The sequence below is a fragment of the Humulus lupulus genome, chromosome 1, assembly GCF_963169125.1.
Source record: "Humulus lupulus chromosome 1, drHumLupu1.1, whole genome shotgun sequence".
NCBI classification, from domain to species: Eukaryota; Viridiplantae; Streptophyta; class Magnoliopsida; order Rosales; family Cannabaceae; genus Humulus; species Humulus lupulus.
In genome coordinates this window covers 218,257,008-218,329,096 of record NC_084793.1, presented here as the reverse complement: position 1 = coordinate 218,329,096, position 72,089 = coordinate 218,257,008, and the positions used below count along the sequence as shown (strand labels likewise).

Genomic DNA, 72,089 nt, shown 5'->3' with positions numbered 1-72,089 from the left:
TTGAGATTACTACTAGGAACTTAGCATATTTGTAAATTGAGGCTCGTTGATGGTCTTTTTTGATATTATTCCATTACACATTGCATTTTTATTATAAAGTTGTCTCTGTAAGATTATCTATTATAATCATGCCTAATTAATCTTTGAGTGACATTTGACTTTGTTGCAGATGCTATATTACAAGATGACCATATGTGTGGCCATATATTTTTTCATAGAGTATGAGTTCAAAAAGAATTTCAAGGGCTTTATGTGGATCTCCTTGATTTAAGGTGTGATTTCTACCATGCTATATTAAGTTGAATTAGAACCTGAAGAGATGTTTAGTTCCAATACAATTCTTTATTTATTTGGTTAAATAATAATCTTATTTAGATGAAAGACCCTCATTTAAATTAGGATACAAGCACACCTATTTTTTCAAGCAAGTGTTGTTCCAAACATTCAATCCACAAAACAAAGTGTAAAAGAAGAAGTGACATTTTTTAGTCATGTTGCATTTGGTAGAAGTGTTCATTGTAGACATGTTGGGTTTCATCTTGGTAAAATTATTGAGATTGTTGAGATCAGATTTTTGATCTTATTGATTGTTATGGTCAAGTATTTTATTGGTTTGTTAAGTTTCTGTTTGGAGGCTGGTGATTTCTGGACTGGGTTGAGTGGGTCTGTTTAGCAATATATACATAGTCGAACCACTTGCACTCTGTTGCCAAATTAATTGATTGATTCACTTTGGGGATTTTTTAAGAGCTGTAGTGAATTTTGGTTTGGAAAAAAGCTTAAATAAGATATATTAATCAGAAGTATTCCAGTTTCAATCACAATATGTTTTCTTTTAGTTATGAATTGTTTTGGTTTTTATGTCCTGTAATGATTCTTATAAAGCTCATTTTATTATGTATCTTTGTTGTTGATGATCTCAGATAGATATGTGATATGAGATTGTTACAGTATCCAGTATTATATACTGAAGAGACTTGCAGAGCTCTTGTGTCTCAATATCTAGGACGCTGAGAAGCATCTTCATACATATATTTGTTTGAATTATTTGATTTTTAAGTTTTATCTCTTTTGTTAGGCAATATAAGCCTTCACTGTTCTTTCACAATCATTTTTAGGACATTTTGAATAGCAGTTTTGTTTTACTTTTTACATTTGCCTGAGATAATTGTTGGATTCTCTTAGATTTATTATATCTTTTGATAATGCCAATCCTAGTCTTAATATGAAATATCATGTATTATATGTGCTAGTCTTAAATTTATCATTCACAACCATATACATATGTATATATATATGTAATACTTCTCAATAGTTACTACCCATAGATGGGTACTAACAATTATGATGCTGTGGCAACATAGTGACTTGGTATAGCAAGTCACTAACAGGTAAATTTTTTTTTTTCAATATTAATTTTGAATTTAGTTATTGTTTTTTGTCATAATTAATGATGTATTCAACCAATGAGAAACACTAGTTATATTTAGAAATTGACATACATTTAAAAAATGAAAAAGTTTACAATATTATATTTTCATAATAAATACACATTTTTCATCAAGTAACCCTTCCAAAAATTTGAAAAAATTAAAATTTATTTTTAGAAATATTCATTAACAACTATAAATATGAACCATTGATCTTAATCCAATGATTAATATTAAAGTAACCATTTATGAGTAGTAACCATTAAGAGTGCACTCATATATATATATATATCCTTGATTTGAATGACATTTTTAAAATTTAGAACCATATTTGGACAAAATGATAACTTTCACTAAGATAAGATATCATATATGTATGGCTCTATGTTTAGATATTAACAAATTTAGTAATTTAAAAATAAATTAAATAATTAGATATATAATTTAAAAATAAATTAAAAGTTAGATAAATAATTTCAAAATAAATTACAAAATTATAATTTAATTTAATATTAACAAATTTAGTAATTTAAAAATAAATTAAAAGTTAGATAAATAATTTCAAAATAAATTACAAATTTAGATAAATGAATTAAAAAATTAAAATTTTATTTAATATTAACAAATTTAGTAATTAAAAAATTAGATAAATAATTTCAAAATAAATTAAAATTTTAGATAAATGAATTAAAAAATTATAATTTAATTTAATATTAACAAATTTAGTAATTTAAAAATAAATTAAAAGTTAGATAAATAATTTCAAAATAAATTACAAAATTAGATAAATGAATTAAAAAATTATAATTTTATTTAATATTAACAAATTTAGTAATTTAAAAATAAATTAAATAATTAGATATATAATTTAAAAATAAATTACAAAATTTTTTATTTAATTTAATATTAAAAATTTAGTAATTAAAAAATTAGATAAATAATTTCAAAATAAATTAAAATTTTAGATAAATGAATTAAAAAATTATAATTTAATTTAATATTAACAAATTTATATATGTGTTTAGTGATATATTTATATATGTGTATAAAAATTGTAGTATGTGTTAGTATTTTGGTATACCCAGATTTCGAGCCATGAGAATTGTGACCTCGAAAGCTGGATTCATAATGAATGAACTCGTAAAGTCTGGAATATGTTCGAAATCTAAACATCGAGCCTGCGAAGCAGAGACGACTTCGAAGATGGTAGCCTCGCAATCCTCACGAGCTCGAAAGGTAGGCCCCGAGGTGCATCTGTTCTCAGGGATGACCTCGGATCAGGGGCTCCGAGCCTGACACGCGTACGAGCTCGAAAGTCAATAGGAAACCTGGGAGAATAGGGTCTTGGTGGTATAGGATAATAACTTTGAATATCCTAGTAAATTACCAATAACAAGACGCGGTCTACATTTATTACTGTAAATCCCCTACAATCAAGGGATATTATTTGATCAGTTATACGCCCCCTGGTCTTTAGGGGACGTTTCCTGTTATATCGGATTGCAGGCATTTAATGCCATTTAATTTGATAATATAGAGTAACTACCCGAAATATGTGGGATAGTATTCTGAAATCTTCTCTATAAATAGAGAGGTCATGCACCATTGTAAATGACCGAATTTTTGTGATCTTGAGAGAAAACTCTGAAGAATTCATCCTTGAAGAATTTTCAGAGATCATCTTGAGTTTAGTAACAAAGACTCGTGGACTAGGCAGATTTAACTGCTGAACCACGTAAAAAATCGTGTTTGTATTATCATACTTTTCTTGGTCATTACTGATTATTGTTTACGTGCTCTTCTTTCACTGTTGACGAAAAATGACGTCAACATATTTAAATTTGATTAATAATATGTATATTGTGAATGTTTGGGAATTTTCTGAGTGTTTTTTGTAGTGTTTTAAATTTTTGGGATATGTTATAATAGATATGTTATGCTGTCAAAATTTTGGTAGAGTTAGAGGACTAAATAAATAATAATATAATAAATAAGACATTGAATACTTAGAATTAACAAAATAAATTAAAGAATAAATTAAAATATTAGATAAATAATTTAATTTAATATTAACAATTTAAGAATTTTAAAATAAAGTGAAAAATTATAATTTAATATTAACAAATTTAGTAATTTAAAAATAAATTAAATAATTAGATATATAATTTAAAAATAAATTAAAAGTTAGATAAATAATTTCAAAATAAATTACAAAATTATAATTTAATTTAATATTAACAAATTTAGTAATTTAAAAATAAATTAAAAGTTAGATAAATAATTTCAAAATAAATTACAAATTTAGATAAATGAATTAAAAAATTATAATTTTATTTAATATTAACAAAATTAGAAATTTAAGAATAAATTAAATAATTTCAAAATAAGTTAAAATTTTAGATAAATGAATTAAAAAATTATAATTTAATTTAATATTAACAAATTTAGTAATTTAAAAATAAATTACAAAATTGTAATTTAATATCATAAGATTTTATAAGACATCATAAAACATCTAGTGTTAAAAAATATTTCTTTTTTTGTTGCTTTTCTTTGGTGATAAAATTTGATCACCAAAGATTGGATAGACGTTTTATATATTATCACTTAGTGATGATGTTTTATTAATTATTTTCAATCATGAAAAGCCTTAGACCCGTTCGGTGAAGCTGAGTCAGTAAGAACTCTTAAATATGCTTTTCCGAATTATCCAGGACGGTATGTGTCCGCATGGATAGTTTGGATTTGTTGTGTACCTATAATTTGATATAGTACTCATTTTATTGTTTCGTTAATAGAGATTTCAATATGTGTCTCCTTATTTGTTCTCGTAAGTGGGCAAACTTAATTTTAGTCTGCCCACTTATGAGAACTATAGGGAGGTGCTGCCGAAATTTTTACATAAACGAAACAATTTTAAGAGTGTAGATTAAATTATATGTATATTACTAGTATCAATGTTAGCGATGAATGGTATAAAGATGAACTGTTTATACTAGCTAGTCAAGCAAAACAAGTATTCTACATCGATGATCTCGTTAGAGGACGAGATTGGAAAGTTGTCCAAGAAGTGAATCATCGGCAAGTTTGGGGCTTTCCAGATGCTTCAGATATGATTGCTGATGTTGATGTTGTACATGACACCAACTCATCGAATTTTGTTTTGACTGTGGATCTCGGAGAGTTGGTTGTTCAACAATCTGATGTACCAGCGACTCAAGTCAACACGGCCCATCGACCTTCTTTAGTTGTTCAAGAAAATGATGGATTTATTAATGACAATGAAGATGATATGGCAGACAGTGTAGAAGAAGCAGAAGATGAGGATGAATTAATTGTCGACCTTAGTGATGATAATACTGATGATGTGTGCCCGATAGATGTTGATGTAATTAGTGAGGATAGTGACTATTCTACTTAGTTTTGTATCTAGTGTTCAATGTATTATACATATTGAGAAATAAAAAGTTCGTTTCCAAATAGCATATTTCAAATTACCTAATCAATTGAAATAATACTCAATAAATTAATTATAAATAATAATTAAATATTAAAATAGATAGGTTAAATTACTGTCGTGTTAGTAGATGTCAGCAGATGTGGCTAGAGCTCACGGTGGAGACGCTGGCGGTGATCCTCCACTGGATCCTACTAGGATCCCGACTACATGCGAGTCAGGTAATTTTTTTGTTATTTTATTTACTCACATATGTTTATCATGTATATACTAATATTCTATGTATTATTAATAAAAAAAAATACAGGAATCCCAACTAAGAAAAAGGGTCGTGGCGCAGCTATTGGAAAAGATCTAGAGGAGAGGCGGCGTAAAAATGGAAAACCACTGGAAGTAACGTTTTGCCCACGAATGTACAAGGTTGTTGGGGGCGAGCACGCTGGTTTTGTCCGCCTTGTGGGAACCCAAATTAAAACAAAAGTTCCCGGACATTACGGTTCATGGGAATTAGTGCCTAAACAATACAAGGATCAGGTCCTTGGCATAATTCAGGTAAAAATAGTATTAAATATATTTTTTAAAAATTTATCTTTAATATAGTACATATATTATTAATATGTTTAATTTTCAATTTAGTACTATTATCAAATAGCGGGCCGCGAGGATTTCTTAAAGTGTATAGATGGTATCGATCGAGAGATGAAAGACCGATACCATAATAGGAAAACACTAAGACACGAACACTTTGAGAAACACTACAATGGACCGGAGGATTGGGATAAGGTTCTAAACAACCCAACCAATGATATTAACAAGGAGGAGTGGAAGCAGATTTGTCAGTTATTTACAAGTCCATAATTTATTGCCCGCTCCATAAAGAATAAGGAAAATCGGAAGAAACAAAAGTATTCTACAACGCAGGGTACAAAATCAATGGCAGCCATTCGTTTTGAAAAAGTAAGCAAAAGATAAAATATTATCAAAATTATGTTCTTTTAAATTATATGTTCTCTAACATTTGGGTTATATTTTTTAGACGAACCCGGACCTCATTGAGTCATGGAAGGATTATCATTGGAAGAAAGCAACAAATGATTTCGTGAACGATGATGCTCGCTAAGATTATGTAAGTTTGAATTATATTTTTTAATATTAATAGAGTTATATTTAATGTTAGTGTCTAACATTTTTTGAAAACAGGAAAAACTGAAGGCTGATTTTGAGTTATAAACTCAGCAAACATCCACTGATGCTTCTAATAATGATAGTCCGTCATCAGTTGATCAGGTGGAGGTGCTACAAAAAGTATTAGGCCAAAGGCATGGACATGTGCGAGGAGTGGGCCGCAAATTGAAGGGGTCGAGGTCGAGGTCGAGGTCGGGGTTGGGGTCATCATCTACCCAACACTCACACTTCAGTGAGTCTCAAGTTCCTCCTCATCATTCAAGAGAATATATAGAAAAATTGGAGAATAATCTACAGAAATTGACTGATCAAGTTAATTTCTTAACTCAATTTTTTGTACCTTCATTTCGTCCACCAAACGTTCAGATGCCGCCTATGCCTGATAGTGACAATATTTCTAGGGCTTCGTCTTCTCAACCTCCAGCTCCAACTCATCCTTCTATGTACGGGGCAGCGCCGTCTCAACATATGGTACCTCCATATATGTACGGAGCAACACCTTATCCGTGGCCGATTCCACCGTCCTCCCAGCCGTCGTATCCCTACATGTATGGAGTTGGATCGTACACATTACCTCCCCAATATCCTTGGCCGATGCTGCCACTGCAGCAATCACAACCACAGCCACCGCAACAACCACAACAAGAAGACAATAGGGAGGAGGACGAGGCAGCTAATTTAGGAGACTAGGTTTATTTTATTATTAATTATTGTTAAATTTTATGAACAATATGAATATTTACTATGTTAATGTATTATGAATATGTATAATTGTTATTTTAATAAACTAATTTAAATATTTAATATAATATTTTTATTTTTAATATATTTGTTTTCAATTATTTAAATTTTAAATAATAATATTGATAAATAATTAATTAAAATTGTATTTAATTAATTAATTTTATTGTTTTTTTATAAATAAAATAGTATTAGGGGAGACACTGTCGCCCCTGATAATATGTCACGTGTAACCATTTTGGGGTGAAATAATGTAGTATTAGGGGCGACACTGTCGCCCCTGATAATATGCCACGTGTAACCATTTGGGGCGACATAGTATAGTATTAGGGGCGACACGTTGCCCCTGATAATTAAGTATTAGGGGCGACACTGTCGCCCCTGATAATATTCCATGTGTAACCATTTGGGGTGATATAGTATAGTATTAGGGGTGACTAATAGAGTATCAGGGGTGACATATCGACAAAAATAATTCAAAATTTTCAAATTTTTGAGGCGACATTTCAAGTTTTAGGGGCGACTGTGTCGCCTCTGATATTTGAATATCAGGGGCGACCCCGAGTCGCCCCTAATGTACCCTTCAGGGACATTTTTTCACGGGCGACTAATCAGGGGCGACATGCGTCGCCCCTAAAACTCATTTTTGTTGTAGTGGTCACACACATATATATATATATATAAAGAATTTGTATTCAACATTGTTTTTCTACACAAATAATTAATAAGAAAGAGAAGACATCGGGAATAATAATGAGTGATGAGCAAGACGAGGAGTCAACTACTCCGGAATAATTAATAATATTTATAAAAAATATTTACTTTAAATTTACACTAAGGATTTTTTTAAAATATATCATTTTCGAAATATATCTTAGTAAAAAATTAGTCATATTCGAAATACATTTTATAGGATAAATGGCTTTGTTCATTTTTTAAATATATTGCTACAAGAAAAAAAAATTGATATGTAAATTGCTAACAATAATAATAATTAAAAAAAAGATCAAATTTCCATTAACAAGAATAAAATTCTTAATTCAATATAGATGAGCAAACACTCTAATTTTTGTAGACAAAGTAGACAATCCCTAAATGTTCTTGAAAGCATCCAACAACATTTCATGATATACAATTTCACGTTCAACATCATACATTTGAGTCGTCCAATACAAGTGCTCCTGCTCAGAAGCATCGATGAACTTTTGGAATAATTCATTCTGAATGTGTCGAATTTCACGTACTTTAGGGCTTTCTCCACTCCATTCTCTAAATGCTTGATCCATCATTGCCTTTCTCATTGTAATTCTTTCTTCAAGTGATCTATTGAGGCGTATCTTAATCTCTTCCATGAAACTGTACAACTCTCCACTTAAGAATTTTTCTTTGAATTTCTAAAGTGATCTAGTAAGAATGATCTCCTCTATCTTGTTTATGTCCATTTTCTCTCTATGATGAACAATCTTTATGATGATAAAAAAAATGTTCTAGCCACATATATATAATGAAGTAATAATAAATAAGATAAAACATGAGGAATAATAATGACTGATGGGAAATACAAGGAGTCAATTGTGCTAAGTATTTTCAATTTTTGAAATACTACAAATATTATTATTATTATTATTATTATTATTATTATTATAATCAATTAGTTTACCAAATAAAAATATTAATTGTAATAAATACAAATAAATCCATAAATATCATTGACTACTCATATTCTTATTTATTTATTTATTAATTCTATTAACATGTATAATTAAGTATTTTTTAACAATATTTTTCGAAAAATTGTCATTATTTATATTAAAAAATTATATAAAAAAAGTAATCACTTTTTAAACTTTCGACAAAACCCACTAATTTTTTATTACATTTTTTATAACGAAATATAAAGATAAAAAAGAAATATACATATTACAAAATAACAATATTTATAACCATTAAAAAAAAAAAAATTTCTATTTCATAATAATATGTTAAATTCAACATACATCTAACAAAAAAAGAGAGAGTACAATCATTTAAATAAAAATTGTAAAAAGAGACAATAGTCTTCAATCTTTGATCCAATTTTTCAAGCACCACTTTTGAAAAGTAATATCGTGTTCAAGCTTGACGAGTTCAATCCGCATGTAGTAATCTTCCTTTTCTAGAACATGGATGAGCCTTTGACAGGTTTCAGTTTGGAGTATTTGGAGCTCACAGGTCGGAACACAGTTAAGATTAGTAGAGATGCTTCCTGACAACAAGAGTTGTTGAATGGTATTTATTTTACTACTAATGCAAAGAAGACGAGTGTTTATATCGTACCTCCTATTTTCGAATTGTATTATAAGTTGTTGGATATCTTTTTTTTTTTTGGAACAATGGTTTCCAAACACTTTGGTTCCTCCGACGTGTGAGATACATCATCTGTAGTACACCCCTCATTCTTTTGCTTCATTTTCCCATTTTTCTTCAGGTCTTCCATTTTCTGCTTCCCTTTATCCTTTTTGTTCATGTCTTTCATCTTTCCTTCTCTTTTTCAACCTTGTTTTTCATGTAATACTAATACATGTAATAGATTATTTATAAATAATTTTAAAACTTATCATTCAATATTGTAGTTAATAATAATCGTATCTTATCAAATTAATATGAGTAACACCTATTGAGATTCCCTATTATTTTTTCGAATTTTTCAATATAAATTTTTAAAAAATTGTGTTTTCAAAAAATGAATTTGTTCTCACAAATTTCTACACATTTGTTACATCACATGTTTAATTTATCAAGACACCTATTCATCTTCACAACACCAATTAAAAAAGTTAATAATTATATATTTTCAAAATATAATTAAACAACATTTATTATGTTCAAAGAACCTAAACATAGAATCAAAATTAATTCAATATTTGTATACATTTATTACACTCTATGAATTATTCAAAAGACAAGTTTTCAATTAAAAAATATTAATTTAGAATTTCATAATAAATTTTAAACAAATTTACATTAATTTTTGCCATATTATTTTATATTTCGATATTTATTTAATTTATTTTTTAAAAAATGTTACACATAATTATTAAAAAGACACTTGTTCAACTTCCCATTGAACAAACACATTTGTTCAAATTTAATCTTCTATTATTTTGAAATTAATTTAAAAATTTGTACATAATTATTGAAAAGACTCCTCTTCAATTTCCCATTAAAGAAACAATTCAATTTACCATTGTATTTTTTCGAAATTATTTAATAAAAGCTATACATAACTAATAAAAAGATACATATTCAAGTTCCAATTTACCAATGTATTTTTTCAAAATTATTTAATAAAAAGTATACATATTTTTTGAAAAGACACTTGTTCAACTTCCCATTAAACAAAAGCAACTGTTCAATTTACCATTGTATTTTTTTAAATTAATTAATGAAAATTATACATAATTATTAAAAATATACATATTCACTTCCCATTCTTCCCATTTCGAAAAATACAATGGTTGGAAGTTGAACAAGTGTCTTTTTAATAATTATGTATAACATTTTAAAAGGGAGCTATTCATATTCCTAACCACCTATCATAAATGCTTTTTATTATTGTCATCAAATTTTAAATATAACACAAAAATTAGTATAATTTCCAAGATGGAGATTACTATGGAGCCTAGAAGGGTTGATGAAGATAGTGGCAATCATGAAACAAAAAGTGAATCCAACTATGAAGTCAAAGATGCAGAGAATGAGGTTGAATATGAAGACATTATCTCGCGTGAACCAGACAAAGACATTGTTGTTGAAGGCGAAAGTAGCAATACAATCGATCAAGTTAAGGAAGAACAACATTTTCATGTACTCGGAAAATGACCTCAAGCATTACTCGATATGGAGTTTTCGGAAGGCTTTTTTGATGTTGAATCAAGCGACACTGACGGGGAAATAGATGTTGTCCAGTTAATTAAAAATATCAACGGTTCACCAACAATATGTACAGATTCGAATGAATATTATAAGGAGCTTGAACGAAACGATGATGGCCAGGTAGATAACATCCCTTCTTCTACCAAAACCTTTCCAAACTCGAAAGGTTTCTATAACATTCTCATGAAAGCAAAAGACTTGCATAGAAGAACTAAAGATATGCATGATTGTCTCGATAAAGGATTAAAATTTGAAACTCGCATCAAGCTTTTGGATTTGGAAGATGCTATTAATAATCTTATTGGTGCAATTTGTGATGCATGATTGTCTCTATATATATGCATCAAGCTTTTTTTGTACTAAGAATTATATGAAAGCTATTTATATTTTATGTTTACAAGGATCTTATGAGTGTTGTAAATTAAACCATTATATAATAAAAAGTAAAATTTCATTAGTTCAATCAAACATAAAAATAAAAATCTACAAAGTACAATAGTAGATAGACAAACAAACAATTTCCTTGCACTCTCTTCAACTTTTCTATCATTCTCAAGAGCACATCCATATTTTTCAAGTGCTCATCAACTTTTGTTTGTTCCTCTTCGAATAGTTTCTTCATTTTCTCAAATAATGCTTCGCGATTGTCGGATCCAAAACTCACTCCAACATGATCAATCAAATGTGTAGCAAGCAACACAATCTCTTTAACTTCTTTCTCTCCTAAGTCATCATAATATTGAGTAAATGGACACATTCTTAAGAATATAAAATGATTTCAAACTCTACCTAAAAACAAAGTGTATGTTTGCCTACAAATGATATCAGTGTATATAAGATAAAATGATTTATAAATAGTGTTAAAAACATTTAAAATATCCATTTAAAAAAAACTAAATTCCATTTTGAATCAATACCTGAATTGTTTTGGTTAAATTAATAAATAAGATGGGTAATAATTATGAAAAATATAGCAATTGATGGGCTATTCCATATCCCAAAAATCATGCTCAAAATTATGATTAGTTACACTTCTCAAAACATAAAATGAACATATTTCAATTCCCAAAAATAACACAATAATTTTGTTATTGGTTAGGTTGATTATGCATAGTTATACCATTAAATTCTAAATGGTTAGGTTGGTATTAACTAGTTTAGTTACTATGCATTGATTTTTAATTTAAATTTAAAACACAATTTCGAAATATATTTAATTTTTTTATAGATAAAAAGGTTTGGTTGAGTTAGTTTGTGTAAAAAATATATATATTTTATTAAAATTTCACTTAAAAAACGTGAGCAATTAATTTAGAAAATGCCACCTAATTGCATTAAATGCATGTATTCATAAATCCATTCCAATACCCTAATATCATGCTCTATTTATGTTTGGTTGAGTTATTAATCATTTCTCATAAAAAACGTGTACAATTAAGATCATGTCAACTAATTTCATTAAATGCATGTCTCCATAAATCCATTCCAATTCCCTAACATTATGCTCAAAATTCTGATTGGTTGATATATTAATTAATAAATTCGAAATTAACACTTACATAATAGTTTTTATTTAATAAATATGATATTAATGTCTACAACTACCATTTGAAACTTTCAATAAACATTAAAGCTGATTGTGAAAATGATAAAATTTAAAGTTTGTTTTAATCTTGTTAATAAATAATTAATTCAGAAATAAACTATTCAAATTCTCCCAAATATTGATCATCTTCTAATTTCTCAAAATTGATAAATAATAATACAAATTTCTTTCTTTTACACAACTTGATTGAGAATAACAAAATTAGGGCAAAGATCATTGTACCTAGTACTATATTCCTCTGCTTGAAATGAACTCTCGAACATCTTTCAATAATTTTGCTCTATTCTTGTTGAAATTTGAGCATGCAATCCACGAAGCTATGTGACACCTTTCTTCATTAGAGTCGAACTACAATAGTGAAAAAACTCAAGTATAGTATGATAAGAACAAAATTAAAAAAAAAAAAAAAAACTTAGTATGAAATCTACTTACCACAAAAGACCGCGAGTCGAGCTTACAACTATTCATCATAAATAATATGACAAAGACTCCACAATCGTACAAATTTTGTTGTCTAGGGACATTTCTACCACGAACTATACCAAAACTAGCAAAGTTGAAACTACCAGGTTTCCTTTTGATCTGATTCTCCAAGAACAAATCTAGATAGCGTAGCTGCATTTGCACTCTAACATCAGAATTTATAAATTTAAAATTTATAAAAAAAGTAATATATTCAACCAATAAAAACTTACAATATCAACAATCTTAGATGATTGTAATATAGGATTCTTTTCATCGGCAAGTGAGTCCCAAACTTCTACTTTTTTTTCTTTAAGTATCACCCATGCAAGAATGAAGTGTCTTACAAGCAACATAGGAATATAAATCTACAAGTATAATCGTTGTTAGAAATTACATAATAAATAGATGCTTAAAAAATATATTCAACATAAACCATTAGAATTATACTTCATTGCAATGTTCGAGGGAGCCCATAAATCTTTCGTAGTAATGCATTTTCCTCCAAATTTGATGTAGTGGTAAATTGGAGTAGGAGTCGGGTAGTAAGTATTTCTATTGTCATAATTTAAAAAAAAAATTAACTTCACAAACATGAAATATGTTTTGACAAAAAAGAAAAACAACAAAAAACTCACCATATTTCGAGCAGGAAGATACCAATTCTTACACTCTTTACCCTTCTTCAACCTCTCATCCTCGGTCAAGAATGAAGAAACCATAGTAACAATCTGCATTTACCAAAAAAAAAATTATAACGGTCATACTAAAATTATTAATATATACAAATGAATTACCTCAGTCTCCAACTCCGTTTTAGGTCCAAGATACCGGAAGTCGGACCGTCATAGAAAACTAGACTCACTTTCAACTATAATTTCCCTAGGATAGATACAATAATATACATTAAAATATATTGAAAAAATGACAAAAAATATATACATTAAGATAGAAAAACTTACAATTGATCATAGTTTGAGAAAATGTATTCTAACACTTCCCTATCTTTCGGTCTTAAAGTATTACCGAGTTTAAAATGTTCAAAGAACACAACATCATCTTGACTAATAACATGTTTTTTTAAAAATAGTGATTGTGAGGCCTTTTCGTTAATGGATTCACATGTCAATTTTTTCTTCTTCTCATATCTACATGGAATTTTATCTTTGGCTTGTAAATCCAGTTTAATAGAGTGTAGTTCATCTCTCAACTCTTTCAACTCATGTTCAATTACTATCCTCCATTCCATTTCTGATTCCATCACGAAGTTCTATACAAAAAAAATTGATGAAGATTATCACTATGTAAGAAATATTTTTGAAAAATAATAATATTTTTGAAAAATTTACATGATGAAATTTTCAAAACTTTAAAATTCCTCACAGTTTTAGTTTATTGAAGAAAAATGAACTACAAAATAATTGGTAATAATAATGTTTTAAAATTTCTTTTATAAAATAGGAAATTTTTAAAACCCTATAACCTTCAATGTAAATTTATAAACCTAATAGTTGATATCTAAGAAGTTTGAATAATTTCGAATTTTACAATGGGAGAAAAAAAAAATGATAATTTGTATGTAAAAATAAAGAAATCACATGAATGAATGAAAATCTTGCAAGAAACACTATGAAAAATCTAGAGATTTTTCATAAAACATTTTTTTTAAAAATTGTTCTTGTGAGATTTTACTAGACAAGTTTTTCAAGAGAAATAAGATTTAATCATTTTTTTTTTAATTTTGTTGACCCACGATTTGGCCAACTGACACGGAGTCTGAATATGCTTGATATGAATGAATGTGTAAAGAAGAACGTAATGACAAAAGTAAATAAGACAAAGTATTTTATAGTGGTTCGGCCCCAAGGTCTGGTAATGACCTACGTCCACTTAGACTGATATTGATCTAAGGATCAAAGGAGTGATCAAAGAACAAGGGTTCAATGAGTTTCACTTACCTCTGAAGAACAATACAATATTGCTAGGAGAATTACTATAGTCTCTAATGATTCAAAAGCCAAAAAGTCCCTTCCTTGAGCTATCTTTTGCTATTTATATGCTCAAGGGGGATTACAAAAGATTGTTACAGATATTCTCTCCTGAATAATCGGATATCCAGGAGATTGTGCGAGATAAATTTGAGATTCACAAAGATCTTCCCATAAATGTTGCTTTGTACGCGGAACTATCGACCAGACTGGTCGCAGGTAAGACTGGGCCGTACTGCTTCTAATGTGTCTTCTGGTCGATACTCTAACAGAACGTCTCCAGGGGTCAGCCACGTGTCTAGGGATCACTTGCCACGTCATCAATGCTAATTTTTTGGATAACATTTGCCCCCCAAGTTTATTTATCACGAGCAGTAAAATAAACTTTTGGACGAACGACTCTTCGGTAACCCCGCCTGACGTGTCAGAACCCTTCATGTGTTCATGGAAAAAGTAACCTACCTCTGTCTAATCGCGTCTTTTTGGTTCCCCAGAAATGATTTCAACGGCCATCCCATATCCCAATACTTGGAAAAAGGGAAACTAATTATTACACTTTTTAATGCCAGAGACAAACTTATATAAGACCTTCGAAGTCTTTATTTTCTTTTTACGTACATCATTGTCTTCACAAGAAAACCTAAAAACCAGAGCTTTTACCGTTCCTGAAGACCGTTTCCTCTGTATTTTCAAGACCCCGTCCGAGAGTTTCTTGATTCCCGAAGGCCCTTTTTCCACCTCCACGATCATTCTCTTGGTAAGTTTTTGAATTCTCATGCTTTAAATTTTTGTGGTGCATGCCTCTAAATGTGGACTGTTTGAGTTTATCTGTTTCTGGTTTGAGACGCTTGTAGGCAGAATAGAGTTACGAGTTAGTTTGATTAGTCAGGATCATATGTTTAGGACGTAAGATCGAAGTAAAAATTCGATCTTTAGGCTAGTTGGAAAATAAGTTTTTCCCGCCCTAAGGGGAGTTGAAAAAGCTTTCTCAGAAAAACTTTTGTTTTCACCCTTTGATCCATTTTTCAAACTGTTCGTGTAGAAAAATTTAGCTTTTTGTTAGAATGTTGTTGTATAAAAGCTTAACTTTTATACTCGACCAGCGTTATTCTAAAAAGCCTTTAAAAGTTTATTACCCTCATCTCCCCATTCTTCTGTTTGCAGACTTTAATGCCAGATTTGTGGGGAGGTGAGAGGCCCATTGACGACGACCTTCTCGCCCAGCTGCTCGAGGGAGAAGAACAACCGGTCGACCGCGTCCACGAGATCCCTTTCTCGCGTTCCTCTTCCAGACCACACCCTTCTCCTCCAATGGCCCGCTCCAAATCTTTAGGCAAGAAAAGTCCTGAGTCCGAAAACAGCCCAAATTCTCCTGCTCAGCCTGACTCGCAGGCTAGGGCTCCCTCGACCAGCGGTCGAGAAAATCTTGTTCCTGACCCTAATATCCAAACTAGGGCCCGCCCTCGCCATCAGAATCTGCCTGATGTCGAGTGGTATACTTCCCTGGCTAGCTCAGTGACCCTGCGGATGGTTGCTAACTGCTTCAGGAAATTCCCTTTCACAGGGGTTTCCATTATACGTCCTTCTGCGTACCAGAGGGCTAACCTCCCCGGAGGTGCCAACAACGCCTGGTCCCGGTATCACATTGAGGCGGGAGCTTATCTCCCTCTTCATCCCTTTTATGAGGGGGTAGCCAATTATTTCGGTGTCGCCCCCTTCCAAATCACTCCAAACGGATATAGAATGCTGGCTGCACTCTATATCTTGTATAAACTTAAGAAGTGGCCAGAGCCTACGCCTCATGAGATCAACTACCTTTTTGACCTCAAATCCAACCCGCAACAGCACGGAATGGGTTTCTTCCATTTCTGTCACCAGGAGACCAACCGAACATTCCTGAGTGACACTACGCACATCTCGAATGTGGGGCAGTATAGTAAGGAGTACTTCCTTACCCCGGACATAACCAGAAACAACCTGGCCTTCACTCGAGGAGGTAAGTGCTTGTCTTCGACTGGTCGATACTTTTAATCGAGGTGTTCCCTTTCATTTTTCTCAAACTGTAATCTGTTTTTCAGGCCCATGGTTACGTCTGACCCCAACACCAGACATGGTGTTGAGGTCCAATACTTTGGCCAGGATGTAGGGCTGTTCATGAAATCCGGAAACCGCGGTCTGAAACCCCAACCAATCCAGACCAAACCATCCAAAACCAAACCGAATGAATCTGACGTCAATGGTCTGGTTATCCGAACCGTTTTCCTCCTCTATGGTCCAGTTACGGTTCCAACATTACTCCCACTGGTCAAAACCGGACCAGACCGTTTACATACTATATTAATTTAAAAAATTTAATATATTTATACAAGTTTAAAATACATTAATTAATATAATAAATATGAATATGAACGGTTGTTACGTGGTTGGTTACTCTGTTTTGAAACCTTAAACGTCGACTACAACAGGTTTAATTTTTAAATGCTAAGTACCACTCTTCTCTTTCACTCTCATTAGTCTCATCTTTCTTAACTCTCAGTACTAACTAAGTAAGTTTCTCCGACTGAAACTTTCTCTGTCTATCACGCCGACAAACACGGTGCTCTCCGTCGACCACCACTAGGTTTATTTTTTCTCTTTTCTATGTACATATACATATATATATACTAAATATATTGTTATCTCACTGGATGTATATATGTCAATTTCTTAGACTGCCTCACCCTTGTCTCTCACGGTCACGATGTTCTCTGCTAACCATTACACCAGCTGGTAGGTGTGTTTTCTTTATATATATATACATATATATATGTATATATGTGTATCTTATGTGGCTGTATATACCAAATCATGAAGTTACCGTATAATATTATTCTCACACCGTAGATCAAAGATGTGCCATATATATCTGTTGCAGAATTTAAAATCGTAGATCAAATATGCTAGCAAATAAGAACATTTTTTTTACTCTTCAGTGTTTGCAGTTTTTCTTCACTCTTTCTATTATATAAAGAATTGAAAGAGTTCACTTGTAGTAATCTTAATATAATGAAAGCTGTATAAATTTTTAAGAAGTTTTTTTTGTCAGTTATTGATGGAGTAAACTCTGTATGCAGAACCCTTTTTTTCTTATTAAAAGAAGGCTAGCTTGTAAGCTCTTCTCTTAAAGTTTATGGTGATATTCGTTACGTTAACCACCGCAACAGTAGACAACAGGTTAGTTTTTTTCTGTTTTGTGTTTATATATATATATTTATATGTATCACGTAATGTAAAGTTAGTAGTACAAATTAATATATATATATATAAAAGTTTGTAACTTTTTATTTAATATTTATTTATTTGTATATAATATTTATTAATATAATAAATTAATATATATATATATATATGAATGATGTAGTTTCTTACTTGCTCTTTTTGTCATTTTTCATATATGTTAGGTTCTATTTAAATTTAAATTTTCTTAAATGTCTTTTTTTATATCTCCACTCACACTTCAGCACCAATATATATATATATATATATAAGCTATTAAATTCATTTGTGGCTATTTAAAAAAAAATCAGTAGTCACTTTCATTACTATTGGAGTATTAGTGTGCTCAAACAATACTATATATAGTTAGTAGTTATTTTTTTTATCAATTATTATACACACATATATATAAATATATATGAAATATTTTATTTTTATTTTTTCCTAAGAAAAATAATATTTTCAACTCATGGACTTTTATTTTTCTTTATGAAACACATACTTTCTTCACATCATTTTATATTTTTCATATTAAATTAATATTGCTGATTTTTTTTTATTTAGTATATATGTGTGTCAATTTTGGTATGTTATGTTGCTAAAAATTGTATATTGTTTTGTAATATAATTATACTAGTGAGGTAATATATATTTACTTGCTGATTTTTTGATGGTATATTAGCTAACTTGTTGATTTTTTATTTTATTTTTTTAATAAGTTTGTGGAATGAAGTTATGACTTGTGAGTTATGTTTTCATGATTTAATGAATTTTAGGTTCCATTGAGATATGGAAGTTGAGAAACATAATCCAACCCAAACTCAAGACCCCTCCAATCCATCCCAAAATGTTACTCCTACTACCACTAATGAAACTAATACACAAAAAAGAAAGCCTAAGAAAACTTCAGATGTTTGGGTCCATTTTAAACCAGTTGAGGGAGGTGATCCTAAAAATCCTAGGTGTATATGTATTCATTGTGGGGCTAACTACGCTTACAATCCAACAAGGAATGGGACTTCTACAATTAGGGCTCATTTGAATAAATGTAAGAAATTTCCAGGAAGGGAAGAAGATAAGAAACATAAATTATTTTCTTTCACTAAAAAGGAAGAGGGTTCTAATAGCCTGGTAGCGGTGTCTTGGACTAAAGAGGGTGCTAGAGAACATTTAGCAAAATATATTATATTGGATGAGCTTCCCTTTAGACATGTAGAAGGAGAGGGATTTAGGCAGTACTCCCATTACATGAATCCAAAGTTTGACCCTCCATCTAGGATTACTATTGCTAGAGATATTTACAATGTGTATGTGGATGAGAAGAAAAAACTGAAAAGTGTGATGAGTAGGGAGAGAGTATGTTTGACTACAGACACATGGACTTCCATTCAAAACATCAATTACATGTGCGTGACATCACATTGGATCGATGGAGATTGGAAATTGCATAAGAGGATAATTGGTTTTTTTCAAGTCTCCAATCACAAAGGGGAAACAATTGCAAATGAAATGATGGGATGTTTGAAAGATTGGGGAATATGGAAGGTGTTTACTGTGACAGTTGACAATGCATCTTCTAATGACACGGCTCTTGAGAGGTTAAAAAAGAAATTGGGTGAGAAGAAAGGGGGGGGGGGGTAGTTATTGGTGGTGACTTACTACACATGAGGTGTTGTTGTCACATCATTAATCTGGTAGTTGGAGATGGTTTGAAGGACTTGCACTCATCTATATGTAGTATTCGTAATGCAGTGAGATATGTTAGATCTTCACCGGCACGACTTAGAAGGTTCAAGGAATGTGCAAAGGAGGAGAACATTCAATCCAAGGCATTGTTGTCCTTGGATGTTCCAACTAGGTGGAATTCGACGTACTTGATGCTTGAAGCTGCTTTGAAATTTAAGAAAGCTTTCAGTAGATTAGAGGGGGATTTGAATTTCACTAGCTACTTTGACGAACCCTTGAATGGTAGAGAGGTAGATGGCCCTCCAAGTGAGTTAGATTGGGATAATGCAATTGTGTTTCTCAAGTTTTTGAAGACTTTTTATCAGTTGACTCTCAAGTTTAGTGGATCATTGTATTCCACGAGCAACCTTTACTTCTTAGAAATTTGTGAGGTGAAACAAGAGTTGAATGTTCTATCTGAAGACTCAGACAATTTGTTGGGCAATATGGCAGCTAGCATGCGGAAGAAGTTTGACAAGTATTGGGGTAATCCCGAAAAGATGAATGTTGTTCTATTTCTTGGTATAGTACTTGATCCACGATATAAATTGGAGTATGTTGCAGTGTGCTTTAGCTATATCTACGAGGAAACAGTTGCAAAAAACTTGTTGAAATCTATTGAAGATAAATTGCGTAGGATGTTCCATGAGTACATCGATATCCCTCCTCCACCAACCAACACAAAATCAGTTGAAGAAGCTTCTCAACCTATACAGTCAACAGAAGTTTTTACCTTGGGTGCTAAACGACAAATTCATTCGACCTTTATGAGACAAAAGGCAATAAAGCGAGATGGGAGTGAGAGGAATGAAGTTGATCGATACTTGGATGCAGATTCTGATGACTTTGGTGATGACTTTGATATACTAGCATGGTGGAAGCAAAATTCTTGTAGGTACAAAGTGTTGTCAAGAATTGCAAGGGATGTGCTTGCAACTCCCATTTCTACAGTTGCCTCAGAGTCGACCTTTTCTACTGGAGGTAGAATCCTTGATCCATTTAGGAGTTCATTATCTCCTAAGATGGTTGAGGCATTGATTTTTTCAAAAAAATTGGTTAAGTTCTAATGGTGAGCCAGTTGTCATTCGTGAATATATGGATGAAATTGAAGGTTATAAAGATTGTGTTGAAGTTCTTCCAGGTTATTAGTCTTCAACTCTCAAATTTCATTTCATTTCATTTGTATTTACTTATGTTATTATATGTTAACTTGGTTTCTTTATTTATTTTATTTTTAGATGAAGCCTCATTTCTTACACAGTCTTTGGAAATGATTGAGTAAGAACAATTTTAATTATAATATATTTTTCTTAATTGACAACTTACTCATAATATTATTATTATGTTTTCATTGTAGATTGAAGGATTGATGGGTAGAGGGTATCGTCTTCAACCATTATACTACTTTATTGTTTTACTCAAGTTTGAAGGATTAATGCTTTTATTATGTTTTTTTTTAGTTTGTTATTTGAGACATTGAGTTATGTTTTGTATGGACTATGAACACTATGAAGTATTAGGTTTGGATGACCTAAGACTATGTGATTTGTTATGTTGGGTTTTTATTGCATGGACTAAAGAATTAACTATTAAGGACTTTATGTTATGTTTTGAGAATGTCTTTTATTTTTATTTATGTGTTATGTACTTGTCACTTATTCAGTTAAATATATAATTCATATTGAAAAGTAAAAAAAAAATTAATAAATAGAACAATTACTTGAAAAAAAAAATGGAACAATGATAAAGTTCGAACCATGGTTTCGAACCAAACCAATCCGTTCTTAATTGGATTGGTTTGGTTTGGTTTGAGCATTTTATTGGTCTGGTTTGGTTTTGAATTTTCAAAAAACCGCCATACTGGTTTGGTTTGAAAAAATTAACAATCCGGACCAAACCAATCCGTGAACACCCCTACCAGGATGTCCGACGCAGCAAAAAGCGTCAAGACCCTGGTAACTGAAGAAAACTTGAGGCTGTCTGGCCTCCTGGCTCCTCGCCATGAAACTAGAGGGTCCGTGGTGGACGAAGCCACTGCCGAGGGGGTTCCCGAGCAGCAACCTCCTGTGTCTCCTCGGAGGAGGAGGCCAACGGGGGTTACAATCAGGGAGCCCACGGGCAATCCTCCCGCAGAAAGGCCTTCTGCTCCCCAAGGCAAGGGGAAACAAAAGGCCAAAGAGCCAGTTGTGGACTTGGGGAAATCCTCTGATGATAACGGTAAAGTTATTTCGCTTTTAAATGGTTTGCCAATTCCTTGTCATTTGTTCAACGGGGAAGGCAACTTTACATATACTCCAAAATTAGGGCCAGACTTCTTCATGCCAGATAATGAGTATATGACTAATAGAGTCAATAGTGTAGCGACCGGTAGTTGTAGCTCGGGTATTCACTTTGTTACCTCTTTTCTGTTGTATAATAAAATTTCATTTGCCTCTTGTCTTATCATTTGATTGTGTTTCCTTGTATGCAGACATGGCTACTCCCAACATTTTCAACATGTATCAGGCCGAGGAGGAAGAGGAAGTTCCCCAACTCCGGCGAAAGTCATCAAGGACGCACACCGGCGAGACCAGTCAGGGGCCCACCAAAAAGAGTCGAACCGAAGATCCTCCAAGGGACGCACCTACTGAGCAAACTTCCGCCCATCCTCCGAATCCTACGGAGAAACAGACTCCTTCTGCCACGCCAAAACCTCCGGCTGCGCCTACCGGAAAGCAAATTACTCGGGAAGAAGCTCTCGGGGTCAAAATCTTGAGCCGCACTCTGCGATCAGCCAGGGATCGCCTTGAACGCATCGGTAAAAGCGACCGTGTCAAGGATGCAATGGTTGAGGCTGAAAACATGTCGGTCGACCTGATCCTGAACAGGGCCCTGAATGAAATTTCCAGCGTAAGTACTTCTTTGTTTCTCAAGCCTTAGTCTTTTAGTCTTCACGACAGGTTCTAACTCCTTCTTATTTTATTTACAGTCCTTGCTGTCTGCTATTACTGCTCGTACCCGTGCCCAGGCTTCCATCGAGCAGGCTAAGGCAAAGGCCATTGAGAGGCATCAGGTGAAGGCAGCCAAGGAGCTTTCGGCTGCAGAGGCTAGGCACGCCAAGGAGTTGGAGGCAATGGCTCGAGAGAGGGACGCTGCGGTGACCAAGCTGTCAGAGGTTGAAGCTGCAAAGGAGGCTGCAATAAAGTCAAGGCAGCAGTATCGAGATTCCAGCGTGACCCATCTTCGCGAAATCAAAAGGTTGGAAGAGATGCACAAGTCCAAGGATGAGGCCATTGCCACTCTTGAAGGCAAAGTCAAGCAGTTGGAACTTGACAACTCCAAAAATCTGGAGAGGTACAAGAGGACGACGCTGCGATGTTTCTACAACTTCTGGAAACACAATCAGGGTGCCGACTTCAGCTATCTTTTGGAAGACGTTAGGAATGCCGAGCTGGCGCGTTGTGCTACCCAACTGGCCGAAGAGGAGGCAAGAGCTAGGATCCCTGACTCCCCAAGCCTGGCTGTCGTAGAAGAAGAAGTTGCTGTTGGATGCCTGTGAGGACCCTCCGGCCCCAAATGCCTCTTGAACTCTTATTATTTTTTTCTTTCCTTTTGGCTACACGACCCACGGGTCGTGATGTAAAGACAATATTTTTGTTTTAAACTTTGCTGCACGGGCAGTAAATCTTTTTTCTTTTACTTGAACAATTACATCCAAGCAGCGATGCTTGCGGTGTAAAAGATTGCATGATGCTATAATATTTTCATTTATTATAACACTTGTCCGTATGAACGAACTTAGCATAGTACTTTGGCATGATTTAACAAAATATAAATTTTGAAAAATACTCTAAGTACTCTAGCATGCTTTCACTCATTTTGTTCATGTGTTTACATACCTTGCGGGTATGCTTTGCTATCGATGTGCCTTATATGCCCCCCAAGTGATCGAGGAGCTTTAGGTCCTTGGTCACTTGCCTTGACCATGACATGTTCGAACATTTCTGTTCGTGTGCAAAAACGATACTTGTAATACAGAAAAACAACACACGTAATGAACAAATACTTGTAAATGTAAATTCACAAAGGTTGGCAAGAATGACTGGCTACGCACAGTCCCTTATAATCTCGTATTAAAAATGGACTAAACATGTCTTTACGAGTGATTCTGAAATATAATCTTACATATACGAGCGATCAGCGTGGCTAACCCTCTTTGCTAAACTTGTAAAAAAGAGAAAATTATTACAAGCCAGCCCTTTCAAAAGGTCTGTTCACTAATAATACTTGCGCAGGTGTTCTCCATTCCAATAACGTGGAACGAGATCTCCGTTTAAGCGTGCAAGTTTGTAGGTGCATGGATGAAGGACTTCTTCAATCTGGTAAGGTCCTTCCCAATTAGGTCTGAGCACTCCAGTAGTAGGGTCGCGGGTATTTAAGAAAACTCGTCGTAGCACCAAATCTCCGACGTTGAATTTTCTTTCTTTAACTTTGGAGTTAAAGTACCGGCGACTTTTTGTTGGTATGCAGCAACTCGGAGTTGGGCCTTCTCCCGTATCTCGTCAATCGAGTCTAGGGATTCCATCATTAGTTGGCTATTCTGATCTTGGTCGTATGTTAGACGTCGATGTGAGGGGGGATCTAACTCGACAGGCAACATCGCCTCATATCCATAGGCTAAGGAAAATGGGGTATGCCCTGTCGCAGTTCGGTGAGACGTTCTATACGACTAGAGGACTTCAGGCAATTGCTCTAACCACGCTCCCTTAGCTTCTTCGAGCCTTTTCTTCAAGGTTTCCTTGAGATTTTTATTCCCGGCTTCGACCTGCCCATTCGCCTGAGGGTGTGCAACTGAAGAAAAGCTTTTAATGACTCCATGTCTTTCGCAGAAATCGGTGAATAAATCGCTGTCAAATTGGGTCCCGTTGTCTGAAACTATCTTTCTGGGCAGACCATATCGACAGACGATGTTCTTAATAACGAAGTCAAGGACTTTCTTGGTCGTGATGGTAGCGAGTGGTTCAGCTTTGGCCCATTTGGTGAAGTAATCGACCGCTATGACTGCGTACTTTACTCCGCCTTTCCCTGTAGGCAGGGATCCAATCAAATCTATCCCCCATACTGCAAAAGGCCACGGACTTTGCATCTGCTTCAATTCGTTTGGAGCCGCTCGTGGAATATTTGAGAACCTTTGACACTTATCGCACCTTCGTACAAACTCCATGGAATCCTCGTTCATCGTTGGCCAGAAGTAGCCCTGCCTTAGGATCTTTTTTGCCAAACTCTGCCCCCCAGCGTGATCTCCGCAGAAGCCTTCATGCACCTCTTTCATGAGTTCCTTAGCTTTGTCTAGTGTAACGCACCTGAGTAGTGGCATTGAATATCCTCTTCGGTACATTACATCGTCGACCAGTATATATCTAGCAGCTCGCCTTTGTAGAGTTCTAGCCTTGTTCCTATCTGTTGGCAGCGTACCATTCATCAGATACTCCAAGAAAGGTGCCATCCATGTATCCTCCATCCGAATCTCCATACTGGATTCCGTGGCTTGTATGCTCGGCTTACTCAGTCTTTCTACTGGCACGATGTTCAAGGTGTCAGCATCCTTTGCGCTCGCGAGTTTGGTTAAGGCATCTGTGTTTGAATTCTGATCTCGCGGGATTTGCTGGAGGGTGTACTTCATGAACTGGGCTAGCAAGTCTTTTGTTTTATTTAAGTAGGCCACCATTTTCAAGCCTCGCGCTTGGTATTCTCCCAGGACCTGATTCACCACCAGCTGTGAATCACTGTAGATATCAAGCGTCTTTATGCTCATATCCTTTGCCATTCTCAATCCAGCGAGGAGTGTTCGTATTCCGGTTCGTATTCCGGTTCATTATTTGATGCAGTAAAGACAAACCTGATGGCACAGTGAAATCGATGCCCTTCCGGCGTTATCAATATCACTCCTGCTCTAGCGTGGAATTCGTTGGATGAGCCATCTGTGAATAGCTTCCACGAAGGAGTTTTATCTTGAGGCCCGGGCGCTTTAGGCTGTTCGCACTGCTCGCTGTCTGGGAGTTCGGTGAACTCTGCAATAAGGTCGGCCAAGACTTGTCCCTTGACTGCTGCTCGCGGTGAATAAGTTATATCGAACTGTCCCAGTTCGACTGCCCACTTTAATAATCGTCCAGCCGCTTCCAGTTTTTGGAGGACTTGCCGAAGGGGTTGGTCAGTTAGAACTGTAATAGGATGGGCTTGAAAGTAGGGGCGTAGCCTTCTAGAGGCAAGGATCAAGCAATATGCTAACCTCTCGATTGGAGGATATCTCAATTCTGCCCCGATCAGTCTCTTGCTGACATAGTAGATTGCTTTTTGTACACCTTCTTCCTCTCGCATGAGTACCGCGCTGGCAGCAACTTCAGTAATTGCCAAATAAATAAACAAAGTTTCTCCTTCGATCGGCTTTGATAAGATGGGAGGCTGTGCCATATGAGCCTTCAAGGCCTGGAATGCTTGCTCGCAATCCCCCGTCCATTCAAACTTCTTGTTTCCTCTAAGTAGATTGAAAAAAGGAACACACTTGTCTGTTGATTTCGAAATGAATCTACTTAGGGCTGCGATCCTCCCGGTTAAACTTTGTACATCTTTGATCCTTTCTGGCGACTTCATGTCAATCAATGCTTTTATCTTGTCGGGGTTGGCCTCGATTCCTCTTGAATTTACGATAAACCCCAAAAACTTCCTTGATCCGTCTCCAAAGGAACACTTGAGGGGATTTAATTTCATCTGGTACTTGTTTAACACATCAAAGCACTCTTGTAAATCCCGCACATGCCCTTCTGCCTTCTTAGACTTTACCAGCATGTCATCCACATATACCTCCATGTTTACACCGATTTTCTCCTTGAACATGTGCTTGACTAGCCGTTGGTAAGTTACACCTGTGTTTTTCAGTCCGAAGGGCATTACTTTGTAACAATATAAGCCCGTATCGGTCCGAAAGCTGGTGTGATCCTCGTCAGGGGGATGCATGCTAATCTGGTTGTTGCCTGAATATGCATCCATGAACGAGAGGATCTCGTGTCTTGTAGTTGCATCGACCAGCTGTTCGATCCTTGGGAGTGGGAAGCAGTCTTTTGGGCAGGCTTTATTGAGGTCTGTAAAATCCACGCAGGTTCGCCACTTGCCGCTAGGCTTGGGAACCAGCACTGGATTGGAGACCCACGATGGATAAAATTCCACCCTGATGAACCCATTCTCCTTTAGTCTTTCGACTTCTTCTTTTAAGGCCCTTGATCTATCTTTATCGAGCAGCCTTCTTTTCTGTTGCACAGGTGGAAAGGTCTTGTCTATATTCAGGACATGGCTGATTACCGCAGGATCTATCCCAACCATGTCTTTATGCGACCAGGCGAAAACCTCCTGGTTCTTTCGCAAAAATTCCACCAGTGCGTTCTTCGTGGTAAGCTCTAAGTTTCTCCCAACCTTTACGACTTTGGTTGGGTCTTTCTCGTCGAGTTGGATCTCCTCCAGGTCCTCGACGGGTCCAACATTTTCTTCAAAATCCCCAAAGCGAGGATCCAAATCTCCATCCTCACTTTGGGCAACACCCTATTTGGTGACTTCATCACCGGATTGGGCTTGTGTATCAACTGCCATCTGCAACCTATCTAAGGTAGTGCTCTTCGGCGTCCCACTCTTCGCCTTTGTGATTGAGGCATTGTAGCACTCCCTGGCTTCCCTTTGGTTCCCCAACACGCGTCCTACCCCCGCGTCTGTTGGGAACTTCATGGCTAGGTGCCACATAGAGATGACGGCCCGTAGATCCACCAGTATGGGCCTTCCAATAACGGCGTTGTACGCCGAAGGACAATCAACCACTACAAAAGTGGCGAGTAATGTCCTTGTTGTAGGCGATGTACCCGTCGTTACTGGGAGTTTGATCAATCCGGCTGGGGCGAGTCCTTCTCCAGAGAAGTCGTATATCGTTTGATTGCAGGGCTCCAAGTCCTTAACGGACAATTTCATGCGTTCCAGTGTTGATTTGTACAGGATATTCACTGAACTTCCTGTATCGACCAGTACCCTCTTCACCATCATGTTTTCCATCTGGATGTCCACGACCAGCAGATCGGAATGTGGGAACCTGACATGCTGGGCGTCGTCATCAGAGAAGGTTATCTCTCCTTCTTCTGACCGAGCCTTTTTTGGTGTACGGTCCTCCACAGTCATCATCTCGATGTCCTGGTCGTGGCGCAGAGTCTGAGCATATCGTTCTCTGGCCTTTCCGCTATTTCCCGCGAGGTGCGGTCCTCCACAGATGGTTAAGAGTGTTCCAGTCACGGGGGCCGGCTGTAAGGGTGGCGAGAGCTGGCGCGTGGGCGCTTGCTCATTGCCTCCCGGAGCTTCTCGTTGGGAATTTCCCGAGACCCGTACGTACCTTCTCAAGTGTCCTTGTCTAATAAGGAACTCGATTTCATCTTTCAACTGGTTGCATTCATTGGTGTCATGTCCGTAGTCATTATGATAACGACAGAACTTGGTAGTGTCTCTCTTCGAAATATCCTTCCGAATGGGGCCAGGTTTTTTGTAAGGCACACTAGAGCTTGTGGCCTGATAAACCTCTCCCCGAGACTCAACGAGGGCAGTGTAGTTAGTGAACCGAGGTTCATAACGATTACCCTTGGCTCGTTTGTTGTCGGAGGCGGAAGGCTCGTTATACGGCCGTTTTCCACAATTCTTGCCATTGCCGTTACCGTTCCCGTTGCCATTAGGTTTGGACCCATTGGCGGCTTTGGCGGGTTCGGAAGCCTTCTTATCCTTGCCTGAGGGCTTTCCATCGTCGGCAATGGCTTCTTCGAGCTTGATGTAGCGATCAGCCCGGTCCAAAAATTCTTGGGTAGTTCTCACTCCTTCCTTTCGAAGACTTTTCCAGAGGGGAGAAAGACGTTTAACTCCTGCAGTTATGGCCATCATTTTGCCTTCGTCCCCGACCGTTTTCGCTCCAGCTGCTGCTCGCATAAAACGTTGGATGTAGTCCTTCACTGACTCCCCATCCTGTTGGCGAATTTCAACCAACTGGTTTGCCTCGGTCGGATGCACACGACCTGCATAGAACTGTCCGTAGAACTCCCTTACGAACATTTCCCAGGAAACTATGCTTGCAGGAGGGAATTTAAAAAACCATTCCTGCGCTGCTTCAGAAAGTGTTGCAGGGAAGATCCTGCACCGAGCGTCTTCGGACACTTTCTGAATGTCCATCTGAATTTCAAACTTGTTGACATGGGATACTGGGTCCCCATATCCGTCAAAGTTTGGGAGTGTAGGCATTTTGAACTTGTTGGGAGTTTCAGCATTAGCTATCCTTTGTACGAAAGGAGTGCCTTTCCTCCTATCGTGGTCGATGTAGGAAGTTCTTCCACCGACCAGCTGCTGCACTGCCTGGTTGAGGGTGTCTATCTGGGCCTGTACAGCGGCAGGAATCGTTGTGGCCTCTGTCGCTGGGGTGATGTTCTCGCCATGCCGCTCACGGCGATCGTTGAGTACATCTCTTAGGTCCTCGTCTCTTCTCCGCTGCTCGCTACCCCCGAGCCGGTTGAAGGCATTATTTTGTCTGGGCTGCCCCCCAGCATCCCGTCTGTTGGGTTGTTCATCTCCAGGTACCTGGCTCAAGCCTTTACCTCTTTCTTCGCCTCTCTCACCGGCATTTCCCTTGCCTGAGTCAGCCTCATTATATCCGTGGCCATCTCTGAACCTCGACTGGCTATGGTGGGATCGACTGTTCCCTCTATTCTCGTCTCTGGCTGAAACGTCCTGAGTGTTAGAGGGCGGCCTGCACTGGTCGTGGTGTCCCCGTGCACTATCATGCCGTGGGGGACCCCGGACCGCAGAGCCTAACTCTGAGTCTCTCCTGTTACCAGGAGGGTGCTGACCTCTGTTCGGTGGGTTTGGCCCATCATCCCTACGGCGTCTAGGACTACGAGGCTGATGCTCGGCCCTATTCTGCCTCTGTTGCGGGGGGTTACCCCGAGCAGCTTGGGATGGTGGCTGCGCCTCAGGATCCAGTGGGACATCGTCACAAGGCATCTGAGGCTGCTCGGGCCTCTGCAGACTTGAAGGCTGGATCGGTGGGCTAGGATTGGGACCCCTCTGAGGTGGCCCATTAGCAGGTTGGTCAGGCTGCGAAGCAGGTGCAGCCTGATTTCTAGCCAATTGCAAGGCTGCCTCGAGGGCTGCCATGGCTTCGCTCTGGCAGCGGTCCACCTCCGCCTGCCTTTCGCTCAATTCCGCGCGCTGCCATTCAATCTCTTACTGCTGCCGCGCCATAACTTCAGCGGCAGTCTCCTAACTGGCTCTCAGACTAGCCAGCTCTTCCTGCAACGCGCCTAGGGTACTTTTCAACGTTGCATCATCCATTTCCTCCTCCTCAAAGTCCAGTTGTGGCTCATCCTCTGCCATGCTTGCAGGAGGAGGAGGAGGTGGCGGGTTCGACGGTGCAGCGGCGGCCGCCTGTCCAGTTTTCTTTCCAGCTTTCGCCATTAGTTTTCTCAACAACGATAAACCAAGCTCTCAATGAAAGCACCAGAATGTTGACCCACGATTTGGCCAACTGACACGGAGTCTGAATATGCTTGATATGAATGAATGTGTAAAGAAGAACGTAATGACAAAAGTAAATAAGACAAAGTATTTTATAGTGGTTCGGCCCCAAGGTCTGGTAATGACCTACGTCCACTTAGACTGATATTGATCTAAGGATCAAAGGAGTGATCAAAGAACAAGGGTTCAATGAGTTTCACTTACCTCTGAAGAACAATACAATATTGCTAGGAGAATTACTATAGTCTCTAATGATTCAAAAGCCAAAAAGTCCCTTCCTTGAGCTATCTTTTGCTATTTATAGGCTCAAGGGGGATTACAAGAGATTGTTACAGATATTCTCTCCTGAATAATCGGATATCCAGGAGATTGTGCGAGATAAATTCGGGATTCACAAAGATCTTCCCATAAATGTTGCTTTGTACGCGGAACTATCGACCAGACTGGTCGCAGGTAAGACTGGGCCGTACTGCTTCTAATGTGTCTTCTGGTCGATACTCTAACAGAACGTCTCCAGGTGTCAGCCACGTGTCCAGGGATCACTTGCCACGTCATCAATGCTAATTTTTTGGATAACAAATTTCAAATCCTACATGACAAATAAAACTAAGTTGGAATTTTTTTTAAAAAAAAAGGATCTAGTAGTGAATTTCAAAATATGAAATTGGTGAAATAGATGATAAATTGTTTGTAAAAATAAAGAAAGCACAAAAATGATTGAAAACCTTGCAAGAAACACTATGAAAATCTAGAGCTTTTTCATCAAACATTTTTTTTTAAATTGTTCTTGTGAGATTTTACTAAACAAGTTTTCAAGAGAAATAAGATTTAGTCTTTTTTTTTTTAATTTCAAATTCTACATGACAAATAAAACTAAGTTGATATTTTTAAAAAAAAAAAACCTCTAGTAGTGAATTTCGAAATATCAAATTGGAGAAATAGATGATAATTTGTTTGTAAAAATAAAGAAAGCACAAAAGCGATTGAAAATCTTACAAAGAACACTATGTAAAATCTAGAGTTTTTTCATCAAACACTTTCAAAAAATTAATTCTTGTGGGTTTTCACTAAACAAGTTTTTCAAGAGAAATAAGATTTACTCATCTATGTGAATTTCAAATGCTACATAACAAAAAAAAAAAGATGGATTTTTTTTGAAAAAAATAGAAAATCTACTAGTGATTTTCGAAAATGACATAGAAAACTTACTTGAAAACACTTTAAAAAATTGGAGCTTCTTCAATAAACAAGTTTTTTAAGATGAGTAAATTTTGTATAAAAATATATATAATATATAGAAAATTCGAAATATGCTTTATTAATTAGCCAACTAATTGTAGTTGGGAAGATAGGAGTCATTAATGCATAAGGAATGAATCTGGAAAGATCAAGGAATGAAAGGAATGGAGAAGGAATGAAGAAGGAATGGGGATATGGAATCTTGGAATGAATCTTAAATAATGATTTTTTTAATTATTTAATTAAATTAAAATGTGACCGCCATGTCAGCAGGTAGCCCATTACCAAGTTTGAAAAAGTCAAAGATAGCATTAATTAACATCTTTAAATGTGGAACATTGGATCTTAATCCAATGGCTATTAATTGACAACCCATCCATGGGGAAAAAACTCAATTACCATTAAGAGTGAACCCATATATATAAATGTACAATTGGTTATGATAACTCACTTCTTGCCACATTTACAATTACATAAAAATTGTACAATTGTTGCAAATAAATATATTTAACTTTAGCTAGCAATTGTGCTAAGGTTTCATCAATAACTTTTTAATTATTATTTCTTTGTATTATACATAAAAGAAATAGTCTCTAATTGCGTCAATCATAAAACATTTCAATGTTCTTTAGTTGTATTCATAAATATAATATTATTGACAAATATAAAATATTCATTTCATGGAATATTTGTTAAAATATCACAAATTTTTAGGAATTATAATTCTTTTTCAATATTGTCAAAGAACAAATAAATATATATATATATATATCTTAATCAATAATTATAATGATGAATATCATTTTTGCATAATTTTCGGGAAATATGAAAATTTTTATATCGGTGATCTATAATATTTTCTTTCCTATAAGTCATAAAAATAATACATAGCTCATGTAAGAATTTCCAACACTAAAATATGCATTTCATTCTCTTTTTTCTCTCTCTTTTCCATAACTTCAAAAAATAATTCCAGCCACACCGTTGATCGTTTTGGCTCAAGAGTGATACAATCGTGACCTACTCTTCAAGGTGGTCATTTTGATATGTTGGATGCATATATTTTCTCGTCGTCACTGAAATCAAAAGTAACAATTTGATCGCTTGTAAATACCAATTAGATACTAATTATATACCTTTTTACAAAAAAAACATTATTTTATTTAATTATCTCCAAACTTATTTTCAAAATTTGTTTAATTGATTTATGTTATGTATGAAAAGTAACTATTTAGGAGTAACTTCAAGTTTATGTTATGAAAAAGTGACAAATTGGTATCATTTTCTAATAAGTTATTCATGGTAACTTGGAATTATAGGACTAACTTTTTATACTATATGATGATAATTAGTTTCTATGTAGACTTGAATGTAACGTAAAAATATCTTAAATAATAAGACATGTAAATTAGATGAGTGACTAAAATAGTCTTTTGAAATTTTTTATTTAAAAGTTACCGTATAATATACTAAATTAATTTTTATTAATAAAGTATATGATAACTTGTTATACTATATAACAACTCATTAGTTTCCGAAATAAGCTTGAAGATTACCAAAATGTATCTTAAATAATAAGTTACCATAACATAACCTAAAAATAACTAATTGGTATATTAAGAGGGAAATTTCACTATTCATACTTAATAGTGTCTAATATTACTAAAAAATCCTAGCACTATTAATCTTTTCAATTTGATATCAAACATTCATCTCATACCCAAAATACCCCTCCCATCATATCAAGAATCCCAAAACCTTCTCTTCCTCTCTCTTCTCTCTCTCTCTCTCTCTCATTCTCACGAAATACTCCTTAAAACCCACGGATTTGTATGATTTTCTTGCTGAAATCACTGTTAGCCATCTCCATTGTCTCTATGAAGTCACCAATATCATAGGAAACAACCATTTTGAGGGTTTTTGGAGCAGAAAAATCATGGGTAAGAAGATTGTTCATTTTATGTGTTGGGTATTGTTTGTTTACATTTTTTGGCTATTTCAAACAGATTTGCACCTATATTGGTGTGTTTTTTGGGATTTTAGAGAGATTTCACGATTTGTGTTTTTCTGATTTTCTGCAACTTTTTTGCTCGATAGAAGCTGGATAACGGTTCGACAGGGGCTCGATGGTATGTAGAAGAAGGTTCTTTTATGAGCTTGATGCTGCTCGATATAGTTCGATTATAGCTCGATAGTTTTAGGCTTTGTTGCTCGATTGTGCTCGATGGCAACTCGATAAGGGGACCCTAGAATATTTGGTGTAGTTGTTTTCTCGATAGGGGCTTAATGATTGGCAGATGGGTGTGTACTGTTTAGAGTTCGATGCGACTCGATTATGGCTCGATGATGAGTACTTGATAGTGCTCGATAGGGGTTTTATGAAGGTTTTGGTTAGGTTTATGTTCGGTTTAAGAACTTTTGGCTCGATAAGCTCTCGATGAGAGCTCGATGGTAACACGATAGAGTTCCATTGAAGATCGATAATATTCTTTTTACATGACTTTGTGAAAAATTGACAGTTTTTTTAACAAATTCTATGTTTTTTTTCCAACACAGGTTCCATTGTCTACATTTTTGTATCCTACAATGGTGTTTGGGAATTACAAGGGAATAAGTGGATTTTCAAGGACCCCCAATGCATGGTGATACCGATGGAGGATATTGTAACGTACTTGCAACTTCTTGACATATTACACAAGGAAGTTAAAGTTGATAAACAGATGTATGGATTGAAATTGGAGGTTCCTTACACATGCGGCGACCAACTGTTTACACCCGTTCATGTTGAAAGTGAGCTTGGTGTCCATGCATTCTTAGGAGTAACATCTAAAGAAAGGTTAACCTTGTGTGTAACTCCTGTTAAGAAGATTGTCATTGCAGATCCACATTCTACTCCCGGACCTAAGGGAGCAGCCAGTACTTTAGGAGGTCTTATTGGTGACCTAAGGGACAACCAGTATGAGTACAACCCCTATGTGAATGACGATCCATAGCAGAACATAATGAGGACTCATGGTACAATTCAAAGGCATATTATAGTGTAGAAGTGTTGATTGACATGTCTAATTATATGAAAGTCAAACAAGTACAAGAACAACGAGTACGTCCTATTGCATGGGCAAACCCACCAAGTCAAGGACATCGAACACTTGGCACCAGCTCTAGTCGTCCTAGTGGAGCAGAATATAACAATAAAGGAGTGTTCCAATATGTTCAACAGAAGATCACAGAAGATGGAGTGCTCCCATATTTAAAAAAGAAGATATCATGGCCTCTACTCGATCTGAAACACCCTTATTCAATGTACTGTTGGGAGAACTACACCTTGGGAAGAATTTTGAGAACAAGGTGGATTTGAAAACAAAAGCGACTCTCTTCGCAATAAAGAATAATTTTGAGTTCATGGTTAAGAAGTCTTGTACTGATGTGTTGTATATCACCTGCAAGAATCCTGAATGTGGTTGGAGAATAAGGGGAAAAATTAGTGCGATCGAAGATGATTGAGATCACCGTTTATAATAGTGTACATATTTGCTCACTAGAAGTGCGACAGAAAGACCATTGTCAAGCAGCACCTTGGGTCATTGTTGTAACGCCCTGCTGCCTTAGAGTCGTTACTAAGTGAGTTTTAAAACGTGCATTTAACTCGTTGATCGAGGATTTAAGACAAAAGTGTAATTAAACCATAATCAGAGTCATAAACTTTGAAAATAATCATTTACTGAGAATTACAAAGCGTTTAACCTTTGGGATCCCAAAATACTGTTTGGAAATATTTACAACTCAAAAATATAATCAGAGTCGGCTAAACGACAAAATTCAGGTTTAGTACAACCATCTCCCAAAAATACCCCTAGCCGTGGTAGCCAGGCAGGCCAAAAATGTACTCGCCACTTCACGCTCTCCATACTCATGGTTGGTCGACTTTCCCCTTGCCCTTACCTGCATCATAGAGCACCTATGAGCCAAAGCCCAGCAAGAAAACCCTCACAAGCAGATAACATAAGTACATTAAACACTTAACATATAAATAACCCACTACCAAGCTAGACATATATGGCCATGTTGTCCCAGACGCTTTACCAGGCCCTGGGTTCGCGATCCACACCGTAAGGATATCTCAGGTATCCTTTAGGGTCTCGCCCTGGCAACTCGCACTCCGCATGCTAAACGCTACTCCTGGCCCCTTGCTGTTCTCGGCCTTCGTCGTTCCCGGCCCTGGTCGTTCCCAGCCCTCGTCGTTCTCGCCCCTTGTCGTTCATTCATTTATATGTACACATAATATAACTAAACAAATACTTAAACATATATAAATTCAATCAAAGGGATATGCCTTGCAACACAGTCATATAGGGTCGAGCCCTACAACACAATCATATAGGGTCGTGCCCTGCAACACAAGCTCTATGGGAACAGTAGTTTTCTTACCTGTGTCCCGAGCTTTCCAAGCACCGATGTCCCGAGCACAGTCCCTTAGTCCGAGCCTCACTGAAACCCTAGTCACAACACACCAACAATATCCATCCATCAAGTTCTAATCCATTAAGTAACTTTGGGTAATAATTCTAGCCTCCTGGACATTGAATTCTATCAATCCGGGTGATAACATCCATCCCTAACCTTAACTATTGGATTCCCGAGCCTAAAACTTCCTTAAATTCTGAAATGCATTAAGCGTCGTGGCCCTAAGAACTCATGTCGCGGCCCCCAGTCCAACCTGAGGCCCTGCCTCATTTCAGCCTACACGCGCCACGACCCTTCTTGAAGGGCGCCGCGTCGCGCCTCCATTTCCAGACGCCCCTATGTTCTGAGGGCCCGCGGCTCAGCAAGAACAGCCCCGCGGCCTGACCCCTCGAGCCTAGAAAAACTCACCATTTTTACCACAAAAAGCAATCCAATTAACCCCAAAATCACAGAAGCTCTACTATGTTTTCATTAACAAAACCTAACAAAGAACTAGCTCAGAACCTCATCAAATCTAAAGAACGATCCTTCACCCACACACATGCAAAACTATAACATTTCAGCAGAAAACCAGCTACCAATCAACACAACTCAACATATTAAAAAGCTTACCTTGGGCAGAAGTGAATCCCTAAATCAATTCTCTAAGCTCCAAGCCTTTAGCTCCCAAAATCCCAGCTGAAATTCCTTAGTCTTGATTAGTTTTCACCAAAATTTTCCTTGCTAAGACTTAGAGAAAATAGTGTGTCTTTGGGTCGGTTTCTCCTTTGGTTTCTGAGTACTCCTTTGGTTTTTGTTTTATTTACTTAGCCTCTAAGGTTACCTCAAGGCTCGAGGTACCAAAAAAGTCCCCGAGGGCAAAATGGTAAGTTCCCCCAATATTCCCTCCTAAACATTCTATCTTCATATATATCTCCAAATATTTATTTCCATAACCCGATAACCCAATAAAATATCTAATACCCGAAATACCCCTCGACTCGTCCCGAGTCAGGTATTCGACCCCGTTGTGACTTTCTAGCTAACCGCTCCCTAGGACTGTCTCATATCGTGCAACACACATATATCATAAGTATATCACAATTATTACAATTATCATATTTATGCCCCTAATAACCAAACGGGGCCCACATTCATATTTAATCCACCTAAACATGCATCACTAATCACATATTCACACAAATTCACATATTATAACAATAAATCACTTATTGCCCTCCAGGAATGATAATCAAGGCCCTAAACCTTATTAGCGAATTTGGGTCATTACAACCATCCCCTCCTTACAGAAATTTCATCCGCATCTCTGATTCAAGTTCCCATGTCGCCTCCTTGACCTTGTTGTTCCTCCATAATACTTTCACCAAAGCGATGTTCTTGCTCTGCAAGTCTTTGTCCTTCCAGTCGAGAATCTGAACCGGCCTCTCTTCATATGACAAAACCTAGTCCAGCTCCAAATTCTCATAACTCAGTATATGCATCGAATCAAACATGTACTTCCGGAGCATGGACACATGAAACACATCATGAACCCCCGATAAGGCTGGAGGCATCGCCAATCTGTAAGCTACCTCTCCAACCCCGTTCCAGAATCTTGAAGGGGCCAACAAACCTAGGGCTCAGCTTGCCCCGAACACTAAACCATTTCACTCTCCTCAAAGGTGAAACCTTAAGGAACACATGGTCACCAACCTGAAATTCCACGGTCCTGCGTTTCAGGTCTGAGTAAATCTTTTGGCGACTCTGGGAGGCGAGCATTCGAGCTCTAATCTTCTCAACCGCCTCATTGGTCCTCTGAACCATCTCAGGACCTAAGTACCTCCTCTCACCTGTCTCATCCCAATGGATAGGTGATCTACACTTTCTCCCATAAAGCATCTCATACGGAGCCACTTCGATAGTTTCCTGAGAACTGTTGTTGTATGAGAACTCAATCAAAGGGAGATATTTACTCCAAGATCCCCCAAAATCTAGAACACAGGCTCGCAACATGTTCTCCAATATCTAAATCATCCTCTCAGACTGTCCATCTGTCTGAGGGTGATAAGCAGTACTAAATCGCAACTGCGTGCCCATAGCCTTTTGCAGACTCTCTCAAAACTTGGAGGTGAAGGCGGGGTCTCTGTCGGAAACTATCGACCTCGGAGCCCCATGAAGTCAAACAATTTCCTTCACATATAACTCGACATACAGTTCCACAGTGTAAGTCGTCCTGACAGGTAAAAAGTGGGCAGACTTGGTATACCTATCCACAATCACCCACACCGAATCATGCTGTCCCACAGTCTTTGGAAAACCAACCACAAAGTCCATGGTGATATCCTCCCACTTCCACTCTAGAATCCCTAGAGGCTGTAGCAACCCTACTGGCCTCTGATGTTCAGCCTTGACCTGCTGACAAGTTAAGCACTTGGACACATAATCCACCACATCCCTCTTCATGCCCGAACACCAATACAAGGCACTCAAATCTTGGTACATCTTCGTCGTACCTGGATGTAAGGAATATGGAGTGGTATGCAATTCATCTAAGATCTCCTGCCAGATATCGGAATCCATCGGAACACAGATCCGACCCTTATACCTCAGTAACCCCATCTCCGAGATAGAGAAGTCCTTAGCCTCTCCGACTAAGATGTTCTCCCTATGACCCTTCAACTGGAAATCATTCTCCTACGCTTCCTTGATCCTCTCAAGGAGCGTAGACTGAAGAGTGATGTTGGCTAACTGACCAACCACCAACTCTATACCCGCTCTAGTCATCTCCTCAGAAAAATTCTCACTTCAGAAACTCTACTCGATCTACAATTTTACTTGGGTCAACCAGAATCCCCTCCTTACTGGCGATATGGCCCAGAAATGTAACTTGCGGTAATCAAAACTCACACTTGCTTAACTTAGCATATAACCTATGCTCCCTCAACCGCTGCAACACCAAACGTAGATGTTGTTCATGCTCTGTCTCTGACTAAGAGTACACTAGAATGTCGTCAATGAACACAATCACAAACTTGTCTAAATAGTCCTTGAAAACCCTATTCATCATGTCCATAAATGTTGTTGGGGCATTGGTTAATCCAAAGGACATAACCAAGAATTCATAGTGTCCATACCTCGTTCGGAAAGCGGTCTTTGGTATGTCCTCTTCTTTAATCCTTAACTGATGTTAACCTGACCAAAGATCTATCTTCGAAAACACTGTCCTTCCCTGTAGTTGGTCAAACAAATCGTCAATCCTAGGCAGTAGATACTTATTCTTAATGGTCAACTTGTTCAGTTCCCTGTAGTCAATACACATCCTAAGAGATCCATCCTTGTGTTTGACAAACAACACTGGAGTACCCCATGGAAAGAAACTCAGTCTGATGAATCCCAAATCTAGTAACTCCTGCAACTGAATCTTCAACTCCTTCAACTTCGCCAGAGCCATTCTACAAGGTGTCCTAGATACTGGATCCGCCCCTGGTACCAACACTATAACAAAATCAATCCCCCGCTGCGGCGGCAGCCCTGGCAGATCTGCTGGAAATAAATCTGGAAACTCATATACCAATCTGGTCTCCCCCGGTCCAACCGACACAACCCTAAAGGTATCCACAACATTCACTAGGAATTCTATGCAACCTCCATGCATTAGGTCTCTAGCCTTCAGTGCTGAAATCATAGGTACTCATGGTCCACTAACTGTCTCCACGAATACAAAGGGTACCTCCCCTTCTGGTTCAAAAGTCACCATCCTGCGCTTGCAATCAATCGTCGCCCCATACTTCGATAACCAATCCATCCCTAGGATCATATCGAAGTCATCTATCACTAGCTTAATCAGATCAACAGACAACTCCCTACCATCTATCTGTTAGGAAAAATAGATGTTATTGCCTCAATGGAAAAGGTAATTTAATACAACTCTATGCAAAATATTACAAATAAATAATGATTGATTAAAAAGAGTGTTACAACTCTATAACTGAAAATACAAACAAACAAAGAAAGGAAGAGGAAGAAGGAGAAGAAGAGAATGGTGAAAGATACAACTCTAAACAAAAGATTACAAGTAAAGGAAAGGTGTTTGAAAAAGAAAAGAAGATTACAACTCTAAAAAAAAGTTACAAGTAAATATAAAATGAAAATAAGAAGAAAAGAAATAGAGAAAATGCAAGAACAAAACAATAGTAAACTCTCACATACACAACCTAAGTGAAGAGGGTTGGGGATCACCAACTTGAACAAGGTTTAAAACCTTTGTCCAAAAGCTTATTTCCCCCTAACTCAAGCACTAAGGGATCTCTCACAGTTTTTTGGAAATGCTTTATGGAATAATCAAGCCTCAAGGTGATTTTCCAGCCAAGTGCTTTGTTGATGGAAAATAGTGTGTCTTACAAGTGAGCATTAGGCTCCTATTTATAGAGTTTGAGATACCCCTTTGAATTTCAAATTCCACCAACCCCCATGGCTGTTACCAATGTTTAATTGGATGTTTATTGAATTAAAATGGAGATTTTGGAGTTATTTGGGATGTTAGAACCGTTTAATTTTGAAAAAACTGAAAATTCACATGGGCTGTCAGCCTCACTGGCCACGGCCAGGATCATCAGTGACCGCGGCCACTGGCCTCTATCCCCCAGGCCACGGCCACAGCCTAGTTTCAACACAAAAATTGTCATTTTCCAGATCGTTCCAAAACATCCCTAATCCTTTCCCACATGATTTTGTAACCTCCAAACACATATTGGTAGCTAAAAACATGTCTCCAACAGCCATATTTCATTATGGTTTTATAAAATCCAATCTCAAATGTGTAACATATAATATACACATTATTGGGTAATATTTGGGAGTTACAAATTTGTAACTGATTTTGTAACTCCAAAATATGTCACATTTCGGCACACACATGTGTCCAATTTTGTGACTCTCAATAATATGTTACAAGGTGTGACAAATCACATTTTTTCACATTATTTAATCTAATATTATATTATATGAAATAATATAACACTATCTCTACTGGTAAAGCTCTAACCCATCTCCTAGAGACTACCAGTTCCCCAGTTGGCAACAAATTCTGAAAACCCCTAGCATGCAAAGCACTAGGTCTACACAACTGGTCTATCACTCTAGCATATACAAATGAATGGGTAGCTCCTGAATCAATCAATGCAGTATAAGAAGAACCAGCACTAGAAATTTGACCCGTCACAACCGAGGGGCTAGCCTCCGCCTTAGTCTGAGTCAAAGTGAACACCCTGGCAGGAGCGAGATTGTCGCCCTGCTTCGGCTCCTCCTTCCTGACTTGTGGGCAGTCCTTCTTCAAATGATTGGCACTCCCACAGACAAAGCATGCCCTAATCCTGCACTCACCCTGATGTCATTGTCTCCACCGGGGACACACTGGAAAACTCCTCCAGTTGTCACTTCCGCCCTGACGGCCACTAGAAGCACCCCGTGCCCTCCTATCCGAACTGGGAGGAACAAAGGAATCTGGGGCCTTCCTCTTCTGTTCACTGGAGCCACCACCCTGACTGGATCCAATAAAAGGAGGCACTGTCCTCCTGGCATCGCGCCTAATAGCGCTCTCTCTCCAAATCTAGCCCTCGGCCCCATAAGCGGTAAGGGCCTTCTCTACAATCTGAGCATAGGTAGTAGTCTCTGGGTCTAAAGTGATCTTGACATCACGGGCGATCATAACATTCAATCCCCGTACAAATCTGTCTCTTCTTGTCGCATCTATCGGCACTAAATCTGGCGTAAACTTCGCCAATCGGTCAAATTTCAGAGCATACTCTGTCACGGTCAACCGGTTCTGAGTCAGGTTGATGAACCCATCAACTTTCGCAGTTCGGACTGCAACGCTGTAATATTTCTCTTTAAAGATGTTCCTAAACTCTTCCGAGGTCATAACTGTCACATTCTGCCTCTAAACTACTACATCCCACCAGATGCGGGCATCCTCTTTGAACATGTAGCTTGCACAAGCTACCCTCTCGTTCCCCTCAACCCTCATAAAATCTAGAATAGAGGAGATCATGTTCATCCACTACTCTGCCTACAATGGGTCTGGTCCACCCTCAAAGGTGGGAGGATGCTGCTTTCTGAACCTTTCATATAAAGGTTCCCACCTATTCTCCACAACAGGTTGAACCAGCACTGGCGCCGCAACCTGTTGAATTGGCAACCCAGTGACCTGTGGAGGGGCCTATTGCCTCAACTATCTAAGTTCCTCCCCTGTTCGTTGCAATCTTGCTTCCATTTCGGCAAACATCTGTTGCAAATTCTGTGGGGCAGGTGGAGGGTCCTAACCCTGGTTGTCATCCTCGGCCCTACTGCCGCGGAGTCTCGATGATTGTCGAGGCATTTCAACAAATATGCATGCAATCAACGACGCCGCTCATCAGGCATGATAACAACATCCAAAACCACCTCCCAATCACATCAGTCAACCACAAAAAACAATCCACATAACATACCAATAGCATATAACACTCAGCGGGGCCATGCCCTGGCATCATGCATAAGTTAACTCATTCATCACGCTCTATATGAAATAAACAGGCAAACAGGGCATTTAAGAACATATTCAAACATATAAGTCAATTATTACCAACCAACCCTGAGTTGATCTTGTCACTGATAGCGAGCGTACATGTTCGGTCATTCTCCAGAAACCATAAACCTTGGCTCGCTCTGATACAAAGTTGTAATGCCCTACTGCCTTAGAGTCGTTACTAAGTGAGTTTTAAAACGTGCATTTAACTCACTAATCGAGGATTTAGGACAAAAGTGTAATTAAACCATAATCAGAGTCATAAACTTTGAAAATAACCATTTACTGAGAATTACAAAATGTTTAACCTTTGGGATCCCAAAATACTATTTGGAAATAATTACAACTCAAAAATATAATCAGAGTCGGCTAAACGACAAAATTCAGGTTTAGTATAACCAACTCCCAAAAATACCCCTGGCCGTGGCAGCCAGGTAGGCCAAACATGTACGCGCTGCTTCACGTTCTCCGTACTCATGGTTGGACGACTTTCCCCTTGCCTTTACCTGCATCATAGAGCACTCGTGAGCCAAAGCCCAGCAAGAAAACCCTCACAAGCCAATAACATAAGTATATTAAACACTTAACATATAAACAAGCCACCACCAAGCTAGACATATACGACCATGCCGTCCCAGGTGCTTTACCAGGCCCTGGGTTCGCGGTCCACACCGTAAGGATATCCCAGGTATCCTTTAGGGTCTCACCCTGGCAACTCGCACTCCGCATGCTAAACGTTGCTCCCGGCCCCTTGCCGTTCTCGGCCTTCACCGTTCCCGGCCCTCGCCGTTCCTGGCCCTCGCCGTTCCCGGCCCTCGCCGTTCCCGGCCCTCGCCGTTCCCGGCCCATGTCGTTCATTCATTTATATGTACACATAATATAACTAAACAGATACTTAAACATATATAAATTCAATCAAAGGGCTATGCCCTGCAACATAGTCATATAGGGCCGAGCCCTGCAACACAATCATATAAGGTCGTGCCCTGCAACACAAGCTCTATGGGAACAGTAGTTTTCTTACCTGTGTCCCGAGCTTTCCAAGCACTGATGTCCCGAGCATAATCCCCTAGTCCGAGCCTCGCTAAAACCCTAGTCACAATGCACCAACAATATCCATCCATCAAGTTCTAATCCATTAAGTAACTTTGGGTAATAATTCTAGCCTCCAGGACATTGAATTCTATCAATCTGGGTGATAAAATCCATCCCGAGCCTTAACTATTGGATTCCCGAGCCTAAAACCTCCTTAAAGTCTGAAATGCACTAAGCGCCGCAGCCCTAAGAACTCATGCCGCGGCCCCCAGCCCAACCCAAGGCCCTACCTCATTTCAGCCTACACGTACCGCGGCCCTTCCTAAAGGGCACTGCGGTGCGCCTCCATTTCCAGACGCCCCTATGTTCTGAGGGGTCGCAGCTCAGTAAGAACAACGTCGTGGCCCGACCCCTCGAGCCTAGAAAAACTCACCATTTTTACCACAAAAACCAATCCAATTACCAAAATCAAACCAACAATCCAAACCCTTATTCACAGAAGCTCTACTATGTTTTCATTAACAAAACCTAACAAAGAACTAGCTCAGAACCTCATCAAATCTCAAGAACGATCCTCACCTAACACACATGCAAAACTCTAACATTTCAGTAGAAAACCAGCTACCAATCAACACAACTCAACATATTAAAAAGCTTACCTTGGGCAGAAGTGAATCCCTAAATCAGTTCTCTAAGCTCCAAGCCTCTAGCTCCAAAAATCCTAGCTGAAATTCCTTAGTCTTGATTAGTTTTCACCAAAATTTCCCTTGCTAAGACTTAGAGAAAATAAAGAGAGAAAAGAGTGTGTCTTTGGGTCGGTTTCTCCAAGTTTCTAAGTACTCCTTTGGTTTTTGTTTTATTTACTTAGCCTTTAAGGTTACCTCAAGGCTTGGGGTACCAAAAACGTCCCTGAGGGAAAAATGGTAAGTTTCCCCAATATTCCCTCCTAAACATTCTATCTTCATATATATCTCCAAATATTTATTTCCATAACCCGATAACCCAATAAAATACCTAATACCCGAAATACCCCTCGACTCGCCCTGAGTCAGGTATTCGACCCCGTTGTGACTTTCTAGCTAACCGCTCCCTAGGACTGTCTCATATCGTGCAACACACATATATCATAAGTATATCACAATTATTACAATTATCATATTTATGCCCTCAATGGCTAAAATTACAAACGGGGCCCACATGCATATTTAATCCACCTAAACATGCATCACTAATCACATATTCACACAAATTCACATATTATAACAATAAATCACTTATTGCCCTCCAGGCACACTAATCAAGGCCCTAAGCCTTATTAGCGAATTTGGTTCAGTACAATTGGGCACCTTCTCAAGAACAAATATGCTACTGATGGCACTAGCTACCCAACAAACAACATTAAAGAGGATATGAAGAATAATTTTGGGATCGATATGAGTTATATGAAGGCTTGGAGATGCAGAGAAAATGCACTCGGTTATGTTAGGGAGACACCTGAAGAATCGTACTCCAAGTTACCTTCTTACTTGTACATGCTGCAGCAAAAGAATCCAGATACAATAACAGATTTTGTCACAAAGGACAGTCGCTTTCTTTACTATTTCTTCTCACTTGGAGTTTGTAGAACGGGATTTACAACATGTCGTCCTGTTATATGTGTGGAAGACACTTTCTTGTAGTCAAGGTATGGTGGCCACATATTGTGTTTTGTTGCATTGGATGCGAATAACCACATTTATCCAATTGTGTTCGCAATTGTGGACAGTGAGAATCATAACTCTTAGAAGTATTTCATTATGAAATTGAAGGAAGCCATTGGAGTTGTTGATAATCTAGCTTTTGTATTAAACAGACATGCTAGCATTATTCATGCTCTTGAGTTGGTATTCCCTAATACCTACCACTGTGAATGCTACCATCACATAAGTATGAATGTAATCGCTAAGTTTAAGACTGGTCACTGTCACAAGGAGATGTGGAATGCGATATATGCATTTCAGAAGTCAAAATTTCAAAGGTTCTTCAACAATATAATGCAAATGGATCCTGCCATAGCTCAATATCTCGAGGGTATTGGCTTCGATAAGTGGACTCGTGGTTACTTTCCTGGGAATCGATACAATGTAATGACAAGCAACTACGTTGAAAGCTTCAACAACAAAACCAGAGACGAACATTCCCAGTCACTAGTTTTGTGGAATTCATTTGTTTCACAATTCAATCGTGGTTTGTTGCGTGCCAGGAGGAGGTAGAGAAATTCACATCAAAATTAGAAAAAATATATGAGAAAGATGTCTCAAGCATTGCGGATGATGCAAGGTACTTGAAAGTCCACCCTCTTGGACAGTTCAAATTTCATATGGTAGACCCAGAAGGTGATGGTGAGGTGAATTTGATGACCAAATCATGCTCCTGTGGCATATTTCAAATAATGGGTTACCCTTATGTTCATGGTGTGGCTATAGCTATCCTGTGCGATGTCAGCATTTACTCACTGTGCTCCCCATATTACACTACTGAGATGTGGAGGGAGTCTTACAAAGAAATAATTTACCCAACTAGCAATGAGGACGATTAAGAAGTTCCCGAGAACATAGAGAAAATGCAAGTTGGGATTCTCGTTGAGAAACAACCATTTGGTCGGCCAAAGAAGAAAAATGTGGGAAGAAGGAAGACAAACCGCACTCCATCGAATGGATATTTTTTTTGCAAAGAGCGCAAATGTAGTATGTGTGGTGGTCTTGGCCATAATAGGGCTACATGAAAAGCTAGGATATAAATTCTTTTTCCCATTTGGACTTGTTGTATTAATAACTTAGTTGGTTTTCCCTTCTTTTTTCTTTTATTTTTCTTAAAAGTTATGTTAAGCTTGATGTAAATCCGATGAGCTCAATTGTAGCTCAACATGAACTCAATGTTAACTCGATAGTAGCTCGATATGAACTTGATGATATAGTTGTTAACTTAGCTTCTAAACTGACTTCAAATCTTAGCTCGATGATTGCTCGATAAAGGTTCGATAACAGTTCGATAATGACGATGAAAATGATATTGCTTGATTACAGCTCGATATTAGTTCAATAATGGTTCGGCATGGCTCGATATTAGTTCGATAACAGCTAGATAATAGTTATCAAAATGATATTGCTCGATATTAGTTTGATAATGGTTCGATATGGCTCGATATTAGCTCGATAACAACTAGATAATGGGTATAAAAATGATATTGCTCGATTAAAGTTCGATATTAGTTTGATATGGCTCGATATTAGTTTGATATTGTTCGATATAGCTCAATAACAGCCATATGAAAGTTACAAAATAATGTGAACAACTGAATCCAAAAGCAAAAAACTACACATGTAAAGACCATGTATATGTACAATTATTAAGGTAACAAATTTTGATACCACAAGTCTGTCGTCCACTTGTTCCTGAACTCCTCTATATTTTCATTGCAGATGGTTTCCAATGGAAGGTCGACAATGAGATGCTCAATATGCTTGACAACATACACACCACAATCTCCACTGTAAAAAAAATATAAACATTAAGTGTACAATACTATAATTTTACCTCGAAACAAATATAGTATGAAGATGATGTTTTTTACCTTTTCTTTGATAGTAGCTCGATATGAACTTGATGATATAGTTGTTAACTTAGCTTCTAAACTGACTTCAAATCTTAGCTCGATGATTGCTCGATAAAGGTTCGATAACAGTTCGATAATGACGATGAAAATGATATTGCTTGATTACAGCTCGATATTAGTTCAATAATGGTTCGGCATGGCTCGATATTAGTTCGATAACAGCTAGATAATAGTTATCAAAATGATATTGCTCGATATTAGTTTGATAATGGCTCGATATGGCTCGATATTAGCTCGATAACAACTAGATAATGGGTATAAAAATGATATTGCTCGATTAAAGTTCGATATTAGTTTGATATGGCTCGATATTAGTTTGATATTGTTCGATATAGCTCAATAACAGCCATATGAAAGTTACAAAATAATGTGAACAACTGAATCCAAAAGCAAAAAACTACACATGTAAAGACCCTGTATATGTACAATTATTAAGGTAACAAATTTTGATACCACAAGTCTGTCGTCCACTTGTTCCTGAACTCCTCTATATTTTCATTGCAGATGGTTTCCAATGGAAGGTCGACAATGAGATGCTCAATATGCTTGACAACATACACACCACAATCCCCACTGTAAAAAAAAATATAAACATTAAGTGTACAATACTATAATTTTACCTCGAAACAAATATAGTATGAAGATGATGTTTTTTACCTTTTCTTTGATAGTAGCTCGATATGAACTTGATGATATAGTTGTTAACTTAGCTTCTAAACTGACTTCAAATCTTAGCTCGATGATTGCTCGATAAAGGTTCGATAACAGTTCGATAATGACGATGAAAATGATATTGCTTGATTACAGCTCGATATTAGTTCAATAATGGTTCGGCATGGCTCGATATTAGTTCGATAACAGCTAGATAATAGTTATCAAAATGATATTGCTCGATATTAGTTTGATAATGGTTCGATATGGCTCGATATTAGCTCGATAACAACTAGATAATGGGTATAAAATTGATATTGCTCGATTAAAGTTCGATATTAGTTTGATATGGCTCGATATTAGTTTGATATTGTTCGATATAGCTCAATAACAGCCATATGAAAGTTACAAAATAATGTGAACAACTGAATCCAAAAGCAAAAAACTACACATGTAAAGACCCTGTATATGTACAATTATCAAGGTAACAAATTTTGATACCACAAGTCTGTCGTCCACTTGTTCCTGAACTCCTCTATATTTTCATTGCAGATGGTTTCCAATGGAAGGTCGACAATGAGATGCTCAATATGCTTGACAACATACACACCACAATCTCAACTGTAAAAAAAATATAAACATTAAGTGTACAATACTATAATTTTACCTCGAAACAAATATAGTATGAAGATGATGTTTTTTACCTTTTCTTTGACTGAGTGAGCTCATGTTTCTGTTTGCGACACCATAAGAACTGATGTTGCCTCTACCCTGCTTTAGGAATCTTCAACATCAAGCTATCAGTGAACAGTTTACCCTGCATGAACAGAGAAGGAAACAACAAGCACCATGGATTCATAATTTCCTCCATCTTTGCATCATTAATAACCGAGATGTCTGAATCATAAACAATGAGAGTCCAACTAGAAATAAAAGACTCAATGGCAAACCAATGTTGTTGTTCATAGTTCTAGAACCAATATACATCCTCAACTCCTCCCCAAGATGCCAGAAACTGCTACTCGATGCCGGTCAACATGGACATAATGTCATAATCCCACGTGTACTTTGTTTTGTCGGCAATTTTCTTGTACTGATCATATCGGGCAGGTATCATTTGTGAGAAATAAATGTTCATCGCAACAGCATTCTGGTGATATATCGTGGGAAAATACTTCTGACGCATATGAAGCATGTGTTGTACCACATCAATATGCTACAAAGAGAGTACGGTATAAAAATTTAGCAAAGACCAGCATAAGTGGGTGAAAATAGTGCAGAAATGAATCAATCGCGTTAATCTAGTCCATATCAAGCTTATGTCGAACTAAACATCGAGCTAATCGAGTACATATCGAGTTCCTATCGGGCTAATCTCAAATAGTAAACAACAGCTAAAGCATGTAACTATCAAGCCAAATCGAGCTACTATCGAGCCCCTATACCCCTCATCGAGCTCCTATTGATCTCCACTCGAGCTAACCTCAAATAGTAAACAACACATTGTCAATACCCTTCTAATCGAGCTTCTATCGAGCTCCCATCGAGCCCTATCAATCCAATATCCATCTCTTATTGAGCTTCCATCGAGCTAAGCTCAAACATAATCCCTTCCATCGAGCTCCCATCAAGTCAATAAAAATAGAACTTGTAAAATTGAAAACAAAACAAAATTTCTTAGCATTAGGTATAAATGGCTTACCCCCATCATTAAGCCACGACTGGGGTGTCTTCCATGTCAGAAACCACACTAGACCGTGATTCTCAGTCTTTACATCCCTCAGGATCTTGTTGGAGATGTCTCCAAGAAGCCACTTGGACACTATCATATATTGTTTGCAATATGGCTTCTTGAGAGGGTCCAGCACTAGTGTAGCCTCCTCTTCTGGTGCAGCTGCATCAGTGCGAGGTCTTTTCCTCGTGGGATCATTGTAGTCCTCAAACCAATCTGGCTTGCATCTTTGGCGTCTAGTCCTTTGAAACAGAACCCCAACAACTTCCTCAGTTTTTACAATAGCGAGTCCCGGAGTCGCAACATCAGGTGTCACAGTGATGGTGGGAGGCGTGGTTGGATCATCAACATAGTCTAGAGGAATATCCAATGACTCTGAGTCTGAATCTTTCTTGGAGCCCATTGGTCTCTCCTTAATAAACATCAGAATATGACTGACTGCGTCCATGATCACTGACAGGCTCTTCAGGAGGGTGTCTTGTCGACCCTCGACTCTGTCCAACCGCTCGATCAACTCACCTAGCACAGGAGCTGAGGCTGGGGCTGGTGCTGGGGTTGAGGCTGAGGCTAGGGCTGTAGATTGGGCAACAGGAGGGGTGGGACCTGCAACCTCCTCCTCCTCTGGGAAAACATCATCAAATATCTTCGCTGCCTCGGCTGCCTGAGAAACTATCTCGGTGACTTTCTCAAAAGTCGCATCCTCCTCCCCATCAGCCTCCCTAGGATCCTAGCCAAGCCCAGGATAAATGGGAAGATCTCCCTCTGTCAACGATAAATAAAAATCCTTTTCTGCTGATCGAGGCTTCAACATCGGAAGGACGATAAACTACAAACAACTTAAAACATTTGGTTAACTCAAATAATCATAAAAGATAAGCATATAGAAAAAAAAATTGTTTAATGTCAATCAAATATAACTTACATTATTTTTCAATAACATCGGTGAGAGAACAGACTTGGTGAAATCCTTGTTCTTCCGATGCGAGCAACTAAGAATCCTCAGGACCATGTTTCCCGTGCTCACAACAAACTCCGTCGCAAGCTGCTGAATAGCCTCATATGCCCAATACTGTAAGGTTGGGGCATAACCATACATAATGTACTTGGACTCTTGCTGCACATTGGCATCCTTCTTGTTCTCATAGTTTTCCTTTTGCTGCAACATGTCCTTCTTACAAGACTGTAAAAGCCTCCCATAAGAGTACTTCCCCCATGGATAGCTAAAGAAGTAGTCTACATCCTCAACCATCTTCAGAATATCTCGCCATATATGCAACTTGCCCTCTATGGCATTTAGAACCCCCTCAACCAACAAACAAAGACCAAGCTTGTACACATCTTCCACAATAGTATAAGTCTTGAAAGCATTGTTCACCTGTGAGAGTTGTACTTTCTAAGTATCATTGAAATATATTTTATCAAGTGTTCGTTGAGATTATGCTCATCCAACTCTTCTGGTGACGGGAAGCGACTGATATTTAACCTCGTTACCAGGGCAAACTCTCCCATGCCGAATCTACAAGACTTCGACCCTAGAAAGAAATGCACCTCATCTTTTTTATTACTAAAAATCTTCCTCAAAAGTAGCTGATGCACCAAAATTCCTAAGAAATTTAACTCTGAAGCCAAAAAAAATTGCTTGAAAGGGGATTCCTTAGCCCTTTCTATTAGCCTGAGCTGCACAAACCTATTCTTAATATCCTTTAAAGTGATACTACCCCGATAAGTGACTCGACTAGGAAAGTAATCACTAAACGGAACAAGCAACTTAGGCATCTGCAAAATGAAAAAAGAAATTGGAAAGAAATAGAATGTCAAACAGAATCTGGAAAAAATTAAAAAAAAATCCATCAAGCATCTATAATAAACAAGGTTATCGAGCTTTTGTCGAGTTCTATCAAGCTGCTATCGATCTTATCGAGTACTAGCATCGACTCACTATCAAGCTCATATCTAGCTAACTTATATAACAAATTCTAATATGCCTTAATAAGAACAATCGAGCTTATATCGAGCAACTATAGAGCTTATTGAGCCTAAGCAAAACCCCTTCAACCCTAATCAATTACTGTCCTGTCGAGCTTTTATCGAGCTCCTAACCATAGACCCCATCGAGCCTCTTATCGAACCTAACCACATACCCATCGAGCTTCCATCGAGCTCCTAACCGTAGACCCCATCGAGCCTCTTATCGAGCCTAACCATGTACCAAGTTTCCATCGAACTGCAATCAATAGTGACCATCGAGCTATTATCGAGCCTAACCATACCTCATCGAGAATTCATCAATATCACCTATCGAGCTTATCTTGAACTTCTATCGATTCCTATCGAGCTCCAAATCGATCCCTATCGATCTCTATCGACCTCTAATCTTACCCAATGTTAGGCTAATGTGTTCATCCCATCAAGCTCATGTCGAGGTTGTTGGGAATTATGCCCTGAAAGCATATGTAGTAAACATTATTTTAATAAATAAATTGAATTTGTTATGCATATATTTTATTGACTATATTATTCTGTGATAATATTAAGTAAATATCAGAAAAATTCATAAGTTCATATATGTGATTTCAATCGCGTATTGGTACGGGAGGATTGTGTTTGAGATAAATGAACTTGAATAGTTCGCAGTAAAATAAAGTTATGGAATCTTTAGATTAATTACTGCAAGTACGGTCCACTAGTATTATGAATACATGTGATCTAGATCCGGATTACTAGTGTAGTAGGATACTTTAGTGGAGGTACTTTATATATTAGAGCATATATAGAACTGGACCAGATATGTTTATTAATACTTAGTTAAAAACTGTTTCAAAGTATTAATTAAATATATCAATTGATGATCATATACAAATAGATCTTAATCTTGAAGTTACTATGAACTCCTGTTTATGTTATATTAGTTATTTGCTTCACTCGTTAGGGTCTATCAGAATGATCAGGCTATAAACTTTGTTGTGGGAACTCATTAATGTAAATGACTGGGGACATAGTATACAGATATGGAATCTATACCTTCTTGTAAGAGATTAAATAATGGTTCTCTTAAGGGTTGACTTTTGGGACTGAAATGTTATTGAGCTCAAATTCATAATTTAGTTATGAATTAACATTCACTAGTAAAGTGAATGGTACTTAAGGAAACAATATATAATTAAAAGGGTAAAACGATAATTTTATTTCCGGTTAATTATGAACCATTATTAGAGGGTTAATTCGTATGTAATGATTATATCAATGGACATTTTATTATTATAAAGTACTCTATAAATGAAATGTCTATAATTACAATAGTGCAATCTCATATTTATAGTGGAGTAATCATGAGAGTAATAAATTAAGATTATTTAATTAAAGAGTTTAATTAATAATCTCAAATTTATTGGAGCTTGGAATTATAGGTCCATAGGTCCCCACAACGGCTTTATCAACACTATTCAAGGCAAAAGTTGATATAAATGGTAAAATGGTGAAAAGACATATTTAAGAAGAAATTTGTTCTTCATGCCAAATATGCAATTATGTGATAATAGTGATCAATTAATTAATTACAAATTAGTTGTAGTTAACAAAAATTAATTAATAATTAATTATTATGTGATTTTTGAAATTATATAAATAATTAAATTATTTTAATTTTCGAAATTAGTATTAATTAAAATTGGTTTTAATTAATTGATAGAATTAATTAAATATCTTTATTTGAGTGGGAGATAATAATGTGATAAGTTCAAATTGGATTTGAATTTAAAAGATTGATATTTATTGAAATAATTAATTATATTTGAGAATTAGTTAAAAAGATAATAAACTCAAATTTGAATTTATTATCAGGTTGTTGGATTTTATCTGATAAGGTAGTTTGAATAAATAATTAAATAATTGTGCAAAAATCAAATATCCCTAATTTATAGGGTGCTGCATGACACACACAGTCCCTGGACTGTGTGGCGTGAGCCATATATATTTCAGGGATAGATTTTTCACTTTTATTTAATTAGTTAATGGAAAATTCAAAAATTAGTTTTTTTATATTTTCATTAATGAGATAATTAATTAATTAAAAGATAAATTGTAAATTGGTTGCAGATTTATTTTTTAAATTTGAATATTTTCTATTTAAGTTAGACTTATCATAAAATAAAAATACTCAATACAGAATTTATTCACTCAAAAAGAAAAGAACGATATTTTTCTCTCTCTCCCTGAAAAGATACAGAACTAATCTCAGGCGTATTCTCTTGATCTCATGTGTTGAGTACATCAAGTTGAATAAAAAATATACCATCCTTTATTCTCTAACTGCCCACACACTTCTTGAGGTGTAGAGAACATTGTGGAAGATATTGGTGTGAGTACTTGGGAGCAGCTTGGATTGAAAGTTCGTTCATTTTACGAAAAGATAGCAAGAACACTTAATAGGCATCAAGAAGTATGTTTTTTAATCTTGCTTATAATTAATGTATGTATATTAATGGATCCACATATTTAAAAGTAGTTTGAATATGTTACAAAAATTTTGTTGTACACTGGGCCAACCCACCACCATTCCGTTGCGTATTAGGAAACTCGTTCCTAACAGAGGTTGCATCGAACCCATCGAGCCCCATCGGAAAAACCAGAGAAAAACCTAGCCCTAAGATGTGCCATATCCATTCCACAAAACCAAGATCAAAGAGATTTGAACAACAATAATCATTACGAGGGTTCAAGAACTTACCTTAAAATTGATGTGATTGTGGAGGGTTCGACGTCATGGGTTCGACGAGTTCGACGTCGTGGGTTTCAAACTAGGTCTCCTGTCGAGGTCGCGGTTTCCCTCTACAATGTCGACGACAAGGAAGTTCAACGGTCGTCGAGGTGGGAGAAGCGAAAGAGAGAGGGTGAGATCGATTTGGGGTTTGGGTTCTTCTTCGGGTCCGAGAGAGAGAGAGAGAAGTAACAGAGAGATAGAGAGAGAGAAAGAGAGAGTGAGAGAGTTTGTGGGGGGGAAATTTTTGGGAGGGGAAAAAATGAGATGGGTAAAAATGAGATGGGTATTTTCGGTACTTGGTGAAAGTTTAGCAGCAGTTTGAAAAAAGTGAATAGTGCTAGTATTATTTAGTAATAAGACACACTATTATGCATAATAGTGAGATTTTCCTATTAAGATATCTACAAATAAGTTTTAGAGGTAACCAAAATGTACTGATATAATATAATCTAAAAATAAAACTTTTAATAAAAAAAAGTTACCAATTGGTAACTTATCACCATTATAAGTAACCAAAATGTTACTTTTGAAAATCCAGAAAAACAGTAAATTTGGAAATGTTTCCAATTCATGTATATTAATTTTGGAATCAAGTAATTTTTTATGATGTGGCAAGACATTTTTGTAAATAAAATTTTGTAGGTCAATTTTGTAATTATTTTATGTTACTATATGAGAGTTATTCATTTATAGAGTAACACTTTATTGAGATTTTACCGTATAATCATATTTATGATAATAAGTCATTAAATCATCTCATACTATCAAAATGGTAAAATAATAACTCATATGTATACAAGTTTTATCATCAAACACATATAGTATGGTAATGATATAAACATACCTTCACAACAAAATATTTTTACCTCAATGAACAATGATGACAAAAGACTTGATGATGAATTTTGATTTCAACACAGATTGATGGTTGAAGACTGAATCATCAAGTTCAGATTCAACGAATGATTATGACTAGAGACAATGATAAAATTTTGAACCTACAAACAATGATAATTAGATAATCATGATGATAACGTGTTATAAAACTATTAAAAATACTAAAATATAAAGTGTAAAGAAAATAAATAGACAGAGTGAATAGATAGATATGTAAAGGGAGAGTGTAACTCTTGCGTATAATTTCAATGGGGATAGATTCCTATTTATACAGATAAATATAATCTAGAAAAATTAAGTAAGTACCACGAATACAACAAGAATTAACGTTAATATTTAACTTTGGGTAACCTAGTAATTCTCTATTATTATGATATTTGACTAAGGAGATTATCCATTATTGTGGACATCCTTATATATATATAAATATAATATTTATAACAAAAAATGCTTTCTGAAATCAATTTTGGAGCCTCTTGACAAAGGAATATATATATATATATATATAAAAGGATCGTTTGACATGTATGATTGCACTGGATTAGACTAAAAATGATTATGCTAAATCCAATACTGTGTTTGGTACTAGATTGGATTGAATAATTTTTAATATTTTTAAATAATTCAAATGAATATTCTTAAAAAATCAATTAAATAAAAATTATAAATAAATAAAATATAAAATTAAAATAATAAAAATGTTGATATTTTAAAATAAATATTTTATGAGTGAAAGATTGATTTAATTATTTAAAATATTAATATATTTAAATTATGTATTAAAATATTATATACATAAATTAAAATTAAAAAATTTAACAATCAAATTTTATAAAATAAAATAATATTTTATATAAAATATATTATTATATTATAAAGATACAATATTATATATACAAAAATGTTAATTTTCACGGTTTCCTTGAAATAATAGCCCAGGTTGCATTAATGATAATAAATAGTCTAATCCTACATAATAACACTATTTTACTTAGGCTATTTATCCAACGACAACCGACTTATTTTTTGTCAGAAGGATTATTCTTCCAATCAAATTATGTCACCAAACACAAGACTGGGATTATGTTTCCAGGTTCAATGTTGGCTAAAATATAACACACTTTAAATACTTTGTAAAGTTGACTAAAGATCAAATAATTTGGTTTTCATTTTTATCATGCAGATCAATTTGGTATTCTAAGATCAACAATTGCACTAATTAAGAGTGTTCTTGTTGAATGATAGTCATCAAAAGGTTGTGGTTAGTGTCGATCATTGCCGATCTGACTTCGAGTTGTAGTTTTCTGGCAAACTTGAGGTATTTAGACCTAATTAATGGTTAGAGTGCCCAAGGTGACCAAAATAATATAAAAAATCTAAGGAAAAAAATTAATAGTATGTCGTGGTAATAGCAATAAAGTCATCACAATAGCCCATATTGTCACTACACAATAAAACCATGAAAAATTAAAATGAAAAAAAAAATATTTTTTATGAAAATATAATTTAATATCTTACCAACTGTCGTGACATTTTCGCTACAATAAATAATCCAATCCAAGCGAACATGAAACTTGACACAAAAAATTTCATCTAATCACTACTACAAAAAGGTCATTTGTGTCAGTCTGCGTTGACTGACGTCGTTGACCAAGAATTAGTATTTGTGGCAGTTGAGCACTACCACAAATATGCAAAGGCATTTACGTCAGTACATACACTGACACCGTTAAACGAGGGTGTTTGCGTCAATGCCATGATGACGCTGTTTAACGGTCGTTTGTGTCAGTGCGCCACTGATAGTAACGGTCTGTTTGCATCAGTGTCCCACTAACGCAAACGAGTCGTTACCGTCAATGGTTCAGTGACGCAAATGAGCCGTTAGTTAATATCAGAAAGGCCTTCATCCCCATATGCCCATAACCTAAAATTCTGCAGAAAAGAAAGAGTGTGTTTTCTCTCCCAAACCCAGCGGTGGCTCCACTCATTTTGGGCATTTGGCTGAGTTTTTTTCCCTTTTTTTTTCAATTTTATGGTGAAAATAATACATATATATTTATATATATATATATATATGTTTATGAACCTTTTACAATGTTTTCTTTTTGTATAGATTTTGTATTCTTGAAGATTATTGTTTAGAAACTCATTAACTTTCTTAGTTTTTTGGGGTTTGATACTTCAAGAACTCACATTACTCAATTACCACAAGTAAGTGAAATTTTATTAATTTTTATGAATTAAATTTAATTTTTGTGAATTTTTTTATAAATTGGTTATATTTTGAATTTTTGGATAGTTTTATATTAATGATTATGTAACTGTTTTAGGTTTAAACTTTGCATTTTAATATTTTATTTTTTTAGAATTTTTTTATTATAATTTTATTATTTTTTGTTAACTTTTTCAATTTTTTAAAATTAAATTTAATTTCGGGTTTAATTGTGTAAATGTGTATATATATTAATGTATATATTTTGTATAAGTTTCACTTTTTTAATTATTTAGTTTGAATATTTTTAGTAAATTTTTCGTTATATTTTGTTAGCTTTTTAAATGTTGAGTTTGATTGTTTAAATACGTGTATATATATATATATTAAATTGTTTGTTATATTTAATTTCTATTTTATTATTTATTTAGTTATGATATTTATTGTATATTTTTCTTTATGCTTTGTTAACTTTTTCAAAAAAAAATTATTTAATTTCGGGTTTACGTATTTAAATGGGTATATATATAACATATTATGTGTTTTCATTAACTTTTACTTTATTGGTATTTAGTTAGAATATAACTTTAGTAGATTTTTCTTATATTTTGTTAACTTTTTTTTTTCTTTTGTGTTGTTTATTGGTATATTTGAATAGGTTTTTTGTTGACGACTTTGTTGGTGAGATCAAGCTTTGAAGGATTTTATATTAGATGTAATATTTTTAACGTTAATATATAATTAAGATATTGAACTTAGTGGAATGTAGGAATGATTAAATAGTGGAGATAAGTTTTGGGACTGTGTGCTGTAGTGATATAAGGCTGTAATTATGCATGTTTGATTGATTAATTGGTGTGATGTGTTTGTGTGATGAATATAAGTTTATTTAAATTTGGGAAATGTGATAGAAATAGAGAAAATGTTGCCCAATTTTTATTAGATTTAATAATATGGTAATTATGCATGTTTAATTGATTTGTTGAATATTTTTGTGTATATCATGTGTTGTATACATGCATGTTTTAAATTTGGGAAATGTGACAGAAATAGCGGAAATGTTGCCCAATTTTTTTTGGACATATTGTTTCCATTATTTACTTGTCAATTAGGTAATCCATGATCCTAATTATTAATATTTGGTGCCTTGTTTGTTTGTTTGTTTTTTTTTTTTTTTGTGAAGTTTGACAATGGATAAAGATTGGATGTCAGCAGATAAGTTATCCGTAAAATATATGAATGGAGTTGAATTTTTCTTGCAATTTTGTGCAAGGAATACTCAATCTCCTAATAATATTTCTTGTCCTTGTGTTAAGTGTGGTAACGTTATTAGGATGACAATTTTTAAAATAAAATATCACTTATTTAGGAATGGAATAGTGATTAGAGGTGAAAAATGCAATTTTATTGATCTTAAATGTGAAAATAAATTAAGTTTTGATTATTATTTTCATTTAATTAATATGATATATTTTATGAATGAAAATATTTGATTATGATTTAATTTATTGTTATTTTGTATGAATTAAAGTTGTATTTTGCCACTTTGAAATGAAGATAAAAGAAAACAATTAAATTTGAAAAAGAGAATAGTAAAATGGCATTTTTCTTGAGACAAAGCAGGCCCAATCCGAAGGCCCAAGCCCAGCAACATTTAGCTTTTTTCTCCTTGCCCAGCCGCCAAGTGTCATCGCCAGAAGCTGCCACGCGTCCCAGCAGCAACCCAGCGCGCGCCACGTGTCCAACTTCAGCCAACCCTTCACGCCCATGCAGCCTTCCCTCCTTCAACACAGCTTCAGCCTCATTCCAGCCCAACTTCCCAGCACTTGCAACGGTCCAGCAGCCATTCAAAGGCCCAGCTCCCCCAAGCAATCCAGCAGCCATTCAAAGCCCATCATCCTTCGGCCCAAAGAGAACAACCTGCCCAGCAAGCCCAACGCCAGCCTAGTCCGAAGCAGCCTTCTCCCTTCAGCCAGCTTGTTGATGTGGCTTCCTCTGATTGATGTGGCTTCCTCTGATTGGCTGGGCTTGGTCAATGGACCAGCTCCCAACCAGCCACCTTTGGCCCAACCTTTCATGCACCTTGGGCCATGCACATTGCCATTTTGAGCTTTAAAGCTCATCTTTTTTGGTGTTTTTGAAAAAGAGTATTTTGACCATACACCAAAATAACTAGGTTAATATTTATAATAAGATTTGATTTTTTAAAATCATATTTTATTATTAATATTTCAGATTTATTTTGTAAACCTCATTTTGTTGTTTAATTTCTTTTTAGTCATTTTCTCCCTCTATAAATATGGACTCTTTCTTCACATTTTCTATGTAATTTTTAGGTAGCAAAACTCTACCAAATTTTAGTTTCATTTCTCATATTTTCTCTCTAGAATTTCATGAAAATGTCTAGCATAATAGACTAACATTCTTAGGAAGGTTAGGATGATCCTATATGCACTATGACTTTGTTTGGTATTTTTGATTTACTATGTGCTTAAAGTTTATATATTTTAGTGATTTATTTTCTTTCATCTCTACTTTTTCATCTTATTATCTAAATTTATGTTTACTAATAGTATATAGATTTTTTCATGCACTTTCTATGTATTATCAAATTAGTGAAAATAATATAGATAATATCTTTATTATTTTCTCCGTCTCACTCATATATATGTACTTTTGCTAAAATCTATATAGAATTAGTCATGCTCTTTCTATGTATTTTATAAATAGTAAAAGTAATATTTGTGTTAGGTTTTATGTCCAATCTTTTATTGCATTATTGCCAATGGTATAATGTCATTTTTAGATTTCTCATAAGATTTATCTTATCTTTCCATGGTAAAGAATAATAATCACTTGAATACATTTTTGTAAAACATATTTGTGCTTCAATGTTAAATCTTCCAAATGAATAGTTGTGATGTGAACTTCTCATTTATGTAACTTTTGTGAATCAAAGATCTAAATAAATAAGTATGCATATTGGTGACTCTTGATCCTTCATACTTGTTACTTATTGTTACATCACACTTTATTCTATCTTTATTTCTAATCTTTAAATTTCAAAAACAACAAAAATATCACTTGTTCTATTTTCCTCACATTATTTATCTCTAACATTTATTTATTGATTAACTTTATTTCTTTGCCTCCTTGTGGAATCGACCGCCTGATCTATATTACGACAACTGCTAAGTGGAAGTCACATTTGGGCGTTAAACAAATTTTGGCGCCGTTGCCGGGGAGGTAATAGTGAAAAAAAAAATCAATAAATTTTGTAAAAGAGGTAAGTAATTCTATTATTTTTTTTTGTATATTTCTCTAGGACTTTTTTTTTAGATTTATCTTATTTACCCTAAAAAATAGTAAAAAAAAAATCACTATCATTTCTTTTTATTGCTCATTTTTAGTTAGTTTGTCATTTTTTTTTCTCATTGTTGTACTAAAAGAAAAAAAAATTGCTATCATTTATTTTTTAGGATTTGTTAGTTTTATTCTTGGTTTATTTTGTTATTATTTTTCTTTTTCTCTTTTTATTTATTTTTGTTATAAAAAAAAAGCTTGTTGTGGTGTATTTAGTTTTTTTTTCTCCTGTTAATGTAATTTTGGTAACTTATTTCATTTTTTTCTTTTTGGTGCTCTCTTTCCTTGTTAATTTAAGCTTATTGTACAAAACAAAAATTAAAAAAAAAAAAAAAAGCTTGTTGTGTGTTTATTTAGTTTTTTTTTCTTGTAGCTTATTTTATTTTATTTAGTTTTTTTTTTCTTGTAACTTATTTTATTTTATTTTGTTGTTATTTTTCTTTTTTTCTCTCTTTTTTTTATTATTGTTGAAAAAAACTTGTATGTGTATTTAGTTTTTTTTTTAATTTATTTTCAGTATCTTATTTTATTCTATTTTTCTTTTTTTATTGTAGTAAAAAAAATAAAAAAAACAAACTTGAAAAATATATATATATATATACATTGGTTGCTTGGCTATTTGTTAGTTTAGTTTTGTTGGTAAAATATTTCTTTTGTTTAAAAATTTTTTTGTGTTATTTTCTATTGTTAGATTTGTATCTTTATTTTATTTTATTTAATTTATTTATTTTCTTTTTTTGTTATTAGTTTTTTTTTTTAATTTTTAGGTTTTAAATCTTAAAAAACAAAAAAAAAAAATCATAAAATACAAAAAAAAATAATAATAAAAACAAAGCTTGTTTTGTCAACATAAGAAATTTTTGCTTAAAGGCCAATTTGAATAAAAGTTCCCTCCATGCTTACTTAGTAACCTCGGGGAGTTATAGTAAGTATTGATTGTAAGATGACCGTTTTTATGAATTGTGACCCCTCCACAATTATCTAGCAACATTGGGGAGTTCTAGATAAAGTGTGGGTTTTTATGTGGGACCGTTCTAAAAATCTCAAATCGACCTGGAAACAAATAAAACAAAAAAAAAAATAAAAAAATGACAAAAGCAAATAAAAAAACACAAAAAAAAATGAATGAAGAAGAAAAGAAACTGTTGACTGCGTTTTTGGTCAACGACCTGAGAACGTCAAAAATGATAAACTTCAAGAGAAATTAAACGACACAGACAATTTTGAACATAAAGTAAATAACACACATAATTTTTATAGTGGTTTAGCCCCAATGTGTTGGTAATAGCCTAATCCACTTAGAGTTGTGATTATAGATCTGTACTCAAGATCAGATGAACTAAGCCAACTGAGTTTCTTCAGTACAGATTACAAGAATACAAGAATTCTTTCAGATACAAGCACTTTCTCTCTCTAGAAAATTCAGACCCAAAATTTCCCCAAAAAAAAATCCTTTTCTAATCCCATAAGCCATATATTTATAGGCTTAGGATCATACATCTGCTCTCCCCTAGAATCGGGATATTTCATTATATTTATTATATTTAAATTACAAAAATATTCAAAATGTAACAGAACACCCAATTTGTGGGAAGAATAAGAGATTCCCGTGTATGCCAAGACCGATTCTTGTTGAAGCCGTTTCTGGGAATCTTGACGTAGTCTGTTCTACCTGGTTGATGAATATCACCTTCTGGTCGACCATACCTCTACTGGACAGTCATGCACTTGGCTGGTAGGACACGCACTCCTCTGGTCTAACATGGCACATCTCTGGTCTAGTCTAACATGACACATCTCTGGTCTAACATGGCACACTGGTCTAGCATGACACATCTCTGGTCTAACATGGCACACTAGTCTAGCATGACACATCTCTGGTCTAACATGGCACACTGGTCTACTCCTGAGCCAAGTCACTTTATCACAACTCTGAGGAGCCAATATATTTATTGACTTATTAATGTGTCTTTTACGGACCATTTACTGCCACTTGTCACCTCTATTGCCACGTTATCGATCTCCATTTTTTGGGGATAACAGAAACGTTTCGAGATGTATTTTCCAATGTATTATTCTTCATTTGAAAACAACCATAATTCTAGTGCAACTGAGGGTATTATCCGTTTTAGGAGTGCATGCAAACTTAGTGTAAGAGAATACCGAGAACTTGAGGTCTTAGAAACTAAGTTTGAAAGAGAAATTTACGAGGTTCCCGAGGTAGATTATGATGAACGTTATTGTGATTTTGAAAGAGTCGACCATAGGAATCATAATTCTAGTTGAACCAACCCCGTAGATTTTAGTTGGAAGCCTGAGTACAACTACCATGCACCGCCTCCCATGAATTTTGAGCAAAATTTTCCTAACTTCCCACATGAACCTCCATATAATTTCTGCACTAATGAAAATTCCTTAGAGGACACTTTACATACATTTATAGAGGAGCAAAGAGAATTCAATAGACAATTTGTGGAAGATTTTAGGGAAACTACTACTCAACTTTCAGAATTGACCAACGCTATTCTTTCACATAATTTAAGTCAATTCCTGTCCCAACCTGAGACCATAACACCATCCCCTACTCTCCAGTCTAAATCCGATGAGGATGATGCTATTACCATTTGGAGTGAAACTCTTTCCCATACCAAAATTCTTCCAAACACTCCAAAGAAAAATGGAAGCTATCATACTGATGTGATAGACTTAATCGTTGAGGAAATCATAAACATATTTGTCATGAAACATTCACCAAATTTCCTCCACTATTTTGAACCCGAACATTTTCTTTATCCTGAAAATGTTACTAATGCTTCTATTTTTGAGACGCAGGATCAAAGAAAATTCATTTTTGATACAGGATAGTACGCAAATATGCAGTTGGTAGACTTACCTGAGAGCAATGCTTTTGTCTACCAAAGACTGATCAAGTTTTATCTTTCTTTTTAGTATGCTTTATTTTAATTTGTGTCTTTATTTTATGTTGCAAATTTTACTTTTTGGGGTTTTGTTGTTTTGTTGTTGGTTATCATATTCTCTTTTCTCGAACAATGAACTTAACGTTAGACATTGAGGACAATGTCTCATTTAAAGTTGGGGGTAGTATGCATATTCATGCGTTGAAATATATTTTCATTACCATTTTGAAATTTTGAGTTAAATTTTTGCAAAACTCATGACAACAAAATATTGGTGAGATAGTTTTTGCTATTTTTACTATTAGGAAGTATTTTTTTTACAGTAATTTCATGCACAACCAAACATTAAAAAAAAATACACACATTCAATTGAGAAAAATCCTAAAGTTTAAAGCTTTTAATTTTTGTGAGATGTGAGAATGAAAAAACAACTTTGAAAACTTCTATTGATCATTTGAGTTGGTAAAATTAATTTTTCGGATTTAAAACATGACATTCACTAGAGGGATACTTTTTGTTTTAAAGAGCCTATGTTCTATTGTAATTTCCTTTTAAATTTCTTGTAATTTTATGTTGTCTCTTGTCAAAAAAATTATAAAAAAAAAGAAAAAGAAAAAGAAGAAATATATATATAAAAAAAATGAATGAAAAAAAAATATATGAAGAAAAAAAAGGAGAACAAGAGCAGCAATTTTCATTTTCATCTTTTGTAGTTTTGTTGAAAATAAAATTGTCAAATAAAAAAAATCAACATTACTACATTCGTTTTCAATTTATGCCATCAATAACAGAAAAAAAAAAAAAAACTTTGTGTATTTTTTACCTAATTTTGTATTGTTCTTTATTTTGGCTCTCAATATCATTTTGTAAAACCCCCAAGGTTCTTATGTCATTTAGATTCAAATTAATTGATTAACCTATCTTTTGATCAATATTCGTTAACATTGTTTGTCCTAAAACGATAACATCTATTTTTTAGTGTTAATTGATTAATTTCCAACTTCAAGAGTGTCAACCATCTTCCATAAAAATACTTTCAATACCCTTGAAAGTATTGTTTGGAGTTGAGACTTTATTCTTTGGTGATTTTTTCAACATTGTTTGTGTTAATTTTGGAAAGAACGATATGGTTTGGTGCACACATACAAAACTCTTAAATTACAACTTTGATAGTTTTAAATAGCATTTTCTAAATTCTCACTAAATATGTTGTTAAATAATTTTGCATAATTTAGCTCACTAATTCATCTTGATAATAATTTTAATCCGCTTGAATTGCTAGGGACTAGCAATAAGCTAGTTGGGGGTTGTGATTAGAGGTGAAAAATGCAATTTTATTGATCTTAAATGTCAAAATAAATTAAGTTTTGATTATTATTTTCATTTAATTAATATGATATATTTTATGAATGAAAATATTTGATTATGATTTAATTTATTGTTATTTTGTAGGAATTAAAGTTGTATTCTGGCACTTTGAAATGACGATAAAAGAAAACAATTAAATTTGAAAAAGAGGAGAAAAATGACATTTTTCTTGAGACAAAGCAGGCCCAATCTGAAGGCCCAAGCCCAACAACATTTGCTTTTTTTCTCCTTGCCCAGCCGCCAAGTGTCATCACCAGAAGCTGCCACGCGTCCCAGCAGCAACCCAACGCGCGCCACGTGTCCAGCTTCAGCCAGCCCTTCACGCCCATGCAGCCTTCCCTCCTTCAACACAGCTTCAGCCTCATTCCAGCCCAACTTCCCAGCACTTGCAACGGTCCAGCAGCCATTCAAAGGCCCAGCTCCCCCAAGCAATCCAGCAGTCATTCAAAGCCCATCATCCTTCGGCCCAAAGAGATCAACCTGCCCAGCAAGCCCAACGCCAGCCTAGTTCGAAGCAGCCTTCTCACTTCAGCCAGCTTGTTGACGTGGCTTCCTTTGATTGGCTGGGCTTGGTCAATGGACCAGCTCCCAACCAGCCACCTTTGGCCTGACCTTTCATGCACCTTGGGCCATGCACATTGCCATTTTGAGCTTTAAAGCTCATCTTTTTTGGTGTTTTTGAAAAATATTATTTTGACCATACACCAAAATAACTAGGTTAATATTTATAATAAGATTTGATTTTTTAAAATCATATTTTATTATTAATATTTCAGATTTATTTTGTAAACCTCATTTTTTTGTTTAATTTCTTTTTAGTCATTTTCTCCCTCTATAAATAGAGACTATTTCTTCACATTTTCTATGTAATTTTTAGGTAGCAAAACTCTACCAAATTTTAGTCTCATTTCTCATATTTTCTCTCTAGAATTTCATGAGAAGTTCTAGCATAATAGGCTAACCTCTTAGAAAGGTTAGGATGATCCTATATGCACTATGACTTTGTTTGGTATTTTTGATTCACCATGTGCTTAAAGTTTATATATTTTAGTAATTTATTTTCTTTCATCTCTACTTCTTCATCTTATTATCTATATTTATGTTTACTAATAGTATATAGATTTTGTCATGCACTTTCTATGTATTATCAAATTAGTGAAAATAATATAGATAATATCTTTATTATTTTCTCCATCTCACTCATATATATGTACTTTTGCTAAAATCTATATAGAATTAGTCATGCTCTTTCTATGTATTTTATAAATAGTAAAAGTAATATTTGTGTTAGGTTTTATGTCCAATCTTTTATTGCATTATTGCCAATGGTATAATGTCATTTTTAGATTTCTCATAAGATTTATCTCATCTTTCCATGGTAAAGAATAATAATTACTTGAATACATTTTTGTAAAACATATTTGTGCTTCAATGTTAAATCTTCCAAATGAATAGTTAGGATGTGAACTTCTCATTTGTGTAACTTTTGTGAATCAAAGATCCAAATAAATAAGTATGCATATTGGTGACTCTTGATCCTTCCTACTTGTTACCTATTGTTACATCACACTTTATTCTATTTTTATTTCTAATCTTTAAATTTAAAAAACAGCAAAAATATCACTTGTTCTATTTTCCTCACATTATTTATCTCTAACATTTATTTATTGATTAACTTTATTTCTTTACCTCCTTGTGGAATCGACCGCCCGATCTATACTACGACAACCACTAAGTGGAAGTCACGTTTGGGCGTTAAACAAATAGACAAAAGTTATAAGGTGTGGGTTTTGCACGGAGAAAGAATGAAAGTCACTGATGAAGGACCATATAAGAATAATAAGTATTTTGATGTGGATTATGAAGTTGATAATATTGCAGAAATGATTGATGATGCATAATATGAATCACATGTGGATCAAATTAAATTCCTATCAATCTTAAAAGATGCTGAGAAATTAATTTTCCCTAATTGTACAAGGTTCACAAAATTATCAGCACTGCTTAGGTTGTATAACTTAAAAGTCAAACATGAGTGGAGTGATAAGGGAATGACAGAGTTGTTAGCATTTTTAGGAGAATTACTACCAAAAGGTACTGAAAATGTCGTCTTCATTTTATGAAGCAAAGAAGACATTGCATTCATTAGGCATGAAATATGAAAAAATACATGCTTGTCCTAACGATTGCATCTTATATTGAAAGAGATTTGTTGATGCAATTGCATGTCTGACATATGGCGACTCTATATGGCAAAAGAAAAAAAATTCAGATGCAGTTAGAAAAGATGTCCCTGCAAAAGTTTTATGTATCTACCATTTGCATCAGTGGAGAACTGTCACAAGTGCCAAATTTATGACAGTTCCTCACTGACGCAAATATCAGCATGGTTTGAGTCATAGGATTCTGCGTCACATTTAAAAACTGATGCAAAAATTCAATTATGACAATTAGAAACTGACGCAAATGATATTTTTTATTATAGTGAATTCTCGAAACTGTTTGCAGCGATATTGTTGTCGAGTAGTCACAATAAAATTTCTTTAATTTCTTTTAGTTCTATTATTTGTAACATTTTCCAACAACATTCTTTCGTTGTTGCAACGGGGCCCAACCTATAATAAAAAATTTCATTTCCATTACTATGCACATTTTAGTTATACAGGCATTCCACTAGTTTTCAATTTTTTTTTTAATAATTTACAGTGTCGAAATCAGGGTCCAAGCATTCTATGTAGATGCACGTATAAAAAATAGGCACACGTGTATCAGAACATTTAAAACTTGTTTTAGGCACTGTAATTTATTTAGAGTTCTCAAAAAATCAGTTGGGTGCGTACTATAATTATAATATACATAGTCATATAATAAAAAATTAAAATTATAATTGTCCAGTTACAAAAAAAATAAGAGTGTCCCAAGAAAAGTACCAAAGAAACCGCATAAAAATATATTTATAAATAATTAGTAACAATAAAATAATGATATGGTACATTATATATACTTATCAAATAAAAGATAAAGAGGCATTAGTAATGATTAAAGTAAATAATTTTGTGTACACATAATCAATACTACTTGAATGCATTATCTATATATTTATATGTTAAATGATTTTAAATTTAGATGAAGTATTAACTTTTTAGTGTATAAAATGCAATACGTAACAATAAATATGATAATTGTTGGATGACATGTTGCTTATATTTTTAAAAATATATAAATATCTACATATATCTTTTAATTTGTCTTACCAATATATATATATATATATATATATATATTTTTTCAAGATATATACACGAGTGAATGTAATGTACACTTTTTAGTTTTATTTAAAAAATATATTAATTTATTTTTATTATATTTTTTTATTGTCATATAATTTTTTTTTTATATATAAATAATTTGTATATTATAAAAGAATGACATAAACATATTTAAAAAAATTAAGCTACAATACATTGTCTATAACATTAAAAAAAAAATATATGACAACATTTTAAGTCACAAACTGCCCTACTTAACTCTATTTAAGGTACAAAATATTGAATCATGATATTCTTCAAAGCACACCTCACTAATTGGAGAAAAAACTTATTTATTCTTATTAGAAGAAAGATGTTATTCTACTTTCTTATGTAGTTACACAGTCACACTTTTTGTACACACAACACCTATATAATGTGTTTATAATATTTATTTGTTATTTAATATGAATATATATATATATATTAATATATATTTGTATAAGTTAGATTAAGTAGAGAAAAAAAGTAATTTAATTTTTAAAATATATATAAATGAAAAATATAAAATTAAGATTATGTATTAAATTTTATTATAATAATGATATTTTTAATTGGTTGTAAAAATATTGTTGACAATGAGAACTCGCCAACGAAGTTAGGTTGGAAAACTGACAGTTTGATAAGAGAATGATGAACTTAGAAAGAAAACTTGAAGTAAAGATGCATATTAGAAATAGAGGGAAAATGTTGGTATTGTTCAATAGTATGAGTTTATAATGAATTTTCCAACCCCTTTGCGTAAGGGATGAGAGTCTATTTATAGGAGAGCTCTAATGGCTCCTGCTACATTGTGGCCCAGGGTGAGAGTCTACGAGTCACTTGTATTTAAGATGGTAAAAGCTTGTAAATGTCAATCTTCTATGGATGTTTTCAAACAGTGTTTTGGCAATGCTCTGAAAATAAGAAATGAAATTAGGCATATTTTACAAAGTGTGCCCTAACCCTATTTAGAGATGGCTAAGGACAATTAATTATCTAAAGAATGCTAATTATAATTATCCTCCATTAATGGGGACTTAAATGTACAATAAATAATATTCAATGCAATTATTATAAGATTACTGTTTAAGGAGGAAATAAATCAGGTTATACGACCAGCCTGATCGTATTAAAAATTAACCCTGACGATGCGGTGTGGTTCTGGTCGATAGTCGAGCAGTATTTTCACCAAGTGTCAACCACTTGTGAGAAATCCTTGCCACGTCATCAGCAACCGTTTTTTGGGTAAACAACATTCTTTTGTCCACTCAAACTTTTTGTTTCCTTTGAGTAGATTAAAAAATGGGACGCACTTGTCCGTAGACTTAGATATGAATCTACTCAACATCAGGTTTCGACGGAGGAACGATTGGAGAAGATCTCACACACTCCAACTATGGGGGTCTCTTTGGCGCTGCACAAGCCTGCTGAAATGGATTAGAGTTGTGTTCTTGGGCGTCGTGGTGGTATTGATTCTCCTTGAGGCAATGTGACCAATATCCTCAAGACTTTACGTGTTAAGATACCTTGATTTGATGGCTCTAATGTCGAAAATTTGAATTATAAGATCAATAAGTTCTTTAATCTTCACCATGTGGAACCTTACATGCGTTTGGCGGTTGTGGCATTTCATTTGGATGGTGGCCCGACCACTTGGTACCAATGGATGGGAAAATGGTGTAAGTTCACAAGCTAGAATGTGTTTTTGTTGGATTTGTGCAAGCGCTATGGGGGTTTGATCTATGATGATCCATTGGAGCGTATTGCTAAGCTCACGCAGACTGGGCGAATTGGTGAATATTGCGCTAAGTTTGAAGATCTCATTACTCGAATCACAGGTGATGTCAGATTCAATGTTTCTCAATTTTCTTATACATGGTTTGAAGTTTGAAATTTGTAGGGAATTGCTTATGACCAATCATACTAACCTTGCGAATGCCATGACCAAGGCCCAACTCTTTGATGATCGTTGCGAGGACTTCACAGGACGCTCTCATTCTGGGTTTACGGGTCACAACCCTCCAATCCTCGATACACTGAATGGTTACAAAGGCAGGGAGTTCGTTTTATACAGCCTCGAGCCCATCGCCACCTTCTAGTGCCCCGAGTTCAGTTTCTCAATTGCATATCAAATGCCTTACACCAGCTTAGCTAAAAAATTGTCGCGACAAGGATATTTGTTTTACTTGTAATGAAAAATTCAACTTCAACCACAAGTGTAAGATTTGTGTACTCTTATTATGTGGCAACGATGGCGAAGAGGACGATAGTGAGGATTTTGTGTTGGCACCTAAGGAGGAACCAGAAGAAGAGGTCAGTTTCAATTACTTATTCAATTCGGCTAAGACTCGTATATTCCGCATTATGGCTAACTAGGGCTCTGAATCTTTGGAAGTTCTTATTGATACAGTTAGTAATAATAATTTTACTCAAGAGTCTCTCACCGATTAAGAGTTTTAAGGTTTATATGGGCAATAGTCAGTTTCTCACTTGTTGTAAACAATGCAAACAAGTGGAGTTGATTTGGCAACGACACAACTTCGTTGTTGATTTATCCGATTTTCCTATTTGGGGTTTGGCTGTTGTGCTTGGGATGCAATGGCTTCAAACTTTGGCCCCTGTGTTCGTGATCACAAGGCTTTAACTAAGGAATTCCAGTGGAATGCCCAAATAGTTACCTGTATTTGGGTATTAGATTCATATAAGGTACTAATGATCAAAATGATTTCATTTCTGCTGGAAGTACCAAATCTAGTTCCATACACTTCTTACTGATTGATTGAAAAACTTTTTGCTTTTCACCAAGGGATTTGTATTACTACCGTCCACATCCTCTTGTTTCAAAATATTATTTTTTTGGGCATTTTTCACAAGTTTGCTCAACCAATTTTAATGCACTGGTTAGGAAAAAAGCTGAGAGAACAGTAATGGAGCATAAACACAAACGAAGTTGAGAAAGCTCAATATATTTGCATTGGACCCGTGAACGGGTATTCGATGTGTTTTAACATGGAGAATTAATTTCTTTAATACATTCATGATTGAACCTTACATTTGTGGATTAAAGAACAAAGAATTGCTGATTGCCAAAAAACACACCTTTAGGCCCATCCTTGTTATGGTCTTGTCTTGTGACCTAGTCTGTTGTTGATCTAGATCATAATTAAATTGATAAAAAATTATTGGTGTCTTCTAAAAAGAAATTCATACAAGAGTAAGTGCAACTCCAATGCATGCTTCAAAATAAAGCTAACACCAGTCCAATTGGAATGCTTACGCTCCTGTGTATGTACATTATTCTACATTTAGAGTTTATCCTAAATGTCAATATACCCCTACTAATAATCATTTTTTTTTCTTCATGTATACCATTTTTGTAATCTTGTTATTATTTAATCTTTATTTTTAATTTCTTTATTATTAATATACTGACATTTCTAAAAACCTAAAATCACGTTTATAATTCAAAAAAGAAAAACACTAGTAAAATTAAGCTACAAATAACATTAAAAATCTAAAAATTACAAAAATAGATCTTATTAAAATAAATTAGCACTAGTTATAAAGTGAAATCACTAAAATTAAGAAAAAGAAAAAAAATAACATAAACTAAAAATCTGACTCCATATTACCTGAGA

At 35.2% G+C, this 72,089-nt stretch overlaps 3 protein-coding genes across 11 annotated transcripts in view; 2 read left to right on the top strand and 1 right to left on the bottom strand.

The window, feature by feature from the left end:
* LOC133803429 (uncharacterized) overlaps window positions 1-6,867 on the top strand; it is a 7,813-nt gene extending 946 nt beyond the window's left edge. For 5 of the 9 annotated variants that reach the window (XR_009877958.1, XR_009877963.1, XM_062241491.1 and 2 more), the window contains one exon: window positions 170-525. Coding sequence is in view for 3 of the 9 variants with exons in the window: in XM_062241491.1 (XP_062097475.1) it covers window positions 170-271 (102 nt within the window). In the remaining 6 variants the exon portion in view is untranslated. Of the gene's footprint in view, window positions 1-169; window positions 526-923; window positions 1,912-5,017; window positions 5,109-5,194; window positions 5,440-5,523; window positions 5,845-5,923; window positions 6,014-6,087 lie in introns of those variants that run through there. The other 4 variants (XR_009877965.1, XR_009877964.1, XR_009877961.1 and 1 more) reach the window with 3 other exon arrangements.
* Window positions 6,868-18,828: 11,961 nt separating this feature from the next.
* LOC133829505 (zinc finger BED domain-containing protein DAYSLEEPER-like) lies at window positions 18,829-23,302 on the top strand. The gene is made up of 5 exons (XM_062259220.1): window positions 18,829-19,654; window positions 19,738-20,745; window positions 20,843-20,905; window positions 22,235-22,590; window positions 23,150-23,302. The coding sequence occupies exons 1-5, from the start codon at window positions 18,829-18,831 to the stop codon at window positions 23,300-23,302; spliced, it is 2,406 nt and encodes an 801-aa protein (XP_062115204.1).
* A 48,670-nt stretch (window positions 23,303-71,972) lies between these two features.
* LOC133803419 (uncharacterized) overlaps window positions 71,973-72,089 on the bottom strand; it is a 1,311-nt gene continuing 1,194 nt past the window's right edge. The window contains exon 2 of the mRNA XM_062241467.1: window positions 71,973-72,089. This exon is cut by the window's right edge and continues 662 nt beyond it. The gene's annotated coding sequence lies outside the window, so the exon portion shown is untranslated.

Coding starts and splice junctions, on each gene's coding strand:
- LOC133829505 (XM_062259220.1), top strand. CDS start 18,829: ATGGAAGTTGAGAAACATAATCCAACCCAAACTCAAGACCCCTCCAAT. Junction 19,655..19,737: donor GAGGTTAAAAAAGAAATTGG/GTGAGAAGAAAG, acceptor TTAATCTGGTAG/TTGGAGATGGTTTGAAGGAC. Junction 20,906..22,234: donor TTGTGTTGAAGTTCTTCCAG/GTTATTAGTCTT, acceptor CCTTGTATGCAG/ACATGGCTACTCCCAACATT.